General features: G+C 44.5%; 1 long non-coding RNA gene across 1 annotated transcript; it reads left to right on the top strand.

Annotated features, from left to right (window-relative positions):
- The first annotated feature begins 28,449 nt into the window (after positions 1-28,449).
- On the top strand, positions 28,450-60,360 carry LOC121532752. The gene is made up of 3 exons (XR_005994382.2): positions 28,450-28,532; positions 28,814-28,859; positions 59,969-60,360. It is a non-coding gene; the product is annotated as an uncharacterized LOC121532752 (long non-coding RNA).
- Positions 60,361-60,948: the final 588 nt, after the last annotated feature.

Consider the following 60,948-nt stretch of genomic DNA (forward strand, 5'->3'; position numbering starts at 1 on the left):
AGGCCTATGTTTATAGTACCGCCTCCTTCAGGCCATGGATGAGACATGCAATGAAATCAATCCAGACCAATGTCAGGCTTGGATTCGCCATGCCAAAAGGTTTTTTCTCAAGTGCATGAACAATGAGGATATTTACTGCGGTTTCGATGAGAACCTATGGCCAAATGCTCAAGACAGGCTTGATGTAAACTAGTGCTGCTAAACATTATGTTTCTTTCATTTCTTTCATTTGATTACAATGTGAAAGATCTCTTCAATGATCACACCTTTGATCACACATGGGATAGAAATTATGGAAGTTATTTGAATGGGTAGTGCAAGTGTATTACCTAATGTGAAATCAGTGTTATGTACTGTAATTTACAGTACTGTAGCATACTACATTCAAAAGGCAATTTTGAAACATGTATCTTACATTTTTTGCTATTGGATTAACTAGTTGTTAAAATAACAAAATTGAGAAGATATCATTATGTTGTGTTTCGGTGATTAAACCAAAGTACTCATTATATTTCACTGTAAACTTTTATATATACAGTGGGGAGAACAAGTATTTGATACACTGCCGATTTTGCAGGTTTTCCTACTTACAAAGCATGTAGAGGTCTGTAATTTTTATCATAGGTACACTTCAACTGTGAGAGACGGAATCTAAAACAAAAATCCAGAAAATCACATTGTATGATTTTTAAGTAATTCATTTGCATTTTATTGCATGACGTAAGTATTTGATCACCTACCAACCAGTAAGAATTCCGGCTCTCACAGACCTGTTAGTTTTTCTTTAAGAAGCCCTCCTGTTCTCCACTCATTACCTGTATTAACTGCACCTTTTTGAACTCGTTACCTGTATAAAAGACACCTGTCCACACACTCAATCAAACAGACTCCAACCTCTCCACAATGGCCAAGACCAGAGAGCTGTGTAAGGACATCAGGGATAAAATTGTAGACCTGCACAAGGCTGGGATGGGCTACAGGACAATAGGCAAGCAGCTTGGTGAGAAGGCAACAACTGTTGGCGCAATTATTAGAAAATGGAAGAAGTTCAAGATGACGGTCAATCACCCTCGTTCTGGGGCTCCATGCAAGATCTCACCTCGTGGAGCATCAATGATCATGAGGAAGGTGAGGGATCAGCCCAGAACTACACGGCAGGACCTGGTCAATGACCTGAAGAGAGCTGGGACCACAGTCTCAAAGAAAACCATTAGTAACACACTATGCCGTCATGGATTAAAATCCTGCAGCGCACGCAAGGTCCCCCTGCTTAAGCCAGCGCATGTCCAGGCCCATCTGAAGTTTGCCAATGGCCATCTGGATGTTCCAGAGGAGGAATGGGAGAAGGTCATGTGGTCTGATGAGACAAAAATAGAGCTTTTTGGTCTAAACTCCACTCGCTGTGTTTGGAGGAAGAAGAAGGATGAGTACAACCCCAAGAATACCATCCCAACCGTGAAGCATGGAGGTGGAAACATCATTCTTTGAGGATGCTTTTCTGCAAAGGGGACAGGACGACTGCACCGTATTGAGGGGAGGATGGATGGGGCCATGTATCAGAAACCTGAAGGATCTGGAGAAGGTGTGTATGGAGGAGTGGGCCAAAATCCCTGCTGCAGTGTGTGCAAACCTGGTCAAGACCTACAGGAAACGTATGATCTCTGTAATTGCAAACAAAGGTTTCTGTACCAAATATTAAGTTCTGCTTTTCTGATGTATCAAATACTTATGTCATGCAATAAAATGCAAATTAATTACTTAAAAATCATACAATGTGATTTTCTGGATTTTTGTTTTAGATTCCGTCTCTCACAGTTGAAGTGTACCTATGATAAAAATGACAGACCTCTACATGCTTTGTAAGTAGGAAAACCTGCAAAATTGGCAGTGTATCAAATACTTGTTCTCCCCACTGTATACACTGCTCAAAAAAATAAAGGGAACACTAAAATAACACATCCTAGATCTGAATGAATGAAATAATCTTATTAAATACTTTTTTCTTTACATAGTTGAATGTGCTGACAACAAAATCACACAAAAATTATCAATGGAAATCAAATTTATCAACCCATGGAGGTCTGGATTTGGAGTCACACTCAAAATTAAAGTGGAAAACCACACTACAGGCTGATCCAACTTTGATGTAATGTCCTTAAAACAAGTCAAAAATGAGGCTCAGTAGTGTGTGTGGCCTCCACGTGCCTGTATGACCTCCCTACAACGCCTGGGCATGCTCCTGATGAGGTGGCGGATGGTCTCCTGAGGGATCTCCTCCCAGACCTGGACTAAAGCATCCGCCAACTCCTGGACAGTCTGTGGTGCAACGTGGCGTTGGTGGATGGAGCGAGACATGATGTCCCATATGTGCTCAATTGGATTCAGGTCTGGGGAATGGGCGGGCCAGTCCATAGCATCAATGCCTTCCTCTTGCAGGAACTGCTGACACACTCCAGCCACATGAGGTCTAGCATTGTCTTGCATTAGGAGGAACCCAGGGCCAACCGCACCAGCATATGGTCTCACAAGGGGTCTGAGGATCTCATCTCGGTACCTAATGGCAGTCAGGCTACCTCTGGCGAGCACATGGAGGGCTGTGCGGCCCCCCAAAGAAATTCCACCCCACACCATGACTGACCCACCGCCAAACCGGTCATACTGGAGGATGTTGCAGGCAGCAGAACGTTCTCCACGGCATCTCCAGACTCTGTCACGTCTGTCACATGTGCTCAGTGTGAACCTGCTTTCATCTGTGAAGAGCACAGGGCGCCAGTGGCGAATTTGCCAATCTTGGTGTTCTCTGGCAAATGCCAAACGTCCTGCACGGTGTTGGGCTGTAAGCACAACCCCCACCTGTGGACGTCAGGCCCTCATACCACCCTCATGGAGTCTGTTTCTGACCATTTGAGCAGACACATGCACATTTGTGGTCTGCTGGAGGTCATTTTGCAGGGCTCTGGCAGTGCTCCTCCTGCTCCTCCTTGCACAAAGGCGGAGGTAGCGGTCCTGCTGCTGGGTTGTTGCCCTCCTACTGCCTCCTCCACGTTTCCTGATGTACTGGCCTGTCTCCTGGTAGCGCCTCCATGCTCTGGACACTACGCTGACAGACACAGCAAACCTTCTTGCCACAGCTCGCATTGATGTGCCATCCTGGATGAGCTGCACTACCTGAGCCACTTGTGTGGGTTGTAGACTCCGTCTCATGCTACCACTTGAGTGAAAGCACCGCCAGCATTCAAAAGTGACCAAAACATCAGCCAGGAAGCATAGGAACTGAGAAGTGGTCTGTGGTCACCACCTGCAGAACCACTCCTTTATTGGGGGTGTCTTGCTAATTGCCTATAATTTCCACCTGTTGTCTATTCCATTTGCACAACAGCATGTGACATTTATTGTCAATCAGTGTTGCTTCCTAAGTGGACAGTTTGATTTCACAGAAGTGTGATTGACTTGGAGTTACATTGTGTTGTTTAAGTGTTCCCTTTATTTTTTTGAAGTGTATATAAATATTTTGGATCAATGGTTGTGTGGTGAAATATGTCTACAAACAAAATGTATGCACAATGACAAGTTTTGAATGTAAGACTGGCTGCGTTACAAGTGTTACCAGTTTGTAGTTTTGTTCTGCATTACAAGTGTTACCAGTTTGTAGTTTTGTTCTAAGAGTTTTGAACATTCACAACATACTTGTGAAAATAGTACCAAGGCTACTGTATGATGGAGTTTCAGTAAGTTTTGTTGCAGGTACTGTACTGTATTGAAATGCTAAGGGAGCTAGTAAACCTGAGCTCCACTACGTCTTACTGAATAGCTCTTAGTATAACTCTTTAAGTTTACTCAATAACCAGTAACTTACTGTACTATTCATTGTACACTTTCACGAGACACCATGAATAGTGCTGTCAGCTGCAGGAGAAAGGCGGGCAATACATTTTGGGGGCATGACCTGCGTGAGGCTAATTTAGAGATTTTATTTTAGCCCAGAAACGGTACAACTAGTACAATTGAGAGAGCCAACAGACGTGATGATCCATTATGCAGCTGGCATGTGATTGCTTTAGTCACTTGAGTGTCACATGAGGGTTGACTGGTAAATGCCCACGCAGTCAGCACAGTATGAATGTGTGTGTGTGTGTGTGTGTGTGTGGTAATTAGTACACCAAAGAATGTTAGGGATCATAAAGATTCAGAGAAAGCCTGGGGCTGAGGGGGAGGGTGTTGTTTAAACGATTGGCTAAAAAACGTACCGCATTATTTACCCCCAATATAGCTATTTATCTTGGGTTAAAAATAGAGCAAAGGAATTAAATACTGAAGAGTTGTACAATAGAAGGCCTTGGATGTGTCGCCTAGAGAGACAAGGGGGCTATTTGATTGAGGCCCGTGCCCATAGCACCATAAAAGCTCTTTATTGGTGACTAAGTCTTAGGAGAAGTCACAAGAGTCAGACTCGAGAAAATGACGACTGGCTCATTGCTCCTGTCACGATACCACAAAGGCTGTTTGGACAACATGAAAATTCACAGTGAAATGAACAGGCTTTACTTTGTATCTGCTCGCTGTGTCTCTGTCACTCTGGCTGTATCCCAAATGGCACCCTATTCCCTATCTGTCACTCTGGTGATTCCCAAATGGCACCCTATTCCCTATATAGTGCACTTCTTTTGACCAGACACCCAAAAGAAGTGCACTATAGGGTGCCATTTGGGACGCAGCCTCTGTCACATGTTGGTGGCAAATACTGCTGTTGTGGCGTCTACTCCCGTGTCAGCCTGACTTGAAACCAGCCGCAAGAAACAACCAATAAGGGGTCAGGTTAGACAGAGCAAGAGAGAGATGCACACACACACTGTTGAATATGTTTAAGATGTTCACATATGAAGTGTCACCAGAAATGAAAGGCAGCTGAATGTGAAGTTCGATATTATTTAGAATGATATGGCAAGATTTTTTAAATTGATGGCTGTTGTGCAAAAACATAAAAAGACAAGCTAGTCATCAGCTAAAAGAAACTGAGAGTCATTCCTAAGTCGATCGTAAGTCACTCAACATATTTTCTTAATTACCTATTTAACCCTCTTAGGTACTGACTCAAAATAGGGATTAAGTGAGACTCTCAGACAGCATAGCCAAACAATCAGAGGGAAGGAGTGGGGGTTGGTCAATAGTTGCCTTTAGACATCTGTTGCCTTTTGTACAATAATTCAATTGACACTAATGATTTTTGACATGTACAAGGTCCCGCACACTCTTACTATTTCCGAAGTAAAAATAACCTTTGAATGACCAAAACATCCCCCATAATATTGTTACACTATTAAAATGCTCAGAATGGAAGAAATGTTACCTTTTTCTCTCACCTCTGACTATCAGGAAGCCTGAAAGAAAAGGCTAAGTGGGCGGGGAGCTTATATTCATGAGCTCGCCTTGGCTGACAGCTCTTTGAAACAACCTTGTAATCATTGCCAGGTAACAAGGTAAACCATGGGCCACATGACATTGATGACCAGGTTAGCGATGGGCCACATGTCATTCCGAGCCGAAATAGTATGTCTCAACCCATTTTCTCTGCAAAATGCTCCCATGGTCAACAGACCTGATCATGGACTGTTGGATTTCAGACAAACAGCAGCAATACACAATTGCATTTCTATTATTTTGTAACTAATTACAGAATGCAGTTCACTGATACACTTCTTCACAAGAATTAGTCAAGTTTGAGTCACCTTAGGAGCTTAGACATAAGGGAATGTCCATGAAAACAGCATACGATAAGTGTACTGGACAATTTATTTGTGCCTCTGCATTAGCATTATAAATGTCAATATGTTCAGAATTGTATTGGTATTGGTCAGACATCTATTTGATCATTTACAATAGGCCAGTATAGCCGAAATATTGATAAACGTGAATAACAGTGAGACATTATTTGACATAAAAAAAAAAAATCAAGCCATAGGCCTAATATAGGCACCCGGCTAAAGTGTAGGACCCCATTGATTCATACAATTTGTAACACTCATCTCCTGTCCGAATGCTTGAAAAAAACAATACAACGTAACAAAATGTGTCATATCACGTAAAAGTTAATTACTTAGGCTTTAGGAAATGCAACCAAATACAGAGATTGATGGGCAGGGGAGCGGGAGAGGAGAGGGACCCATGTACCCCGCTTCAATCAAGCAGGCTTCAGTCAACCCCAAGATTGAAGCGGGAGATACATCCAGCTATGGCCTCTTCCTTGTCAGGCCTTTCACACTGGGCAGACAGGGGTCCTGGGATGGACAGCTCATACAGCTTCCCCACATACGGTGCTGGATCAAGGGTGACCTCGTTGAAGAGGAGATCCAGGAGCCTGTCTACGTAGCCTGTTATTCTTTTGAAAAGGGTCATGTTTGTTAAATGGGTAGTGAATTCAATTTCCTTGTATTTACTGTTATTTTACATTTACATTTTAGCAGACGCTCTTATCCCGAGCGACTTACAGGAGCAATTAGGGTTAAGTGCTTAAGGGCACATCGACAGATTTTTCACCTAGTCGGCTCGGGGATTAGAACCAGCGATCTTTCGGTTACTAAGCTACCTGCCGCCCTGTTATCAGTTATGATGCTACCAATTAGTTGATGTAGTGATCTACTCATTCTACAATGTGTTTTGTTGTGTTTTTGAAGTACTTAATTTGAAATATGCAATATTTGGTTGTGCACTTCTTTGGGAAACTTTTCAATGTTTGGAATTTGTGTGTGCCTGAAATGCTCAATTGATGCAAATGTGAAATAAATAACTATGACTTACAGTATGTTGGGTCTGTCTTCACAGGCTTCACAGCATATCCCCCCCTTATTTGCCTTTGGAATGCAGATTTGTACAGTTTTATTGCTAATCTCATGCTATTTTACACATTTTGCCATGAGGCTGCGGGGGTGTGTGCTACGCAATGATGTACAGTATATAAACCCTGGATTGCTGATGCTATGTATTGGCCAATGAGAGGCTTTGACACCGGTCGGCCATATTGGCACTCCCCAGAAGAAGCAGTCCTCAAAACAATCACATGACACCCCAGGGGTTGCCTTGGCATGGCCCACAACAGTTAGCAGTGTTTGAAAAGCAGCAGGGAGCACCCCTAAAATAGTCCAAAATGGGGGAAAACTGTAAAAGAGAGAGGCTCCTTGTCTCTGACTCAGACTTACCATGCACACAGCGTTTTAAGGTTTACCTCGGGGCAAGAATACCTCCAACTATTGAGGCCCACTCACCCATAAGCAGCACCCCCTGCAAGGATCAAGGAGCAGTGTCTCTTGGTTAACTTGAATAAAATAAAATAAATAAAGATGTTTAGTTGTCACATACAAACCTGTAGGTCTATGAGTGGAAAAGGCTTGTAAAATGTTCCTCCCCCCCTCCCCTCAGGATGAGTTAACATAAGCGGTTGTTAGGGGGAACTACCTCTTCTGTCCTGAATCAACAGCCGACGACTTCACCACAAGCCATGGGAATCCCAAACACTGAGCATTGCTATGGGAAGCATCAGTGGATATCGCCCTAGCAACACAAACACACGTCCACTGGTCTCTGTTTCACTCAGGGAAAGCTGCCTAGAGGATGCATGTAATACTGTAGCTCTTAAAAACAAGAGCCAGTACAGGCCAGGGGTAAGACAATTAGTGTAGGGGAAGGATATAATATTTGAAACTTTATGGACCTTTAATGCAATTTACAGTATCACATGTTCACAATTTAAGTGTCTACTTCCTGCATTATAGCCAATCATAAGCTGCACTGTAGGAAATTATTATTATATTTTCACATTAAAGGCACAATCCAGCCTCCTGAGTGGCGCAGCGTTCTAAGGCACAGTATTGCAGTGGTGGAGGCGTCGCTACAGACCCGGGTTCGATCCCGGGCTGTATCACAACCAGCTGTGATCGGGAGTCCCATAGGGTGGTGCACAATTGGCCCAGTGTCGTCCGGCCTTGACTGGGGGGGGGGCTTTACTTGGCTCATCGTGCTCTAGCAACTCCTTGTGGCAGGGTGGGTGCCTGCAGGCTGACCGAGGTCATCAGTTGAACAGTGTTTTCTCTGACACATTGGTGCGGTTGGCTTCCGGGTTAAGCGGGCGGATGTTAAGAAGTGTGATTAGGTGGGTCATGTTTCAGAGTACGTATGACTTGACCTTTGCCTCCCGAGCCTGTTGGGGAGTTGCAGTGATGAGACAAGATTGAAATTGGAGAGTAAAAGGGGGTAAAATACACCAAAGAAAAGGCACAATCCATAAGTTAGATTTTCAATAAGATCTGTCCCCCTATAGATAAGACACTATTCAATAGCATTTTGCATTGTTACAGTTGCTTGCGAAAGTATTCACCCCCCTTGGCATTTTTCCTATTTTGTTGCCTTACAACCTGGAATTAAAATGGATTTTTGGGGGGTTTGTATCATTTGATTTACACAACATGCCTACCACTTTGAAGATGCAAAATATTTTTGTTTGTGAAACAAACAAGAAATAAGACAGAAAAACTAAACTTGAGCGTGCATACAATTCTGACCAGTTTCCCAGTCCCTGCTGATGAAAAACATCCCCACAGCATGATGCTGCCACCACCATGCTTCACTGTGGGGATGGTGTTCTCGGGGTGATGAGAGGTGTTGGGTTTGCGCCAGACATAGCGTTTTCCTTAATGGCCAAAAAGCTCAATTTTAGTCTCATCTGACCAGAGTACCTTCTTCCATATGTTTGGGGAGTCTCCCACATGCCTTTTGGCGAACACCAAACGTGTTTGCTTATTTTTTTCTTTAAGCAATGGCTTTTTTCTGGCCACTGTTCCGTAAAGCCCAGCTCTGTGGAGTGTACAGTTTATGGACAGATACTCCAATCTCCGCTGTGGAGCTTTGCAGCTCCTTCAGGGTTATCTTTGGTCTTTTTGTTGCCTCTCTGATTAATGCCCTCCATGCCTGGTCCGTGAGTTTTGGTGGGCGGCCCTCTCTTGGCAGGTTTGTTGTGGTGCCATATTCTTTCAATTTTTTATAATGGATTTAAAGGTGCTCCGTGAGATGTTCAAAGTTTCTGATATTTTTTTATAACCCAACCCTGATCTGTACTTCTCCACAACTTTGTCCCTGACCTGTTTGGAGAGCTCCTTGGTCTTCATGGTGCTGCTTGCTTGGTGGTGCCCCTTGCTTAGTGGTATTGCAGACTCTGGGGCCTTTCAGAACAGGTGTATATATACTGAGATCATATGACAGATCATGTGACACTTAGATTGCACACAGGTGGACTTTATTTAACTAATTATGTGACTTCTGAAGGTAATTGGTTGCACCAGATCTTATTTAGGGGCTTCATAGCAAAGGGGGTGAATACATATGCACGCACCACTTTTCGTTATTTATGTTTTATACTTTTTTGAAACAAGTTATTTTTTTCATTTCACTTCACCAATTTGGACTATTTTGTGTATGCCCATTACATGAAATCCAAATAAAAATCAATTTAAATTACAGGTTGTAATGCAACAAAATAGGAAAAACATCAAGGGGGATGAATACTTTTGCAAGGCAATGTAACTGTTTTCTAAGCTTGCATTGTCTAAAGATCCTGCTTGTATATGGTATCTGTTGGGTCACATCCTGTTAAATTCTCTGTCTGTTTTTAGTTGTTGTTTTTTACAGCTGCACCAGTGATGTTAGTGGATGTTGTTTTATTCAAAATGGAGAAAAACTAGACTTAGTCTGTCTGTCTGTCTGTCTATGCAGCCAAAGCCCACCTTCCATATAAGTTAACATGCTGTTATTTCACTGGAACATGTTACTGTCCCTCCTGCCCCTTCCAAAACTGAAAAGATCCAGCCCAGTTTGTATTCTCGCTCTCGCTCTCGCTCTCGCTCTCGCTCTCACTCTCTCTGTGTGCGAAAGTGGCGAGTGCATGTTTGGGAGAGCTTTACTGGAAACAGAGAGAGCAGGCTGGGGCTGAAGAGAAGGGGGTGCATCAAAGGAAACTCAAGGACTTGCCAAACTCTCCTGGAATGTGAGGAATGGACAAAATCTCTTCCGTGAAATGGCTTCCTTGCAGGACTTTCAGTAAACTACACGTGAATCACTGACTGTGATGTCTAGGGGGTTTCAGTCTGTATTTTCCTCACAATCCTTTCCCCTCCCACCTCTTCCCATATGTGTGTATTTCATATCACATTTTTTGTCATTGGGCCTTACCGCATACATACAAAAATACTTGTACAGTAATTTGCAGGGAAACAGAGTAGGAATTGAATAGGGGCGTGGGGATTTTTAAATAGCCTACACATGCATATACACATACCCAAAATACATGTACATAAACTCTCTCTCTCTGTGCGCGAAAGTGGCTAGTGCATGTTTGAGAGAGCTTTAATGGAAACAGAGAGCGCAGGCCAGGGCTGAAGAGGAGGGGGTGCATCAAAGGAAACTCAAGGACTTGCCAAACTCTCCTGGAATGTGAGGAATGGACAAAATCTCTTCTGTGGAATGGCTTCCTTGCAGGACTTTCAGTAAACTGCACATGACTCACTGACTGTGATGTCTAGGGGGTTTCAGTCTGTATTTTCCTCACAATCCTTTCCCCTCCCACCTCTTCCCATATGTGTGTACTTCATATCAAATTATTTGTCCCCTGGGCCTTACCGCATACATACAAAAATACTTGTACAGTATTTTGCAGGGAAACAGAGTAGGAATTGAATAGGGGGCGTGGGGATTTTTAAATGGCCTACACATGCATATACAGTTGAAGTCGGAAGTTTACATACACCTTAGCCAAATACATTTAAACTCAGATTTTCCAGATTCCTGACATTTAATCCTAGTAAAAATTCCCTGTCTTAGGTCAGTTAGGATCACCACTTTATTTAAAGAATGTGAAATGTCAGAATAATAGTAGAGAGAATGATTTATTTCAGATTTTCTTTCATCACATTCCCAGTGGCTCAGAAGTTTATATACACTCAATTAGTATTTGGTAGCATTGCCTTTAAATTGTTTAACTTGGGTCAAATGTTTTGGGTAGCCTTCCACAAGCTTCCCACAATAAGTTGGGTGAATTTTGGTCCATTCCTCCTGACAGAGCTGGTGTAACTGAGTCAGGTTTGTAGGCCTCCTTGCTCGCACACACTTTTTCAGTTCTGCCCACAAATGTTCTATTGGATTGAGGTCAGGGTTTTGTGATGGCCACTCCAATACCTTGAATTTGTTGTCCTTAAGCCATTTTGCACAACTTTGGAAGTATGCTTGGGGTCATTGTCCATTTGGAAGACCCATTTTTGACAAGCTTTAACTTCCTGACTGATGTCTTGAGATGTTGTTTCAATATATCCATCCTCATGCCATCTATTTTGTGAAGTGCACCAGTCGCTCTTGCAGCAAAGCACCCCCACTGCATGATGCTGCCACCCCTGTGCTTCACGGTTGGGATGGTGTTCTTCAGCTTGCACGGAACCCCCTTTTTCCTCCAAACATAACGATGGTCATTATGGCCAAACAGTTCTATTTTTGTTTAATCAGACCAGAGGACATTTCTCCAAAAAGTATGATCTTTGTCCCCATGTGCAGTTGCAAACCGGAGTCTGGCTTTATTATGGCTGTTTTGGAGCAGTGGCTTCTTCCTTGCTGAGCGGCCTTTCAGGTTATGTCGACATAGGACTCGTTTTACTGTGGATATAGATACTTTTGTACCTGTTTCCTCCAGCATCTTCACAAGGTCCTTTGCTGTTGTTCTGGGATTGATTTGCACTTTTCGCACCAAAGTATGTTTATCTCTAGGAGACAGAATGCGTCTCCTTCCTGAGCGGTATAACGGCTGCGTGGTCCCATGGTGTTTATACTTGCGTACTATTGTTTGTACAGATGAACGTGGTACCTTCAGGCATTTGGAAATCGCTCCCAAGGATGAACCAGACTTGTGGAGGTCTAACAAAAAAAATCTGAGGTCTTGGCTGATTTCTTTTGATTTTCCCATGATGTCAAGCAAAAGGCACTGAGTTTGAAGGTAGGCCTTGAAATACATCCACAGGTACACCTCCAATTGACTCAAATTATGTCAATTAGCCTATCAGAAGCTTGTAAAGCCATGACATCATTTTCTGGAATTTTCCAAGCTGTTTAAAGGCACAGTCAACTTAGTGTAGGCCTACGTAAACTTCTGACCCACTGGAATTGTGATACAGTGAATTATAAGTGAAATAATCTGTCTGTAAAGAATTGTTGGAAAAATGACTTGTGTCATGCACAAAGTAAATGTCCTAACCAACTTGCCAAAATTATAATTTGTTAACAAGAAATTTGTGGAGTGGTTGAAAAACGAGTTTTAATGACTCCAACCTAAGTGTATGTAAACTTCCGACTTCCAACTGTACATACACATACCCAAAATACATGGACATAAACTCTCTCACTCTCTCTCTCACTCTCTCTCTCTCTCTCTCTCTCTCTCTCACACACACACACACACACACACGCACACACAAAAAACACATACACTATATGGCCAAATTAGTTGATTCGGCTATTTCAGCCACACCTGTTGCTGACATGTGTATAAAATTGAGCACATAGTCATACAATCTCCTTAGACAAACATTGGCAGTTCGTAAGTGTTGTTATTGTGAAGTGGAAACATCTAGCAGCAACAACGGCACAGCCACGAAGTGGTAGGCTAGCGCTTAAAAATGGTCTGTCCTCGGTTGCAACACTCACTACGGAGTTCCAAACTGCCTCTGGAAGCAATGTCAGCACAATAACTGTTTGTTGGGAGCTTTATGAAATGGGTTTCCATGGCCGAGCAGCCGCACACAAGCCTAAGCTCACCATGCGCAATGCCAAGCGTCGGCTGGAGTGGTGTAAAGCACGCCACCATTGGACTCTGGAGCAGTGGAAACATGTTCTCTGAAGAGATTAATCACGCTTCACCATCTGGCTGTCCAACGGACTAATCTGGATTTGGCGGATACCAGGAGAACGCTACCTGCCCCAATGCATAGTGCCAAGTGTAAAGTTTGGTGGAGGAGGAATAATGGTCTGGGGCTGTTTTTCATGGTTCAGGCCCTTTAGTTCCAGTGAAGGGAAATCTTAACACTACAGCATACAATGACATTCTAGACATTTTGTGCTTCCAACTTCGTGGCAACAGTTTGGGGAAGGCCCTTTTCTGTTTCAGCATGACAATGCCCCCGTGCACAAAGCGAGGTCCACACAGAAATGGTTTGTCGAGCTCGGTGTGGAAGAACTTGACTGGCCTGCACAGAGCCCTGACCTCAACCCCATCGAACACCTTTGGGATGAATTGGAACACCGCCTGCTAGTCAGGTCTAATCGTCCACACACACAGCCTTGCATCAATGACAAACTTCCCTTACTCTTTTGAGGCCCACCCAACTAGCAGCTGACTTCGTATCTCTCTCCAATCACTCTCCTTTCCTATTATTCATAGGCAGAGTATTTCTCAGACATTGTTAGACATTGTGTCGTACGTCATGCTCTGTTGTTGTTTCTCTCAGTAAGAAGCTGACAGACAATTGACTGTTTGGCTTTGAGGAAACGTGATGATTCAGCCATCCCTATAAACATTACACAGGTGTGCTTCTGTCTGGTTCCTTCATGTTGTGCCTCACCCTATAGAGACTGATATGACTTTCAAAGCAGGGGCACACTCAGCTTACAGTAATAGACTCTTAGTCATGTTCTCATAGCAGGTCATGGCAATTAACATAACACTGTCCTGAAGCGTGAACCTCAAATGCTACACAAATGTTCAAGTGTTCGTAATTTCATGTGTCGTAATGGGTTGATATCAAATTTCACTTGAGTGAAGAATGATATACTATCTTGGTACAGTCTGCACAGTCTGAATTACCTGCAGAGTGCAGAGTGATAATAGAGGGCTAGCGGGCAGCTCATTTTGATATATTTAGTCAGTCTGTGTGTGCGTGTGTGTGCATGCCTGTGTTTGCATGCACCTTCCTCTCTCTCTTTGAATGTGTGTGTGTGTGTGTGTGCGTGCATGTGCGTGCATGCGCATGCGTGTTTCTCTCTGAATGTGTGTGTGTGCGTGCACCCGCCTGTGTGTGTGCATGTGTGTGTGAAGGTTTTTTCTACATGGACTCAGCCAACCAGGCTCTGTGGCCAATAGTCCTTGGTGTAGTGCAGTACAGTATGTCTCTTTGTGGAAGCCAGGAAAATGTTCTAATAATACTAGCCAGCCAGCCAGGAGCGTTCCCCTGTTAGGGACCTGACTAAACTGTAAAGGCTAACTGTGTTAAAGGCCAGCCACATTGCAAGCAGGCCATTAATTTAATACAAGTAAAATGACCTGACTGAGGTTGGTTTCCCAAAGATCAAAGCCTTAAAGGAAAGATTCACCCATTTTGAATGGTACATTGTTTTTGTGCATCTCTGAGCGATGTTCTATTGATTCCCGGGGACGTTGCATGTTTTCATGTGTATCTAAACTATTGCGGTTCAAGCAGGCAGAAATTTGGCCGTTATGATGTAGCATTGCGATAAAGCTGCTCTCACTACTCTGGAAGTTAATAGGAATACAACTTTAAGATTGCGAAAATGTCTATCATGCATGTCAGATTTTAATACTGGCCGATGTCATAACACGGAAGGTTGTCTTCTCTCGAGCCATTGATCATATTTTTGTGATATTCCTACCTCGAAAAATGTGTAATTTAACAGTGGGTCCACGACATTTCTTCTACTTGTCTGCCGCTTCAGTCCAGGGTGCATTGCATGGTGCTGTTGCATGGCCTTTTGCAAATGTCAGACTCATCGATCTGCAGGTTGAACATGGTGAGATTGTAGAATCCTAAATTGATAGTACAGTTTGTTTAGGTGATTTTACAGCTAACTAACTACTTCACATGTTGATATTAATTTTGGTATTATTGTGTGTAGCTACGTTTGCTAGCTAGCAGCCCATAGAGAGAGCATTGCATTATGGGTTTTGTAGTCGACTTGAGCTGCAACAGATTTCCACAAAGATTTTCACGTTGCTACATATGTTGTTCTCACATATTAGTGTTATTTAACACTATAAATTAAAGGAATTAGTGGTTTTAGGTGGATATTTCCTTTAAGTTACCACTTAATTAGCTTAAGTTCATTATTTCTCTCCACAACCCAACTTCCCGACTGTGAGAGAGTAACAGTTATAAAATCGATGTTTGACGGTCAATCTGAAATGTGTTAATGAACTAAATTTGTCAAATTAGCCACTTTGCTTTACTATGAGTGTACTGGCAGTGCAGTAGTAGTGCAGTAGTAGTACAGTAGTAGTACAGTAGTAGTGCAGTAGTAGTACAGTAGTAATGCAGTAGTAATGCAGTAGTATGCAGGAGTAGTGCAGTAGTAATGTGGTAGTAGTGCGGTAGTAATGCAGTAGTAGTGCAGCAGTAGTAGTACAGTAGTAATGCAGTAGTAGTGCAGTAGTAGGGCAGAAGTAGTGCAGTAGTAGTGCAATAGTACTGCATTGAGTGCATATTTCTGGAAGCTTTGACTACTGCATTGGAATTTCTGTAATTCTTTTACACTGCATGCCATTGCAATCACCCTCACTGCTTTAGAGAATGACTTCACTCAAGTGAGGAATTGTCTGCATATTTCGTCTTATCTATGGCTTGAGGTGTCTGTAACTCTGTATGCATTGTACATGCAGAGTTAACGAGAGACACTGAGACTAGAGATTGCGAAATTCCAAACCTGAAATAGCTCAAACGCAAGAACAGTACCCTGTGGTCTTGATAATAAAGGGACTGTACACAGTGCAATGCCTTGTCAGTCATTCGGTCATACTGCCAACACAATTACATCTCAGTGAGTGTGACACAATCGCAGGGGTGTTTTTGCCCTCTTTCTGTTGATATCCTGGGTTTAGTTGGGCTCGAATTGGCTTTTGTTTGTTTTATCCTCCTTTCTCCCCCTCTTTCTCTCTCCCTTTCTTTCTCCCCGTAACACAATGCATAATGTCAAAAGACATTTGATTGACCACTTAGGCTACCACTTTGTTGACCCAGCTAAAAAAGAAAAACCTAAACAATACCATGTTTTTGCCCACCTGTGTTTATATTATAGACGTCTGGAGGAGTACCCCTGGCCCATTAAGTATGTGTTGAAGCTGCCTGACAGGCTAGTGAGTTATAGCATAGCCACAGACCTGTATTAGTAAGTTGGCAACAATATTTCCTTTCCCCATTGCTGCACTTTGGACAGCTATTTTCTACTCTACCAGTAAAAGCAGCGAATGCAGCCAGTATGAATGTATTTTTGTTTTCCACAGAAGGAAAAAACACATTATTCAGTCATTTGTTGAAAACCATTATTCACAAAGCAGAGTAAATATTTATCATAATGCTCTGCTTTTCTACTTGACTTGATGTAAACATGAATTGCACAAATCTGTGCAAATTGTACTGTTTTACTGGAAATAAAAGAGGGGGGGTCAATGGTCAATGCAGGTGGTCAGTCCAGCTCAAGTGTTCAGCAGTTTGATGGCTTGTAGATAGATACTGTCTCTGAGCCTGTTGGTATCAGACCTCATGCTCCGATACCGTCTGCGCAACGTTAAGGTAGAGAAAAGCTTGTGGCTGGGGTGTGTGGGGTCCTTGATGATGCTGTGGGCCTTCCTCAGGCACCGTTTCAAGTAGATGTCCTGGATGGGTGGGAGCACGGTCCTAGTGATGTACAAAACTGTCTTCACCACCCACTGGAGGGCCTTGGGGTCGTGGAAGGAGCAATTCCTGTACCAGGTCATGATGCAACCGGTCAGGACACTCTCGACAGTGCAGCGGTAGTATTTGGAGAGGACTCGGGGTGACATGCCACATTTTTTCAGCCGCCTTAAGAAGTAGAGGCACTGTTGCGCCCTCTTGAAAAGAGTGGTGGTGTTGTTGGTCCATGTCAAAACTGTTGACTCTCTCTACTGCAGTCCCGTTGATGTGGATCGGGGCATGTTCCCTCCTGTGCTACCTGAAGTCAACAATCAACTATCAACACGCAGCTACTGTATGGTGTGTGTGTATGGAAGGAGTGAGCATTCCTGTGGAGTACAGGCCAGGACCAGACAGACTAGATCTGTGGTACAGTGTATCAGCAGATCTTGTGAAAAGGGCCTGCTGGTGGACATGATGAGTAAGCAGGCAGTGGGGATGTTCATTAGTCCACTGTGTAATATTCATACTTGCTGATAGGCACTTTGCTGCTGTTACTCATGCAATGGCCCTGATCATTTGCAGAGACTAAGATTCACACATAATTTGTCATATTTTGAATCAAATAATAGTACTCCCTGACGAAGGCCATGCAGCCGAAACGCGTCAGATTTAAAATAAATATTGTTTCTATTGAACATGCCATACTAATAAAGGCATTTTAATTAATTATATGAAGAGTGCCTTGGTCCTCCTTTCTTTTTGATGACCAATTCACCCCTTTGACCAAAGAGCACCTTCTGTCTACCAACATGTACTATTGTGTACCTTAGTAGTGCTTCCCTTCCTCCTCTTTCTACTAGGACTAGTGTTCTGTTGAATTGCACTTTGCTGCTGTTACTCACGCAACGGCCCTGCTCATTTGTAGAGACATCTATGCAGGGCATATTGAATTTGATAGGGGTAGAATTCTGTTGAATTGCATGCATCGACATAATGTCCTATGTGAACCCGATTCGTAGTTGCTGAAAGGGGTAAACAAAGTTCATGCACTCATATGCATGATAAATAAGTCTATGTGTGCATGCATGTTGCACGTGTTTATGCAATTCATATTGTGTACTGTTATGTCTTTGTATGTAAGTCTTTGCAAGTGTGCTGCAGAGTCATGTGGTCCTCTGTAGCTCAGCTGGTAGAGCACAGCGCTTGTAACGCCAAGGTAGTGGGTTCGATCCCCGGGACCACACGTACACAAAAAAATTTATGCACGCATGACTGTAAGTCGCTTTGGATAAAAGCGTCTGCTAAATGGCATATTATTATTATTATTATGTGATCTGGATGCTGAAGACCAGAAATACATCATCCTTTAAATAATGCACAACTCTCTTGAGCTTTCTCAAAGAAGCACACACAAGACGTTGAGAATGGCGAAGAAGGGAAGGGGCGAAGGAGGGAAGGTATGTGTGGTGTTGGCATCTACCTGCCCTTGTGACTGACTGCTGGCGCCTTGTAACCCCAGTGTGCTGTGAGGCTGGAGCAGAGAGACAGAATGTCCCCGGGTAATTCTGGAGCTTATTTACAAGCTTGGGAAGAGGGAGTTCTTGGCCAGGCAAGGATAGGGATTGGAAGGGAGGGGAGGGGAGGGAGAGAGCATCCAGGAAAGAAGAGAGAAAGAGAGCGTGCAGATAAAGATGGGAGGGGGGTTAAAGAGCGAAAGAGGGGGAGAGAAAGTTCCACTAACGGTTACAGACAGTGCAGGCTCAGGCTGTGGCTGTTCTAAGTTATTTTGCACAATTTGAACAGTTCCTGGGCTGATACAATTTTCTGTGGCCTGGTACAATGGGGCATTTTTTTTACATGGCCTGATGTACCCAAATTCACCCTATATTGCATATACTGAACTCTCACTCTGCAAAGAGAACTTCATGCACTTGTCAGTCAGAGGAGAATTTTAGCATTTTATCCACAGTTTTTGTAGCATATCAACTGTACTGCTGGGATCAAGGCAATGGAAAGTTAACACTAAAACTCTTGTGAAAAGAAGAAGTGAAACCCTGTGCACAGCTGTGTCTAGATCCTAGGAATCCAAAACAACACATTGACTTCATTCTTAATTTAAATGTTTCATTGCAGAGTGCAGAATAATAAGGAACGAAAGGCGTCTGTAGCTTCGTCAGTTTCGTTTCAGCTGAAAGTCCTGTGTTCGAATCTAGAGACTGCATGATGCAGAGCGAGAGAGAGAGAGAGAGAGAGATGCCAGATAGCAAGGTTCAAAAAATGTTCTTGGTTTCACTGTGCATTTCAAAAAAGAGGAAACTTCAAAGGGGCCTGCAAATTGTTTCACACCGGGTCGAGATGTGGGGTCAGGGCGACGTTTCCACGTGTCCTCTCTCCTTTTCTCTCTGTCTGTCTGTCTCTCTCTCTTTCCCCCTCTCTCTCTCTTTTTACAATGCACAACAACCAGCTTACAAGAACTGAGAAGACAAAGGACAAAAGTGACAGTGGTAGGAGCTTATTAGACCTCCTACCACACATGCATATTTCTGTATTCTCCCCTTTCCTATCCTAAACCTGCATGTATCTCAGTCAATGCATGACCCTTAAAAAAACTAAAAAGTGAAAAAAATACATGTGGTTTTTGGACATATGTATGAACACACGTTTGAACAAATCACATGTGGAAAATGTAATGTAAAAAAATAAAAAGGGGAGAGGGGTTTCACGAGTCAGATGTGGTTTTCGGACATGTGTGAAGTTTCACATGGATTTTCACATGTTAATATTTAACATGCTTATTTTTCACGTTAACAAATCACGTGAAAAATGCCACATGTGAACAAACAACAAATACTTGATTTTCAGATGTGTGAAGTTTCACATGTTTATTTTTCACATGAGTTTTCCCAACATTTCACATGATATTCTAAGTTTAACCTGTTGGCTTTTGTAACTGGCGGGATTAGAAAACCTGGGTCTCGCACCGGAGAAGCCAATTTCTGGACCAAGAAGCCAATGTCTTAGAATAAGAGGGCCGACACTGGGTTTCTCTTCCAATGTATATTTATGATCAATGTCTCTCAATCACCTCTTTGTAGAAAAGTATCTGTTTGCTACATTCCAGTAGCAAACACATTCACACATTTTCAAATACTTTTAAATGTAACAAAAACCACTGGATGGCTAACAATGACAGAAGCTAAAAAATAACTAGCTAGGATTAAATGGAAGGCTAGCTATTGCCTATCACTAAGCTAGCTAGCAGTTAGCAATTAGCATTCGACCATTAGATACACATTTCATAAATACAAATCATTAGCATGGTTCATATGTACACATGTAAAAACATTCATACAAAAGTGAGTGAGCTAGCTATCTACTTATCTTGGCTACACTCATGTAAATGGAAAGAATCTCACTTGTTTTTCATACATCAAAATGACCAGGAAACTCAACACAATTTACAGTGCCTTGAGAAAGTATTCCTACCCCTTGATTTATTCCACATTTTGTTGTGTTAAAGCCAGAATTGAAAATGGAATAAAGCCACAAAAAAATCTCACCCATCTACACACAATACCCATAATGACAAAGTGAAAACGTTTTTAGAAATGCTAGCAAATGTATTGAAAATGAAATACAGATATATCTAATTTACATAAGTATTCACACCCCTGAGTCAATACATGTTAGAATCACCTTTGGCAGCTATTACAGCTGTGAGTCTTTCTGGGTAAGTCTCTAAGAGCTTTGTACACCTGGATTGTACAATATTTGCACATTATTCTTTAAAAATTCTTGAAGCTCTGTGAAGTTGGTTGTTGATCATTGCTAGACAGCTATTTTCAAGTCTTGCCATAGATTTTCAAGCCGATTTAAGTCAAAACTGTGACTAGGCCACTGAGGAACATTCAATGTTGGCTTGGTAAGCAACTCTAGTGTATATTTGGCTTTGTGTTTTAGGTTATTTCTTGCTGAAAGGTGCATTTGTCTCCCAGTGTCTGTTAGAAAGCAGACTGAACTATATTTTCCTCTAGGATTATACCTGTGCTTAGGTCTATTCCATTGCTTTTATCCCAAAAAAAAACTCCATTGTCCTTGCCAATGACAAGCATACCCATAACATGATGCAGCCATCATTAATAACTTCACCATGCTCAAAGGGATATTCAATATCTGCTTTGTTTTATTTGTACCCATCTACCAATATGTCCCTTCTTTGGGAGGCACTGGAAAACCTCCCTTTGTGGTTGAATCTGTGTTTGAAATTCACAGCTCGACTGAGGGACCTAACAGATAATTGTATGTTTGGGGTACAGAGATGAGGTATAGTCATTCAAAACTCATGTTAAACACTTTTATTGCACACAGAGTGAGTCCATGCAACTTTTTATGTGACTTGTTAAGCAAATGATTTCTCCTGAACTTATTTAGGCTTGCCATAACAAAGGGGTTGAATACTTATTGACTCAAGACATTTCAGCTTTTCATTTTTATTAATTTGTAAAAATCTCTAAAAACATAATTCCACTTTGACATTATGGGGTATTGTGTGTAGGCAAGTGACACAAAATCTCAATTTAATACATTTTAAATTCAGGCTGTAACGCAACAAAATGTGGAAAAGTCAAGGGTTGTGAATACTTACTGATGGCATGTGTGAACTTGCAATTCCACATGTGAAAGTTCGATGTTTTACTTGTAAAACTGCAAATGTGATTTTCACCTGTGAATGTTTTTCAAATGTGAACTTGCAATTCCACATGTGAAACTGCAAATGTCATGTTTTCTTTTGTAATGGGAGTGCTTGGTAATACAGTAGCATGGCCTTATGTAGTCCTTTCCCTTAACGATGACCGCAAATCATTTATTGCCTCGCAGGAAGCTTGTCAGGCTGTCCCCCTGCTCTTTGGCCCTTAGAGTAGCCAATACTTTATGCAACCAACACGTAATAAAGTTCGAATCACTTAACCTAGATGAGTGACTAAATGAATGTTAGCTATAAGCACTAGAGAGACCTTGTGACTATTTAGAAACAGTCCAGCTAGATCATGTGCGCACAGAGGCATCCAAGGCACAGTGTTGCAGCCAAGTATTGCAGCCAAGCGTCAGTGGGCAGAGTTCAGTTTCTCCACTCCTTTGACTGCCTGACTGGCCTCGAAGGGGCTTCTGTGCTAGTGACGGTTGATGGTTACATTTTCAACTAACTTGTTTTTCCTCCACTCTCGAATGGGAGTCTCTGTGAAAGAAAGAAAGAAAGAAAGAAAGAAAGAAAGAAAGAAAGAAAGAAAGAAAGAAAGAAAGAAAGAAAGAAAGAAAGAAAGAAAGAAAGAAAGAAAGAAAGAAAGAAAGAAAGAAAGAAAGAAAGAAAGAAAGAAAGAAAGAAAGAAAGAAAGAGGAATAAGTATTTTACCAAGGGCTATGTGTTCTTTTCAGGACAGCTTACTACTTGAAGTTGTTTGGATGCAGCTGGTATCACTGCAGGGATCTGGCAAAGCAATATCTGAGCACTCTTAGTCTCTTAGTTTCTCTCTCTCTCTGGTACAGGTCACTTACACACCTTTATATGGACTTGCCCCTGTTTACGTCAAGTTCAGAAGATAAATATTAAAGTTTGCAAGAGTTAGGCAAAAAGTTAGGCTGCTCTTTCCTAGTCAAACATAGTCAATGCATTATAACATTAAATTCCTCCCACTTTTTTTCACCTTACAATGTTTGGCGTTAGCTACCAAGAGGTTAAATTTGGATAGGTTACTACGTTTTAATGGGGACCTTAGTGGGGCCTTTCTAAATAAAACTCCAGTCAAAAACGAATTAGGTTGGAATGTATTTATAGGCATACACTGCCCTACCCCCATCAAAGGCCAGTTACTATGATAAGAACATATCATATGTTTGCAATTTGTCCACAATAATTCGGTTTGATATGGACTGCTCGCTTTACAAAGCATTAAAAATATTAAGATATCCATGCAAATTACAGTATTATAGGCCTGCACATGCTGCTGTTTTTCATTCACTGTAAAAGTCTGCACACCCAGTGAAATGGTTGTACTGTAATTACAGACCGACAGAGGATGGGAAAATCTCAGATGCACACTAGGGCAAGTCCTTATGGCAGCAGCTGCAGAAGCACGGTCGACTTGATTGGCCTGGGAAAATCCGCGGCTGCTGTGCTCTGTGCTGACGCTGTATTGCGAGACTCACCCATATGTCTGTCCAGCTCTCCAGAGCTAGGGCGCCGCGCAGCAAATGAGGTGCCAGCTGGTCTGTTGAGACCGAAAACGGGCACTATTGCCTGGGGAAGCATCAGTGTTTTTTTTTGTGGTCCTCTGTAGCTCAGCTGGTAGAGCACGGCGCTTGTAACGCCAAGGTAGTGGGTTCGATCCCCGGGACCACCCATACACAAAAATGTATGCACGCACGACTGTAAGTCGCTTTGGATAAAAGCGTCTGCTAAATGGCATATTATTATTATTATTATTATTATTATTATTTTTATCTGGGGCAAACTATAACAATATAGTGGATTTTTAATGAAGCCATCCGGATGTTTTGTTTAGAACAATTTAGTACCGTTTGCAGGCGTCACATGAAAATATTGAGCCAGAAGTTGTCAACGTGAAAGTCTCTCTTTTGTAAAGATTAGGTATTAAATCAGTGCAGATTGTCTAGACTATTGTTACAGAAATAATTTGACATTTAATGCTAGGAATGGTCTATGGATATTTGAGAAAGTAATTAGATAAATCAATTACCCCTGGCATGGTGCACAAATCTAATTTGTTTTCATAATGTTCTATAATAAAATATTGTGATTTAATCGATTATTGTTCGAGCAAAATAAAATAATGTTGATAAGCAGTGATATATTCTTGCAAGAACAAGAGGATGCAACAACTTGATTGTGCCCAATTCTTATGGTAAAAAAAAAGTTATTGTTTTGAATTTGCAGTAGGCTACACAGTACTCTCCTCATAATTTAAGTGCAGTGTGGGTGCATGGGACCCCCGAAATCGTGATGCACACTGCACAGTATTGAAGTTGAGTCTTGACGCCCAAATGAGTTGTTTCGACCACAGAATGTCTTGTGCCCTGACTTTTAAGATAATACCTATGCTAAAACCAGCACAGTTGATAATGGAAATGTGTATGACTTTGTTGCCTGCTTGAAATAAGGTATGCATCCTCATTGCAGATGAGAAGCCTACAGAGAGAACGAGAATTAAGAGTGAACTGTTATTCGACTCCTCACTCAATTGGTCATGTTCATTTAAGGCCATTGCAAACCACCTGGAACTGTCTGTCTATCACAGTTGCACTGACTAGAACTTTGGACTCACACTGTATAGTAGGGTCTGTTATGTACATTCACCTCCAAAATTATTGGCACCCTGATAAAGATGAGCAAAAAACACTGTATAAAATGAATACTACCCAGCTAGCACAGTGGATCTGGGCCAATTCCAGCTGAGAGTCGGGGCACTCGGCTGAGAGTCAGACTCGGCTGACGTCAGTACTTATGGCTAGGATGCGGGGATTGAGCTCGGGCTGATTCCGGTGTGAGTTATCTGGCCCAAATGTGTTACTTGGGGCTTGGGCCGATAGTGGCTACTCTCTGGCAGACCATAACACGGGCTGCTTTATATAATTAACATTTCATTCTTTATTTATTTTTCCATATTTTCTCATTGTTTCTGTGATTATTTTATTTTATTAACATTTCAATTAAATTATTTTAGAGTCTTTCATGTTTAAGTAGTATTTTAGTGTTTTGATACTTTGTGCAAGGCAATTGATCAGCATTAAAAACTTTGTGGATGGGGCCTCCCGAGTGGCGCAGCGGTCTAACGCTTCGAACACACCGACTGCTTCATTGCGTTTTGGCACACCAGAAGTACATGCATTTCCAATGGCACGCTGCGTTTGCCTTGCAGCACTGCAGGCAGTTGCAGTACGTTCTGTGTGGTGCATACGTTGGATTTATCGAACGAATGCGTCAAACTGTATGTGTAAACGGCTTGACAGAAATGGTAGCAGAAGGTGAATGTTGAACTTTTGTTGCACACATATCTAGATGATGCTGCATACTATTTTGCGCAAAACACAGTCGGTGTGTTCAAAGCGTAAGACACTGCATCACAGTGCAAGCTGCGTTGCTACAGATGCTGGTTCGATACCCGTCTGTGTCGCAGCCAGCCTTCGCCTCTCCCGATGGGACAAGACTGTAACTAGCAATTGGACATGACGAAAAGGGGCTAAAAAATTAAACTTTGTATAAAATGTATCATAGTAATACAGTGGGGGAAAAAAGTATTTAGTCAGCCACCAATTGTGCAACTTCTCCCACTTAAAAAGATGAGAGAGGCCTGTAATTTTCATCATAGGTACACGTCAACTATGACAGACAAATTGAGGAAAAAAATCCAGAAAATCACATTGTAGGATTTTTTATGAATTTATTTGCAAATTATGGTGGAAAATAAGTATTTGGTCACCTACAAACAAGCAAGATTTCTGGCTCTCACAGACCTGTAACTTATTCTTTAAGAGGCTCCTCTGTCCTCCACTCGTTACCTGTATTAATGGCACCTGTTTGAACTTGTTATCAGTATAAAAGACACCTGTCCACAACCTCAAACAGTTACACTCCAAACTCCACTATGGCCAAGACCAAAGAGCTGTCAAAGGACACCAGAAACAAAATTGTAGACCTGCACCAGGCTGGGAAGACTGAATCTGCAATAGGTAAGCAGCTTGGTCTGAAGAAATCAACTGTGAGAGCAATTATTAGGAAATGGAAGACATACAAGACCACTGATAATCTCCCTCGATCTGGGGCTCCATGCAAGATCTCACCCCGTGGGGTCAAAATGATCACAAGAACGGTGAGCAAAAATCCCAGAACCACACGGGGGGACCTAGTGAATGACCTGCAGAGAGCTGGGACCAAAGTAACAAAGCCTACCATCAGTAACACACTACGTCGCCAGGGACTCAAATCCTGCAGTGCCAGACGTGTCCCCCTGCTTAAGCCAGTACATGTCCAGGCTCGTCTGAAGTTTGCTAGAGTGCATTTGGATGATCCAGAAGAGGATTGGGGAGAATGTCATATGGTCAGATGAAACCAAAATATAACTTTTTTGGTAAAAACTCAACTCGTCGTGTTTGGAGGACAAAGAATGCTGAGTTGCATCCAAAGAACACCATACCTACTTTGAAGCATGGGGGTGGAAACATCATGCTTTGGGGCTGTTTTTCTGCAAAGGGACCAGGACGACTGATCCGTGTAAAGGAAAGAATGAATGGGGCCATGTATCGTGAGATTTTGAGTGAAAACCTCCTTCCATCAGCAAGGGCATTGAAGATGAAACGTGGCTGGGTCTTTCAGCATGACAATGATCCCAAACACACCGCCCGGGCAACAAAGGAGTGGCTTCGTAAGAAGCATTTCAAGGTCCTGGAGTGGCCTAGCCAGTCTCCAGATCTCAACCCCATAGAAAATCTTTGGAGGGGAGTTGAAAGTCCGTGTTGCCCAGCGACAGCCCCAAAACATCACTGCTCTAGAGGAGATCTGCATGGAGGAATGGGCCAAAATACCAGCAACAGTGTGTGAAAACCTTGTGAAGACTTACAGAAAACGTTTGACCTGTGTCATTGCCAACAAAGGGTATATAACAAAGTATTGAGAAACTTTTGTTATTGACCAAATACTTATTTTCCACCATAATTTGCAAATAAATTCATTAAAAATCCTACAATGTGATTTTCTGGATTTTTTTTTCTTATTTTGTCTGTCATAGTTGACGTGTACCTATGATGAAAATTACAGGCCTCTCTCATCTTTTTAAGTGGGAGAACTTGCACAATTGGTGGCTGACTAAATACTTTTTTCCCCCACTGTATTTAAAATGACTAAATCGGGTAATTTTGTATACATTTATTCAAATTTGCATCGGCCCGCTTCTGGGGGGATTCTGGTAAGATGCCAGCAAAGTCGGCTGAATTCCGGTAGACGGAAACGGCCCGATGTACTTGGGCCGATTCTGGGCAGTCATTAATTTTGATTCTGGGCCGAGTCCGACACTCGATTCCGGGCTGATTCAATCAGTTCCGGCCCCCCGGAAGAGGGCCGCTTCTGGGCCGATTCCTCATTGCTAGCTGGGTACAAATACTGAACTATATTGTATGGACGAAAAAAGTGGAAAATGTTACTATTTTAGATACTAATACAATGGCTCAGATAAAGAGATTTTGTAATACAAGTAATAATAAAACATTTGAAAAAGATAGGTGTCAGAATTTTTGGCACCCCTGTTTTCAATACTCCGGGACGGCACCCTCCCCTTGCGAGGATAGGGCACTGAGCCTTTAAAAAAAAAGAATTGAATGGGGTCTTAGACCATTCCTTCATACAGAATCTTTCCAGATCCTTGATATCCTTCGGTCTGCGCTTATGGACTGCCCTCTTCAATTCAAACCACAGGTTTTCAATGGGCTTCTAGTCCGGAGACTGAGATGGCCATTGCAAAATATTGATTTTGTGGTCAATTAACCATGTCTTTGTGGATGTTGTGTGCTTGGGGTTATTGTCTTGCTGGAAGATCCACTTGCGGCCAAGTTTCAGCCTCCTGGCAGAGGCAACCAGGTTTTTGGCTAAAATGTCCTGGTACTTGGTAGAGTTCATTATGCCGTTGACCTTAACAAGGGCCCCAGACCAGTAGAAGCAAAACAGCCCATCATCGAAGATCCACCACCATATTTTACAGTAGGGATGAGGGTTCTTTTCTGCATATGCATCCTGGTGTGCATGGCAAAAGATAACAATTTTTGTGTCACTGGTTCCAATCCAAGTGCCAATGCTGTTTAGCAAACTCCAGGCATTTACATTTGTTGGTTGCTGTCAATAAAGGCTTTTTTATGGCAACCCTTCCAAAGAGCCTATAGGCATGGTGGCTATAGGCACGCACAGTTCTGTAATTCTTCAACTTTGGCCTTTGGATTTCTCTTGCCTCCCGAAGCATCTTCCTCACTGTGCGTGGGGACAAGATACACTTGCATCTAATACCAATCAAGTGTATCACTGTTCCAGTGGTTTTAAACTTCTTAATTGTTGCCCTACTAGTGGTAAGTGGTATATTTGTTTTTTTAAGCTATTTTTTTGCACCAATTGTCTGATTTATGAAGGTCAACAACCATGTCTCTTTTCGTTCTTTGCCTTTTCCCATGTGGATGACAAAGGGATTTTACATGCATGTTACCTCATTTTTATATAATCACTTGTTAAACAAAATCTCTTTCTCTGAGTAATTGGTATACAATAATATAATTTTCCCATATAGCTCAGTACTTGTATTATTTATTTTATACAGTCTTTTTTGCTCCTTTATCAAGGGTGCCAATAATTTTGGAGGTGACTAGTCTCTCCTATATAATCATAAACATTGCACATGTTCTATTTGCGTAAGGTAAGATGAACAAATGTCTGCTGCTAACAAATGTCTTCCAATCAGTTCTGTTGTAGCTAGTCACCTATTTGTATCCCCCATCAGTCACACCATTCTCATTGGGACAGAATGGAATCTTTCTCTCTGCTGAAGTATGTCATGTGACCCCTGGTGCTTGATATCCTCATAAGCCCTCTGGGGTGGGGGTGAGGGGGACACCACAGTGTATCCCAGTGGACTCTGAGCCTAGCTTCTCCTTTTCTCCCCTTCTCCCCTCCAATCTGAACTTTCCTTTGGGTACAGCACATCCCCACATAAAAGGCCAGGCTGCACGGAAAGTGGGTGGCATTTGCATGGTGCCTCGCTAAAGCTGTCCATCTTCTTCTGTATGACTCTATACAAGGTAAATGCTAGCTGCAGGCAATTTATTTTGTTTTCATTGCTCATCACGGCAGGCAGGATGTGTACTCGGCAGCTTTTTACCTGTTATTATTGTAGGTTATCTGAGTGAATGCATGTGGATGGATGAAGTGCATCATTATCAGTCCATTTCTATCTGTGTGAACCTGACCTATACAGTAAATACTGGCATTTATCACCCACTGACAGCCATTACTGCAACACTGGGACCATGCTGTCTTTTTTTATTTCTTCCTCTCTTTGTGACCATTTGTGATGGTGCAGCGTGAACCCTGAGAACTGAGAGAGCCCCATCTTCCTGCAGGATGAGGTGAGACAATGAGAGAGGAGGTCACCTTTCTGGAGGACGAGTAGCCAAACCTAGATTCTATTATTTTCTTTCTCTCTTCTTTTTTTCCTCTCCCTCCCTTGGCCCCCGTGTTGTATATTGTCCCTGTGATGTGAATGCTGTGCACTGCTCTGCCTGGACATTCCCAACATCTTACCCACTGTTATCACCGACAGCTCTGCACAATACCCCTTTGTCATATGAGCAGTGGTCACTTCCGCTCACAGACCTCTCCCCTGACCCCCCTCCCTCCATTTGAGTGACTACATGGTATGAGCCGAACCCACTGATTAATGGCTTTCTGGGGAAAATATGCAAAAATGGGGCACAATGCAAAATGCTGTATCTGTAATGAGGACAATGGAATACAAATTGCGATTGATTATTGTTTTATATGATAAGTCAAACACTTCATCTTATCTTAGTAGTTGTTATTTCATTGTGCAAATAGATTGAATAGACTTGCTGGAATGCTGTCTGGGGGAATATGCGCCATACAATGCATGGAATGCAAAGTCTAACAAACATATTTGCATATTTTGCACTACTTGAAATCATAATGCCTTTTTATCTCATCTCCCATGGGCAGATTCTGCGTGTAGACCAAGACAATCTGCTTTGGCTGAGAGATTCCTTTTGTGAGGGTGGAGACTTTGTTTTTGCCGGAACTCTCAATTTCTATCACGTATAATCACGCAGCTGACCAAATTACATGAGATTTTACTTCCGGGTTAACAGAGATGACTTTTTATCTAATCAAAACTGTGCATACCAAAATCGATGACTTTCTGTGCCACGAAAGCATCTAAACATCTTATGTATCTCGTCTCATGAGTGATATTTGAATATCATAAGACAGGGTATCATTTAGCCTGTTCCATCTCAGCCTGTTCCAGTGTAAAGGTTATTCCCCCAGTGCTTTTATACCGAGGTTGGTTTTCTAGGAAATGAGGCCCTGTTGGCTTGCAGCCCTTCTCTCCCTCACCCTCTGGCTCTAGACCATATGCCTGGAGAGAGACAGAGAGCTTAGACAGAGCTGGAGTGGACAGAGGAGCTTGTTTACATCTTCCTCCCACTGCTAGAGCCTTAATTGGTTTGCGAGAACTGCAGTAGAACTTCACTTGTTTAACGCTGTCTTAAAGCAACAATCTGTGAGTTTTCCAGCTGCTCATTGGTCATTTCCACTTCAAATATACCCCCTTGATTTTTGAAGATTCTAACTTGATTATAAATACTACATCGATAAAAAATACCAGACCTTGTTCTTTCTCCACATGATATCAGTGTCCTCAGGCGAACTCATCAATCAAGTGGTCATTGATGCTAGTGCACCTCTACCCTGTGCTTGTGCCAGTCATGTGCTGGTCAGCAGACATGAACATTCCCACTGAGATGAGAGCATGATATGGCAGAGGAGAGGGGGGGGGGGTTCTGTTTTTTTGTTTTTCTGTTTACTCCTTTACTCACTACGTGCGCACCTCGAACACCCTGCCCCTTAAGGAAAAGCATTAGGGAAAGGGAAGGGAAAGGGGGATACCAAGTCAATTGTACAACTGAACGCATTCAACTGAAATGTGTCTTCTGCATTTAACCCAACCCCTCTGAATCAGAGAGGTGCGGGAGGCTGCCTTAATCGACATTCACATCATCGGCGCCCGGGTAGCAGTTGTTGTTGGGGGTTAACTGCCTTGCTCAGGGGCAGAATTACGGTTATGTAGCCGTTGAAAACTAAATTGAGCTCCTGGGAAAGATACTCACTTTCAAATAGATTTCTATTGAACTCTATTGAAGTTTGAATATCCTCTCTTATTGCGCTTTTGGCACTTGTATTTAAAAATCGAATCCAAAAACATCCTGTTGTATATTGTAATAAAACAATCTGTACTTAGAGCATTCAGTAGATGATTAATATGTGCAAGGCTGGGTGTATATATTTCAGTTCCCATGTTTGTTCCCAGTTCCTTTTGGGATAATCCTGTCTCTTTGCACAAGTCTTTGATAGAGACCTTGAGCTGGTGGGAATGGAAAAAGGGAGGGGACTGTCTCCCTGGTTTATGGGATTTTTGTCTGTGGGAATTTTCAGCTTTTTCAGGAAATAGGGTTTGCATAGCCGCACAAACAGAGAGAGAGAGAGAGAGAGAGAGAGAGTGTGTGTGTGTGTGTGTGTGTGTGTGTGTGAAACAAGGGTGCTCAGCTGTCATAGCGGTGGGTGGGAACCGAAAAGGTTGATAAGACTGTTCTCACACCTCCAGAACATGAGGGAGAATAAGAACAGAGACAGACATAAGGGAGGGAGGAGAGAGAGACCGAAACAAGTCGGGCAGGATGAGGGTGGGAGGGAAACTGGGAAAATGAGACGAGAATAAGGGTACGGCTGGTTAACCAAACACACCCTTTGGGAACAGTATTCAAAACTCTCACTGAACATTTCTGTGGAAGTCTTTTTTTTTCTTCAAGAAAGCCAACTGCCATGTAACATATCTTACTTCAAGTGTGGTAGCACATTGTGATTAGTTTCAAATATGCAGTCCATCTGCAATATTCCGTTTCAAATGCTTTAGTTCTATTATTATTATTTTTTAAGTTGTTAAAGTATTGGCAAAAGGACCCTTGCTTCCAAAGAGCACCCTTTCAATCAGATTCTAACATTGGGAGTTTGGACACAGTTTTCTCTAATAGTAGTTTTCTATTAAATATGAAGTCTTTCAGCTCTGAGCACCATCCAGTATGGGGATGACAAGAGTGCATTTAAGGTCAAGACCTCATTGTCCCCACAAATGTTTTGTTCTTTTGATTCGTTACAGTGTGCAAAGACACATAATTTCAAATGTTCAAACACATATGATCCTGTTTCAAAGAGTATGGCTTTGAGTACAAGACGTACAGTCAATAAAGACCAGACTGTGCACAAGGGACCCTATTTTACCTCATATAACCGCACCCTATCCAACCCATAGTTGACAAACACACAGGCAGTCTTCCTATTGAAGCTGCCTAGTCATTTGAGTGCAGCCTTAAGAGACTATCTTCCTTTAACATTTAACATTTAAGTCATTTAGCTTTACAGTGATAAGTCTCACCCACTGTTGAGAATAAGATGACTTAGCTCACCGTATTGTACCTTCGACTGCAAACAGCTGAAACATGCACATGGTAGAGCGACCTTATTATAGCTCTACCTTTGTCAGAGGCCAGGTTTTCTGTTCAGGGGACTATATTTGAAGTCTTATGTACTTACTGTATCAGCTCATGATATGCTAATGACATTGGTCTACTGAGTAAAGTGGCTGTTTTGAGTTCATATGAAGAGGGGCCAGTAAGACTCAGTGACAATCGTTATATGCATAAACCTGTGTCCAATGCTGTATTTGTTCAGTGGCAGGCAAGCAGAACAGGCAAGCAGAACAACCGCATGTATAACTGTTGTGCGTTAAACTTGTCAGCTTTCAAAGAATTAGCATGTGTTCTTGAATTCAACTAGACTGACTGGCCAGGGGAGTAGGCATGAGTGGGCCTGGGTGGGCGCAAGAATCTCAGCCAGTCCCACCCAATCAGATTGAGCATTTTTTAAATAATAATGATGCTCTACTTGTCAGTGTTCTAAATGGGACATTATTTGTCTTTTTACCTAAGCACAGTACTTGACTTGGGCAGGAGCTCACCGGAACTGAGTACAGGCACTCTTCTGCTCGAGTTGCTGCACCTCCTATAGAATATTAGCGCCCCCCCCCCCATTTTTGCCCTCAGAACAGCCTCAATTTGTTGGGGCATGGACTCTACAAGGCGTCAAAAGCGTTCCACAGGGATGCTGGCCCATGTTGACTCCAATGCTTCCCACATTTACATTTACATTTTAGTCATTTAGCAGATAGCGACTTACAGGAGCAATTAGGGTTAAGTGCCTTGCTCAAGGGCACATCGACAGATTTTTCACCTAGTCGGCTCAGGAATTAGAACCAGCGACCTTTCGGTTACTGGCACAACGCTCTTAACCACTAAGCTACCTGCCGCCCCACAGTTATGTCAAGTTGGCTGGATGTCCTTTGGGTGGGTGGACCATTCTTGATATACACAGCAAACTGTTGAATGTGAAAAACCCAGCAGTGTTGCAGATCTTGACACAAACCGGTGCGTTTGGCACCTACTACCAAACCCCGTTCAAAGGCACTTAAATCTTTTGTTTTGTCAATTCACCCTCTGAATGGCACACATACACCATCCAATTGTCTCAAGGCTTAACAATCCTTATTTAACCTGTCTCCTTCATTTTCACTGATTGAAGTGGATTTAACAAGTGACATCAATAAGGGATCATAGCTTCACCTGGATTCACCTGGTCAGTCTATGTCATGGAAAGGGCAGGTGTTCCTAATGTTTTGTACACTCAGTTGGCCTGGCAATAATAATTGGCAGATGCCTTTCATGACACTCAGGGAAATCTTTCATTTAGGCCTATGTAATGAATTAGAATTATGCTTGATTATTTACCAGGAAAAAACAATACAACTAATTGTAAAAAAAATAATAATCAGCTTATCAATTTCAAAAGAATGGGCGGGTTCTGGCACGTGTCACTTCGCACTGATACCATGTGCAGTAAACAGTAGCTATCGTTGTGTAGGCTTGCTAGCTAAGACTCACTAGCAAACTTGGCTAGCAAAAGCAATTAAAATGGCCAGCAAAGCTCACTGTTCAATTCTTTCAAGAGACCATGTCTAGAAGAGGATGTTGGAGAATTTAAATGTGGAATAAGTCAAGGGGTATGAATACATTATGACGGTGCTGTATAATAAGGGGTAGGCCTACATTACAATATTTATTTCCAGTCAATGTAAATAGCCTATCAGTCTGTGCTTTTCCGCCCATGGACTATAGTTAGGCCCTACAAGCTATTGATCATTTCATTGATATCAAACAATACATTGTAGGGCGCACTTCATCTCCCGCGTCCAGCAGAGAATTGCACTTGGCTTGTATTTTGACTCATAAAGTGATTTTGACTAAGAAAGGTTGGTGACCACTATTATATAGGCTATGGCTACCTATTGTGATTATTTGTTAGGCCTACTGCTGCTAGGTAGCTCTCTCTCTGCTCTCTCCCTCCCCTCTGTCTGTCCTTGATTGCAGGAGTGAAGTCTGGTGTGCGGGAGTCAGGGTTCCAGCTGCAGCTCATTCACCATAATCACCTCAGCCTTTAAGACCCGGTCAAACTTGCCACTCATCGTCAGATCATAGTCAAGACTACCATATTATTGGAACCTGACTCCTGCCTCCGCTTCACTCCTGCCACCACCATCCTGCTTACCACTACCGGACCTTCCTTTTGGACTCACCACGGACACTAGGACGTTACGGTACCACTCCTGCTCTGAACCTGGATCTGTTACCCTCCCTGTTAACCTGGACTTGCTCTTCCCCTATTATTGGAAACCTGGACAAATTTAACTTTTGTAAATAAACCTGTTAAACCTTCTCTGGTGTAGTTGTCTGCATTTGGGTTCATATCTAGTTAAATCGTGACAGTATGATCTGACCCACATGAACCCAGCAGACAGTAGCTTGGATACCACCCCAGAGTGCACTCAGATTCGGACTGCCATAGCCAATCAGGGCATTTTACTTGGCCAACATGATACCTTGTTTAAGACTATTTCTGAGAACAGTCAGGTGCTGCTTAATCAGGTTCAATTACTCACCAATCAAGTGTCTGCCCTTACTACTCAAGTTAATAATGCACCCCTCGTGCATGGCATACAAACTGCTCCTTCTCCTGCTCCGCCTGTTTTTCTTGCCCCTCCAGCCAAGATCAGAGAGCCTTTTGTTCCTGCTCCAGAGCGCTATGACGGGAACATGGGAACCTGTGGTGATTTTTTGACTCGGTGCTCGTTGGTGTTTGAACAACAGCCCCTCACCTACGCCTCCGAAAGAGCCCGTATTGCCTACCTTATCAACTCTACTAGCGGTTCCGCTCGTTCCTGGGGATCCGCGGTCTGGGAGAGCCAGTCGGACATTTGCAACGCTTACGTTGCCTTCACCACTGAGATGAGGAAGGTTTTCGACCACCCCGTACGGGGCAAGGAGGCTGCTAAACGTTTGTTGTCTCTTCGGCAGGGGTCTTGCAGTGTGGCGGAGATGGCAGTGGAGTTTCGAACTTTAGCAGCAGTGAGTGGTTGGAATGACGAGGCATTACAAGGAGTGTTCATTAATGCTTTGGCTGAGACCTTGAAGGATGAATTGGTGTCATATGATGAATCGCCTACGCTGGATAATCTTATTTCACTCACCATCAGGTTGGATAATCGGATTCGGGAGCGCCGCCGGGAGAGGAGTGGTAGTTCCAAGCAACCTGTCTGTCGTCAACCAACTCCTCCCCGCCTCTTCCCTAAGGAGAGGGCAGAGTCTTCCCGAGTCGATACTAGGAGCACTGAATCCGAAGCCATGGAGGTGGGTCGTGCACGGTTGTCCTCAGAGGAGCGGGCACGTCATATTCAGGCTCGGGTCTGCCTGTATTGTGGAGAAGCTGGTCATTTCGTTCCTTCCTGCCCAGTTCGTCCGGGAAAAGGGCCGGCTCATCATTAATGGGAGAAGTTTTGGTGAGCCGAGCAGCGGATTCTTCCTCTTCTCCCCGCATTCTGCTCCAGGCATCCCTCCAGTGGCAGTCCCAGGATTTCCCTGTTAGTGCGCTGGTTGACTCTGGTGCCGATGAAAGCTTTTTGGATCGAGAGTTGGCTCAACAAATGGATTTAGAGACTGTACCTATGGACCATCCGCTGCAGGCTAAGGGTCTAAATGGACAATTGTTGACCCGTATTACTCATCAGACTGTGCCTGTTTGTCTCAGAGTGTCGGGTAATCATCAGGAGAACATTCAGTTTCACATCATTGACTGCCCTCAGACTCCCCTGGTCCTTGGTATCCCCTGGCTCATAAGACACAATCCACACATTGATTGGGTGACAGGTAGAATTGTTTCATGGAGTACATTTTGTCATGTGAATTGTTTGTGTTCTGCTCAGACCCCTGCCAGCACTGTGCCTCAACCTCCACTGGAGTCCATGGATCTCTCTGCTGTCCCTGACGTGTATCATGACCTGGCATCCGTTTTCTGCAAACACAGAGCTACTTCTCTTCCTCCTCACCGGCCTTACGACTGCGCCATTGACCTCCAGCCAGGAGCCCCTCTCCCCAGCAGTCGCCTGTACAATCTCTCCCGCCCGGAGATGGAGGCTATGGAGAACTACATTCGGGACTCCTTGGCGGCAGGTATTATTCATCCTTCCTCGTCACCTGTAGGAGCAGGATTCTTTTTTGTTGGAAAGAAGGATAAGACCCTCAGACCCTGTATTGATTTCCGTGGACTTAACAACATCACCATTAAGAACAAATATTCTCTGCCTTTAATTAATTCTGCTTTTCCCCTCCTACATGGTGCAACTATCTTTACCAAACTGGATCTACGAAATGCGTATCACCTGGTGCGCATTCGTAAAGGTGATGAATGGAAGACTGCCTTCAACACACCCTTGGGACATTTTGAGTATCTGGTCATGCCTTTTGGGTTGTCTAATGCCCCTGCTGTTTTTCAGGCACTAGTGAACGATGTCCTTCGGGACATGTTGAATCGTTTGTTTTTGTCTATCTGGATGATATCCTGATTTTCTCTGAGTCCTCCCAGGAACATGAACTGCATGTGCGCCAGGTGTTGCAAAGGTTGTTGGAGAACAAGCTATTTGTGAAGATGGAGAAATGTGAGTTTCATGTGTCTGAGACCTCTTTTTGGGTTACATAATAGCTCAGGGGAGTTGCGGATGGACCCAGCTAAGATCTCTGCTGTCACGGACTGGCCAGCCCCCTCCACCCGCAAACAACTTCAACGATTCCTGGGGTTTGCGAACTTCTACAGGAGGTTCATCAAGGACTACAGCCGCATTGCGGCGCCACTCACCGCTCTCACCTCCATCTCACGACCGTTCGCTTGGAATGAAGGGGCCGAATCAGCGTTCGAAGAACTGAAACATCGCTTCGCCTCGGCTCCCATTCTGATGCAGCCGGACCCCGACCGCCAGTTTCTCGTAGAGGTGGATGCATCCGACACTGGGGTAGGTGCGGTGTTGTCACAACGTTCTCCTGAAGATAACAAACTGCATCCCTGTGCTTTTCTTTCAAGGAAACTTTCTCAGGCAGAGAGGAATTATGATGTTGGCAATCGTGAACTGCTCGCCGTTAAGCTGGCTCTCGAGGAGTGGCGGCATTGGTTGGAGGGGGCGGAACAACCCTTCATTGTTTGGATGGATCATAAGAATCTGGCATACATCCAGTCAGCGAAGCAGCTCAACCCCCGTCAAGCCAGGTGGGCACTATTTTTTGGGAGATTCAATTTTTCTCTGTCTTACCGTCCTGGGTCACGCAACGTCAAGCCTGACGCCCTGTCTCGTGTTCATTCGGCTGTTGATACTGGTAGTAACCCTGAACCCATCTTGCCTCCTACCTGCAGTATTGCGGCCATCACATGTGACATCGAGGGGATTGTTAGACAGGCTCAACATCATCAAGCTGACCCTGGGAGGGGTCCTCCTAACCGGTTGTTTGTCCCTGAGGCTGTTCGCTCCCAGGTACTTCAGTGGGCTCACTCGTCTCCCCTTACCTGTCACCCTGGAGTTACGCGGACCCTTGACTTTGTGCGACGGAAGTTCTGGTGGCCCAGGATGGAGGCGGACACTCGAGCCTTCATTGCTGCTTGTACGGTATGTGCACGAAGTAAAAACTCCACCCAGGCCAGCGCTGGTCATCTACGACCTCTGCCAATACCCAGCCGGCCCTGGTCGCACATTGCCATGGATTTTGTCACTGGACTTCCCCCTCGTCCGGAAAGACTGTCATTTTTACTGTGATTGATCGTTTTTTCTAAGTTCGCTCATTTTTTGGCTCTACCTAAACTGCCCACGGCCAGAGAGAGACGGCTGATATTTTGGTTGAACATGTGTTCCGCTCTCATGGTTTACCCTCTGATATTGTCTCTGACAGGGGTCCCCAGTTTGTCTCCCAGGTATGGAAGGCGTTCTGTAAAGCTTTGGGCATCACATCCAGCCTGTCCTCGGGATATCATCCCCAGACCAACGGGCAAGCCGAGAGAGCGAACCAGGAGATGGAGAACGCTCTCCGCTGTGTCACAGGGTCTAACCCTGGGTCATGGAGCTCCATGCTCCCCTGGGTGGAATATGCTCATAACACCTTGACTAACGCTTCCTCTGGTTTGTCTCCCTTTCTGTGTGCTCTGGGTTATCAACCTCCCCTGTTCCCTTCTCAATAGAGGGAACTGGCGGTACCCTCGGTGCAGTCCCACATGCGCCGCTGCTTCAAGGTCTGGAGGAAGGCCAGGGTAGCTCTGTCCCGAGCTTCGTCATACATGCAGAGGCAAGCCAACCGTCACCGGTCCCAGGCTCCCGGTTACTCTCCTGGTCAAGAGGTATGGCTTAAGTCACGTGATCTTCCATTGAAAGTGGAGTCTAAGAAGATGGCGCCGCTTTTATAGGACCGTTCAAGATACTGTCTATTGTTAACCCCTGCGCAGTTAAGCTACAGCTTCCTGCCTCCCTACGGGTTCATTCCACTTTTCATGTTTCACAGATTAAGCCTGTGTCTGTTAGCCCTCTGTGCCCGCCCTCTCGTCCCCCTCCTCCGCCCAGGATCGTGGGTGGGGGTCCTGTCTACACTGTCCGGCGACTTCTGGATGTTCGCCGCCGGGGTCGTGGTTTCCAGTACCTGGTGGATTGGGAGGGTTATGGTCCTGAGGAACGTTCCTGGGTGCCCAGGAGCTTCATTGTGGATCCTGCTCTGGTCCATGAATTTCATAGGTTACATCCCGATAAACCCTGTCGGCCGCCAGGTGGCGTCCGTAGAGGGGGGGGTACTGTTAGGCCTACTGCTGCTAGGTAGCTCTCTCTCTGCTCTCTCCCTCCCCTCTGTCTGTCCTTGATTGCAGGAGTGAAGTCTGGTGTGCGGGAGTCAGGGTTCCAGCTGCAGCTCATTCACCATAATCACCTCAGCCTTTAAGACCCGGTCAAACTTGCCACTCATCGTCAGATCATAGTCAAGACTACCATATTATTGGAACCTGACTCCTGCCTCCGCTTCACTCCTGCCACCACCATCCTGCTTACCACTACCGGACCTTCCTTTTGGACTCACCACGGACACTAGGACGTTACGGTACCACTCCTGCTCTGAACCTGGATCTGTTACCCTCCCTGTTAACCTGGACTTGCTCTTCCCCTATTATTGGAAACCTGGACAAATTGAACTTTTGTAAATGAACCTGTTAAACCTTCTCTGGCTCGGTGTAGTTGTCTGCATTTGGGTTCATATCTAGTTAAATCGTGACATTATTAGGGCATTATGTTCTAGTCTCATTGTCTATTAATTCTAGGCCAATGGTTTAGTATGTCTAGATCTATGTGAGTCAAATGTTAAATGCAAGAGTCATGGATTTACGTAGGCCTACACGACTATTTGGTCTGTAATGCGAAATCACATGTTAGATGGTTTGTTGTGTGCGATCGATTACAGTAGGGTATAGGGTAGGCTTTTATGATGGCCCTGCCATCAACGGATTTCTGCCTACGCCACTGTAACTGACCTTAGCATTTCAGACCCTAGATTTCCTGTTTACCTTGTACTGTTTGCTCAAGGTAGCGCTAATGATGGTAAATTAGCGTTAGCGAAGCTCCCTGAAGGGAATGTCCACCTTGAAAGGATCTATACTTATGGTAGTCTAACAGTGGTGAAAGGAGCAGGTGTGAAATTCCTCACAGCCATTAGGAAAGCCCTCCCCGGCTATTTTTAGTTCTGGTCAAATTTGCTCACCTCTAAAAGTAGTAACTGACTCCTCACCTCACGCTTAGCTTAGCCTAGCTCTGATAAGCTGGTGTGGCTAAAGTATTTGTCCCACTGTTTGTCCCACATAGTACCTTCTCTCGGCTGCAACTGGATCATTAAATTCCCACATACTGTTTTTGCTTGGCTTCTCTGAAGTTAGCTAGGGAAGTGATTTATTGGAGTTGCACAAAGTTGGACAGCTGACAGCTTCCTGTTGCAGTGCCTCAGCCAAACCCCTGCACATATGGCAGCTGGAAGCAGTGTGTGTGTGTGTGTGTGCGTGTGTGTGTGCGCGTGCCTGCATGCTTGTGTAAGACAGTTGCTTGGGTGTGTCTATGAACAGATGAAAGTGGGAAAGTGGACACACAGCATTTCCCAAAATCATATCTTCCTTCCCATGTTACTTTGCAGACAACCGCCTATGTTTACCCAACACATGACTCATCATCTTTCAGACTTATCAATGAGCAATGCGTGTGTCTTAGACTCATTAAGTCTCATTGATTCACTTAAACTTCCTATGAACCTCTCCTGGTAAATCACTGTCCCTCTATTGGTTCCTCTGCACCTTTTCCAAACAGTGCCACGTACTGAGCCACTCCACACTCTAGACTGAAGCATGGCTCTGCCTGCACTGAAGTACCGCAACACATGTCTGTCCGCCATTTTGAGCTGCCCACTCAAATGTTCCCCATACGGTCACCCAGGGGTGACAAGTGCTGCTTCGTGACCCACACAGAACTCGTCTCACTACTCACTTCCTGTGCCAGTGCAGAGGGGGGCCGGAGGGAGGGTTAGGAAGAGGAGGGGTCATATAGGGATGGAGAGAGGAGAGGGTTACGAAAGATAATGTAAAGAAAACATCCTGGTCACTGCCCACTGTCTGTGTGTTCCTGTCCAGCTTAATGGCATTTCATGCTATGGCGGGTGTTAGATCTAGGGTTAGATTCAATCAGTTCTGCCTTAACCCGCGATAACCGACAACTGCATAGCAGTTTCATTGTTTTTATTTAGGCGATGTCGGAGGTGTAACTGCGTTGGAGCTGTCAAATCAGCAATCGGCTCCCTGCGTTATACCTATTGCGGACATTGTCATTGGATGCGCTGAATTGCATTAATAATGATCCCATGCAGCCTTTTTACAAGTTTGAACACACACTCGAATGTGTGTTGTAATCTACACCTCGATTAGTCTTATATACAGTGGGGAGAACAAGTATTTGATACACTGCCAATTTTGCAGGTTTTCCTACTTACAAAGCATGTAGAGGTCTGTAATTTTTATCATAGGTACACTTCAACTGTGAGAGACGGAATCTAAAACAAAAATCCAGAGAATCACATTGTATGATTGTTAAGTAATTAATTTGCATTTTATTGCATGACATAAGTATTTGATCACCTACCAACCAGTAAGAATTCCGGCTCTCACAGACCTGTTAGTTTTTCTTTAAGAAGCCCTCCTGTTCTCCACTCATTACCTGTATTAACTGCACCTGTTTGAACTCGTTACCTGTATAAAAGACACCTGTCCACACACTCAATCAAACAGACTCCAACCTCTCCACAATGGCCAAGACCAGAGAGCTGTGTAAGGACATCAGGAATAACATTGTAGACCTGCACAAGGCTTGGATGGGCTACAGGACAATAGGCAAGCAGCTTGGTGAGAAGGCAACAACTGTTGGCGCAATTATTAGAAAATTGAAGAAGTTCAAGATGACGGTCAATCACCCTCGGTCTGGGGCTCCAAGCAAGATCTCACCTTGTGGGGCATCAATGATCATGAGGAAGGTGAGGGATCAGCTCAGAACTACACGGCAGGACCTGGTCAATGACCTGAAGAGAGCTGGGACCACAGTCTCAAAGAAAACCATTAGTAACACACTACGCCGTCATGGATTAAAATCCTGCAGCGCACGCAAGGTCCCCCTGCTCAAGCCAGCGCATGTCCAGGCATGTCCCGATTTTGCCAATGACCATCTGGATGATCCAGAGGAGGAATGGGAGAAGGTCATGTGGTCTGATGAGACAAAAATAGAGCTTTTTGGTCTAAACTCCACTCGCCGTGTTTGGAGGAAGAAGAAGGATGAGTACAACCCCAAGAACACCATCCCAACCGTGAAGCATGGAGGTGGAAACATCATTCTTTGTGGATGCTTTTCTGCAAAGGGGACAGGACGACTGCACCGTATTGAGGGGAGGATGGATGGGGCCATGTATCGCGAGATCTTGGCCAACAACCTCCTTCCCTCAGTAAGAGCATTGAAGATGGGTCGTGAGCTGGGTTTTCCAGCATGACAACGACCCGAAACACACAGCCAGGGCAACTAAGGAGTGGCTCCGTAAGAAGCATCTCAAGGTCCTGGAGTGGCCTAGCCAGTCTCCAGACCTGAACCCAATAGAAAATCTTTGGAGGGAGCTGAAAGTCCGTATTGCCCAGCAACAGCCCCAAAACCTGAAGGATCTGGAGAAGGTCTGTATGGAGGAGTGGGCCGAAATCCCTGCTGCAGTGTGTGCAAACCTGGTCAAGACCTACAGAAAACGTATGATCTCTGTAATTGCAAACAAAGGTTTCTGTACCAAATATTAAGTTATGCTTTTCTGATATATCAAATACTTATGTCATGCAATAAAATGCAAATTAATTACTTAAAAATCATACAATGTGATTTTCTGGATTTTTGTTTTAGATTCCGTCTCTCACAGTTGAAGTGAACCTATGATAGAAATTACAGACCTCTACATGCTTTGTAAGTAGGAAAACCTGCAAAATCGGCAGTGTATCAAATACTTGTTCTCCCCACTGTATATCCTTATTATTTTGTTGAATGATTTTCAATTTAAGTGTAGTTATTTCTACACTGAACAAAAATATTAACGCAACATGTAAAGTGTTGGTCGCATGATTCATGAGCTGAAATAAAAGATCCCAGAATTTTTGCAGATGCACAAAAAGCTTATTTCTCTCAAATCTTGGCCACAAATTTGTTTACATCCCTGATAGTGAACATTTATCCTTTGCCAAGATAATCCATCCACCCGACAGGTGTGGCATATCAAGAAGCTGGTTAAACAGCATGATCATTACACAGGTGCACTTTGTGCTGGGGACAATAAAAGGCCACTAAAATGTGCTGCAGGAATGACCACCAGAGCTGTTGCCAGAGAATTTAATGTTAATTTCTCTACCACAAGCCGCCTCCAACGTTGTTTTAGAGAATTTGGCAGTACGTCTAACCGGCCTCACAACAGCAGACCAAGTGTAAACACGCCAGCCCAGGACCTCCACATCCGGCTTCTTCACATACAGGGATCATCTGAGACCAGCCACCCGGACAGCTGATGAAAGTGAGGAGTATTTCTGTCTGTAATAAAGCCCTTTTGCGTGGAAAAACTCATTCTGATTAGCTGGGCCTGGCTCCCCAGTGGGTGGACCTGGCTCCCATGGCTGTGCCCCTGCCCAGTCATGTGAAATCCATAGATTAGGGCCTAATTTATTTATTTCAATTGACTGATTTCCTTATATGAACTGTAACTCAGTAAAATCGTTGAAATTGTTGCATGTTGCGTTTCTGGTTCTGAACTACTTACACGAGTGGGACCGGTGTGACTTTTGACAGCTCTAACGTAGTTACACCTCGGACACCTCCAAACCACCAGACACTATGCGGCTGTCGGATATTGCCAGTTAACGCTTGATCTGATTGAATCTAGGCCCTAGTATGTGTGTGTATGTGTGTGTGTCTGTGTATTGGCTGGTGATTGATTTCGATAGGCTCCCAACAGTTGGATTTACTTTCCCTTATTTGGGTTATGGATCTGCCGGCTAGGGGATATTGTGATGTGTGATTTGAAGGAGTCAGGCGCAGGATGGTAAATCACAGTATACAGAGTTTATTCTGTAATACAGCATTAACCAGTCCAGTGTGCAAAACAGGCGCACTGGAACAAACAGGCACACAGGGAAAATACCCCGGCAATACAAAATACACTGAGCTCAACCGAGCTACTATCTCCTCACAATAAACAATCACCCACAAGGACAAGGGGGCAGAGGGAATACTTATACACTTACTCATGAGGGGATATGAACCAGGTGTGTGTAATAGACAAGACAAAACAAATGGAATGATGAGATATGGAGCAGCAGTGGCTAGAAGGCCGGTGACGACGAACGCCGAAGCCTGCCCGAACAAGGAGAGGAGGCAGCTTCGGAGGAAGTCGTGACAGATATGCACAATAACTTTCCCTATACTGCCTACAGATTCTGCAGGTGCCTCATGACTCACCCTCATAAAATCTGAACAACATGTCTGCTGCCACACGATTAGTCAGCCAGCTAATTTCACTCAGTAAATAGACGTAGCCCTTTCCTGCAGTCAAATTACCTAGTGACCTCATGGATGGAATGTTATTAATATTTGTCATAATTTCAAAACTCGCCAAACATATGTCAAACGGTTTTGTTATATTTCAGTCTTCTGTGATGTATATAAAGTATAATATTGGGATGCAAACTCAAAATTGAATACATTTCAACTCTGTATCTGACATGGTACAAGTGACTTCTACAAGACCATAACCATGTGTGTGAGGTGTATACTTTTGTTTCAAAGTAGATTTGTTTAAGACTACCAAGAAACACTGTGTGTGACCTTGATTTAGCCAACTGCAGTAAAAGGTTAACGACCATTTATTGCACCCTGTATTAACCCTTTCAGTATCTCCTCAGTCTCCCCAGCCCTGAATATGTCTCATAGTTGGAGCTTGACAATGTAGTTGAAACAATACAGGCAGTGCCACCTTGGTTTCTGCTCTTTGAAGCCCACATTCCTTCTGCAGTTGTTGATCAGGGCATTGTTGTGCAACATTGGGTTGATTAGGTACTGTATGTTGTGTTCTGAGGCAGTGGTGGTGTGGCTGTATGTGTGTGTCCCAACCAAAGGTACTTGTGGTGAATTATTATTAATGAACTGTAGAGTTTAATGGACTATGAGGTAGAACTGGGTTAATCAAGAGCATAAAGTTAGAATTCTTTGTTACTGGGCCAGGAATTGTATTGGGTCATTTAATTTCACTGTGTGGGTGAGTAGAGAGAGAATCTGCCCTAGGGTCAGATTGCTTGCTCTTACTTAGATCCATGGTTGTCTTATCATATCAAAGACTGAAACTGGCTTGGGCCGTTTGTTTTTGTCTTCAAACACAGTGAAAAGAGCCAGGGTTGAACAGAGTTTAAACTAAACATGAGTGTTTTTGCAAGATACGGATTGATTGATTGTAGTACTCTGAACTTAATGAAAGTTGAGTTTAGCCGCTCTCAGAGACAAAGGAAGTGGGCAGAGCAATAAAAGAGCGGGAAAACTGAAGAGGACTATATAAGTTGGTAAGGGGGTGTGCCACTCTGCAGACTGGTATCGGCTTTGTTGAAAACTTTAATACAGTCATTTCTTGATGCAACAAAAACTCTGTAAGACCTTATTTGTAATAAAGTATAGTGGTTATTTTCCACAACATACGCTGCTGCGCTGGTTGATCCTGTGTCTACTCCCATGAATCCAGGCGACATGATTCATTGAGAGGAGTGTTGAGTCAATAAACGCATCCAAGTATGTGTCCTCCTCACATACTTATATGTACACACCCACACATAGGCACGCATGGAACACGTGCACATCCACACACACACACACACACATATTGTATACACACATGCACACCTGACACAAACATACACACATGCACATGCAGACACATATGTGCACACACAAACACACTCGCTACTGCAGGATATTCCCAGTGTTGACACAGCCGGCTCTGACATTTGTCCTGCAAGAGAGAGAACATTGTATTAGCATTATAGTATGTGCATATGGGAAATGTTTTACATGCATTTGCATAAAAGGTTTCCTTGATGCAGTTTAGAGCATGCTATACTGTATGACAAGCTGAGACCTTGATTACACACTTAATATTCCCATGACATTATGTCACGGTTTACTACGCCAGAACCCAGAAGCAGACCAGGACAAGGTACTTTGAGACAAAGGTGAGTGTTTATTTAATTGACTCCCGAGTGAGGCTGAATAATCCAGGGACAGAGCGGGTGGCGTGGATGGGTTGTTGAGGGTGCAGTGGTAGGTCCAGAAATGGCTCGGCAGCCGCCGACCATCAGGCAGAGGTTGGGTGAAGGTTCCGGGTGAGAGACTGCAGACAGAACAAAACGGAGGTGAGTACACAGCAAATCAACAAGGTGCAAAACAACAAAACTAACGCTAGAACTCAAAGGCTGATACGCTGACAAACATACTGTTCATGGCTAACGATCCGGCAGGAACTGGATGTTAGGCCAGAGCCTAAGAAGGGTGATGATCAGGACCAGGTGTGCAGATTGCTGATGGGATGCAGGTGCGAAATCAAGAGCGCTCCCCGGAGCGTTCCCGAACCCTCGGGAAACTGGAGATCACGGACAGAAACACTAGTCACCAGACAGGACCCGACTCAGACTGCCGGGATCGTTACAGTACCCCCCCTCCGACGAACGCCACCGGGCGGACTCCCCGGAGCGCCAGGATGGAGGCGGTAGAAGTCACTGATGAGGTCAGCATCTAGGACCTGTCGCCGCGGAATCCAACTCCTCTCTTCAGGGCCATACCCCTCCCAGTCCACGAGATACTGGAAACCCCGGCCCCGCCGTCTGGAATCCATGATGCGACGCACCGTGTAGGCAGGACCACCTCCGATCATCCGAGGAGGAGGAGGAGGAGGCGGAGGAGGCAACAGAGGACTGAGGAAGACAGGCTTGAGGCAGGAGACATGAAAGGTGGGATGGACTCTGAGCGTCCTCGGTAGTTTGAGTCGAACTGCCACTGGATTGATCACCTTCTCCACCACAAACGGACCAATGAACTTCGGTAACAACTTCCTAGACTCAGTCCGTAACGGAAGATCCCGTGTGGCCAACCAAACCCTATCTCCGATGGTATAGGTGGGAGCGGGGATCCGGCGACGATTCGCCTGGAGCTGATACCGGTCCGAAACTCTAAGGAGTGCCTTTCTGGCCCGATGCCAGGTCCGGTGGCAACGACGAATATGGGCCTGAACAGAAGGCACTGAGAGCTCCTTCTCCTGAGAAGGAAACAGGGGAGGTTGGTAGCCATACAGGCACTGGAAGGGAGACATCCCAGTGGCAGATGTAGGGGAGAGTATTGTGGGCATACTCAACCCAAGGCAACTGAGAGACCCAGGAGGTGGGGTTGGAAGAGACCAGACAGCGTAGCGTGGATTCCATCTTCTGGTTGGCTCTCTCCGCCTGACCATTGGATTGGGGGTGAAAACCAGATGTGAGACTGACTGTAGCTCCAATGGCCAAACAGAAGGACTTCCAGACAGCAGAGGTAAACTGAGGACCACGGTCGGAAACGATATCACTGGGCAAACCGTGGACCCTGAAAACCTCCCTAACCAGGATCTCGGACGTCTCCGAGGCAGAGGGAAGCTTGGCAATTGGCACAAAGTGGGCGAACTTGCTGAATCTGTCCACGATAGTCAGAACGACCGTGTTCCCCTCAGAAGCGGGCAACCCAGTGACGAAGTCCAGGGCCAGATGCGACCATGGACGCCGGGGAATAGGAAGGGGGTGAAGTAGTCCAGAGCTGGGCCGATTGGTACTCTTATTCTGCGCACACACTGGACAGGCAGCCACAAAACCCCGAGTATCCTCGGCCATGGCAGGCCACCAAAAACGTCTGCGAAGAAACGCCATTGTCCGAGCCACGCCAGGGTGACAAGCCATCTTGCTGGCGTGGGACCATTTGAGGACAGCAGGACGAACCGACTCAGGCACAAACAACCGACCGGGTGGACCGTTACCGGGACCGGGCTGAGTCCGAAGGGCCGCCAGCACCTCCTCCTCAATCTTCCACATAACTGCTCCCACGACGCAGTTCCGGGGGAGAATTGTCTCGGTCTTGGACCCACTCTCCTCCGTCTTGGAGAACATCCGGGACAAGGCGTCCGCCTTGCCGTTCTTAGATCCAGGTCGGAACGTCAGGGAAAACTTGAATCGTCCGAAAAACAACGCCCACCTGGCCTGGACGGGGAGTTGAGACGTTTAGCCGATTGCACGTAAGCAAGATTCTTGTGGTCAGTCCAGACAATAAACGGTTGCTCCGCCCCCTCCAACCAGTGGCGCCACTCCTCCAAGGCAAGTTTCACCGCGAGAAGCTCCCGGTTACCCACATCGTAATTCCTCTCCGCAGGCGAAAGGCGACGAGAGTAGTAGGCGCAGGGATGGAGTTTACTGTCCGTGGAGCATCGCTGCGACAGGATGGCGCCAACTCCCACATCAGACGCGTCCCACTTCAACGACGAACTGACGGGCCGTGTCCGGTTGAGAGAGAATCGGGCGTTGGTGAATCGCCTCTTCAAATCCAGAAACGCTCGATCCGCCTCCGGATTCCACTTGAAGGTCCTGATACTGGAAGTCAAGGCAGTTAACGGAGCGGCCACACGGCTGTAATCCCGGATGAATCTGCGGTAGAAATTCGCAAACCCCAAAAATCTCTGGAGCTGCAATCTCGTACCGGGCTGGGCCCATTCCAGAACCGCTCTAACCTTCTCCTGGTCCATCCTAATCTCTCCCCTGGAGATGATGTACCCGAGAAAGGATGTCGTGTGGGCGTGAAACTCGCACTTCTCGGCCTTCACGAACAGGCGATTCTCCAACAATCGCTGCAGAACCTGCCGGACATGCTGGACGTGGTCGGAAGGTTCCTTCGAGAAGATCAGAATGTCATCCAGGTAAACAAACACAAAGAGACCGATCATATCTCTCAGGACGTCGTTCACCATACTCTGGAATACCGCTGGGGCATTGGTCAGTCCAAACGGCATCACCTGATACTCGAAGTGACCCATCGGTGTATTGAAACCCGTCAACCACTCGTCCCCCTCTCTGATCCGGACCATGTGATACGCATTGCGTAGGTCTAGCTTGGTGAATACCGTAGCACCCTGTAAGGAGTCGAAGGCAGAACTCATCAAGGGCAGGGGATACTTGTTCTTGACCGTGATGGCATTCAACCCCCGATAATCAATACACGGTCGAAGAGAGCCATCCTTCTTACCCACAAAGAAGAATCCTGCCCCCAGGGGTGATGACGAGGGACGAACGAGACCAGCCGCTAGGGACTCCTTGATGTAGGTCTCCAACGCCTCACGTTCAGGTCGGGAGATACTGTATAACCTTCCCTTGGGGTAGACAGCTCCCGGGAACAGGTTGATGGCACAATCATATGGTCGGGTGGGGAGGGAGTGACAGAGCCTTCTGCTTACTGAAAACTTCCCCCAAATCGTGATATGTCTCGGGGAACCAGGGACAAATCTGGGGGTTTAGCCTCAATCACCTGACTGGGAACCGAATGGGGGCAGGCAGTCTTGAGACAGTTAGCATGACAATCAAGGCTCCAACTCGTTACCTTGCCCGTCACCCAATCGAACGTGGGATTGTGTTCCTTCAGCCAGGGGTATCCAAGGACCAGAGGAACATGGGAAGACGGCAGAATGAAGAATGAAATCATCTCAGAGTGATTCCCCCGACAACCGCATCTTAACCGGTTTCAGTCCTCATCGTGATACGTGCCAGACTACTGCCGTTCAGAGTGGTCGCTTCAATGGCTTCCGGCAATTGCTCCTTGGAAAGCCCCAGCTGTTCCACCAACTCGGCATCAAGAAAGCTTCCCATCGGCCCCTGAATCGATAAAAGCGTTAAGCGCTAAGCTCTGATTCCTGTTCACAAGGGTAGCCGGGAAACGGGGTCTGACAGAGGTACTGAGAGGTTGAAACTGGCTCGCTAAAAGTCCTCCCAACTTTAGCGAGCCGGGCAGTTTGACGACCGCCGGGGAACAAGTGGAGATGTAATGTCCCGAGCTACCACAGTAGAGGCAGCAGTTGGTCTGACGTCTATGTTGACGCTCCTCCTTGGTTAACCCGTGCCGCCCCACTTGCATGGGTTCAGAATCGGGAGAGAGGACCTCTCCACTAATCCATTGTGATGGAGAATGATCGACGTGTTCTGGTCCACCACCCGACCCGACTGGGAACTGAGAAGCTGATCGATTGGACGGACCCCATTGCTTCTCCCTCCTTCGCTCTCGGACTCGATTATCCACCCGAATAGACAAGGCTACCAAGCTGTCCAGGTCACTAGGCTCCGGATAGGAGATCAACTCATCCTTGAGCTGCTCCGACAGACCCTGGTAAAAGGCCGCTTGCAGAGACTCCTCGTTCCACCCACTCTCCACAGCCAACGTCTTGAACTCGATCACGAAGTCGGCCACGCTGCGAGTTCCTTGGTGAAGCGAAAACAGGCGCCTAGCTGCGTCCCTCCCTCGGACGGAATGGTCGAAGAGCTTCCTCATCTCGGCCGTGAACCCCCTGGTATGAAGCCATGCAGGGGTCTTGTCGTTCCCAAACGGCTGAAGCCCACTCCAGCGCTCGACCACGCAGCAACGCAATCACAAAGGCTATCCTAGCCTTGTCTGTGGCGTAAGAGTAGGGCTGTAGATCGAACACTAATCCACACTGCATAAGGAAGGAACGGCATCTTCCCAGCTCCCCCTCATATCTATCCGGCGTCGGAACCTCGGGCTCACGGAAGGACACAGCTCCAGAAGCGGCAGGCGAGATGGGTGAAACCGGTAGTGGATCCTCCACCGGAAACTTGCGTTGGTTCTGGACCTCCGTCAGACCGGTAGAAAGGTTCCCGAACTGACAACGCGATCTCCTGTAGTACCGTGCTATGATGGCCCAACATCTTCTCCTGATGGGTAATGGCATGGCGAACAGAGTCCAGGTCCGCTGGGTTCATTACTGGCCGGATCGTTCTGTCACGGTTTACTACGCCAGAACCCAGAAGCAGACCAGGACAAGGTACTTTGAGACAAAGGTGAGTGTTTATTTAATTGACTCCCGAGTGAGGCTGAATAATCCAGGGACAGAGCGGGTGGCGTGGATGGGTTGTTGAGGGTGCAGTGGTAGGTCCAGAAATGGCTCGGCAGCCGCCGACCATCAGGCAGAGGTTGGGTGAAGGTTCCGGGTGAGAGACTGCAGACAGAACAAACCGGAGGTGAGTACACAGCAAATCAACAAGGTGCAAAACAACAAAACTAACGCTAGAACTCAAAGGCTGATACGCTGACAAACATACTGTTCATGGCTAACGATCCGGCAGGAACTGGATGTTAGGCCAGAGCCTAAGAAGGGTGATGATCAGGACCAGGTGTGCAGATTGCTGATGGGATGCAGGTGCGGAAATCAAGAGCGCTCCCCGGAGCGTTCCCGAACCCTCGGGAAACTGGAGATCACGGACAGAAACACTAGTCACCAGACAGGACCCGACTCAGACTGCCGGGATCGTTACACATTAAGTATTGACTGAAGTGACTGAAGTATTGCACGTCATCGTCAAAATCAATAGACGTCTTTCTTTACTAACAATAACCATACAGGGCAGCATGACAAAGTTTAGATGTGGAAAATGACATTTCATTTTTCATTGTTTGTCATGGCATGACTTTGTTTGATTTGAAGTGATAAATTGTAGACAATGGCATTTGGACTTCATTTGATTGAAGATTAGACAATGAAAAACCTGCATTTGTATTCTGGTCAGGGGTACAAAGTGCTGCCGTTCCAAAGTGGGTGAAGTGAAGCATGACGGCTGTTTCAGACACAGGAAGTGGCTTTGTCTCACGCTTGGCCGAGTTTCATATAAGCAGAAAATGTGCCTCTGTCTCTCCCATGTCTCGTTCCGTCTCTCTCTCTCTCTCTCTCTCTCTCTCTCTCTCTCTCTCTCTCTCTCTCTCTCTCTCTCTCTCTCTCTCTCTCTCTCTCTCTCTCTCTCTCTCTCTCTCTCTCTGTCTATCACTTTCTCTTTCTTTTTCTTTATTCTTTCTTTTTTACCCTCTCTCACCAACTATCTCTCACTTACTATCTCTCACTTACTGTCTCTCACTTACCCTCTCTCACTTACCTTCTCTCACTTACCCTCTCTCACCTACTATCTCTCACTTAATCAGCTCCGGACACTCAATTATTTATCTCTTTCTCCTACCTCTCTTTCTCTTTCCCTCTGTCTCTTGGTCTGTTCTAATGCTAGTTATCCAGGGTGAGAGAGTGAGATGTGTGTGCGCGTGTGCGTGCATCTGGCGCTCATGCCCATCATGTGTGTAAGAGTGTCAGTGAACACAAAGCACTGTCCTGGTTTGGCCCCTCACCCTGACTGGCCTGGGTCTGGCCCTGTCAGGCCCTGGTCACCCCACAGCTGTCACTAGTGAACCCATCCTCTAGTACACACACACCATCACGTCATCCATTGAAAAGTAGTTCGCTGTGGGACCAATGCATTGAAGTAGTGTTAAAGTAGTAGGAATAGGAGTTACTGTCATGATAGCTGTAATGTCGCTTTAATGAAGGTAGTATTAATAGGAAAATGCATCACAAAAAAAACATCCTTCATAAGACAAGCAAAGTATATTACAGAAGCTTGGGTGGTTGTCGTTGTTGTTGTTATAGCAGTATCAGTAACAGTAGTAGTAGTAGTAGTAGTGGTAGTAATTGTTGTTGTTGTCATAGTATTTATATTATTTTAACAGTGGTATCAGTAGTTGGACCGGTAGTATTAGAATGGAGTGTTGGCACAGTGGTTGTTTTTGGCGTGTCTAGTCATTCTATCGCGTGTGAAGAACGGCCTAACCAAAGCACACCTTGGCATTTGTTTGAGTTGCAGCTCACACCAGCCTTTGGCTAACAGCCTCCAATAACATGTCCTCTGTTTACTTCACAGTTGTCATTGTGCTAAAGTTCACAGAATAATTGTGGTTTAGAATCCATTGAAGAATAGAAAAGGGAGTTTCTATTAGTGCTTGTCGTGTAGGGAGAGATATTAGCCACCCATGCCCCTCATGCTCCCTGCTACCACCCTAACTGGTTATTCATCAAAGGGACTCTTTGACTATTCAAACGAGAGATTCCTATTGAGAAGCTGAGACCCAACAGAAGATTGCTTGTCTTTGATAGGTCAAACACTGTCCGTAACATCATGGTATAGGTTTCTTTTAGCAGGTACACTACCGGTCAAAAGTTTTAGAACACCTACTCATTCAAGGGTTTTTCTTTATTTTTACTATTTTCTACATTGTAGAATAATAGTGAAGACATCAAAACTATGAAATAACACATATGGAATCATGTAGTTACCAAAAAAGTGTGAAACAAATCGAAATATATTTTATATTTGAGATTCTTCAAATAGCCACCCTTTGCTTTGATGACAGCTTTGCACACTCTTGGCATTCTCTCAACCAGCTTCATGAGGTAGTCACCTGGAATGCATTTCAATTAACAGGTGTGCCTTCTTAAAAGTTAATTTGTGGAATTTATTTTCTTCTTAATGCGTTTGAGCCAATCAGTTGTGTTGTGACAAGGTAGGGTGGGGTATACAGAAGATAGCCCTATTTGGTAAAAGACCAAGTCCATATTATGGCAAGAACAGCTCAAATAAGCAAAGAGAAACGACAGTCCATCATTACTTTAAGACATGAATGGCAGTCAATACGGAACATTTCAAGAACTTTGAAAGTTTCTTCAAGTGCAGTCGAAAAAACTATCAAGCGCTATGATGAAACTGGCTCTCATGAGGACCGCCACAGGAATGGAAGACCCAGAGTTACCTCTACTGCAGAGGATAAGTTCATTAGAGTTACCAGCCTCAGAAATTGCAGCCCAAATAAATGCTTCACAGAGTTCAAGTAACAGACACATCTCAACATCAACTGTTCAGAGGAGACCGTGTGAATCAGGCCTTCATGGTCGAATTGCTGCAAAGAAACCACTACTAAAGGACACCAATAACAAGAAGAGACTTGCTTGGGCAGAGAAACACGAGCAATGGACATTAGACCGGTGGAAATTTGTCCAAATTTGAGATTTTTGGTTCCAACCGCCATGACTTTGTGAGATGGGGTGTGGGTGAATGGATGATCTCTGCATGTTTATTTCCCACCGTAAAGCATGGCGGATGAGGTGTTATGGTGTGGGGGTGCTTTGCTGGTGACACTGTCTGTGATTTATTTAGAATTCAAGGCACACTTAACCAGCATGGCTACCACAGCATTCTGCAGCGATACGCCATCCCATCTGGTTTGGACTTAGTGGGACTATCGTTCAATATATCATATATATTTTGACACTTTTTTGGTTAATACATGACTCCATGTGTTATTTCATAGTTTTGATGTCTTCACTATTATTCTACAATGTAGAAAATAGTAAAAAAATAAATAAAATAAAAAATGAGTAGGGGTTCTTAAACTTTTGACCGGTAGTGTAGGTTATTATCCAGGCTCTGTCGTAGCCGGCCGCGACCGGGAGACGCATGGGGCGGCGCACAATTGGCCCAGGGTCGTCTAGGGTAGGGGAGGGAATGGCCGGCAGGGATGTAGCTCAGTTGGTAGAGCATGGCTTTTGCAACGGCAGGGTTGTGGGTTCAATTCCCACGGGGGTATGAAAAATAAAAAATTGTATGTATGCACTCACTAACTGTAAGTCGCTCTGGATAAGAGCGTCTGCTAAATGACTAAAATGTAAAATGTAATGTTATTTTCATAAGTCAATGATCCATAACATAATACTTATGGGTTCATTACAAAGCCAATTACCCAGACCCAACGCTCTGTTCAATTTGTATCGCAGAAGTTCAGCATTACAGCGTGATTGATATTTAAAAGCAATGTTCCCGCGTTAGCATTCAAGGTAAGCACTGCATGTGTCAATCGGAAATTACCTTTACATTTCTATTGTGCAATCTGTAACGCTTCAGCGATACAGATTGAATAGAGCCCCTAGTCTCTTAGAGGGAGTAAATTATGTGTTTACTAGTAGGGCACCTGCACTGTGGTTTTGTGTGTGAATGCATGCATAAGCATGTGTGTGTGACGCAGTGACGGACATCACTTATAAATCATCATGCAACAAGTGCAGTCATCATTCTAGCCAACATGTTTGTTGCCTTGTGCCGCTCTACAGATGTTGGATCTTAATTTGATCATTCTTTTGTTGCCTGCACACACACACACACACACACCAGGGTGTAAACACTTGCATTGTTTATGCATGCGTGGCTGTCTGTGCCTACCTGTCTCTCTCTCTCTCTGCCAGCCTGTCCGTCTATCTGCCTGTCCGTCTATCTGCCTGTCCGTCTATCTGCCTGTCCGTCTATCTGTCTGTCTTTTTTTCTATCCATAAATCATTGTCTTAATCATGTGAGCCTCTTGACTTGTGACTCTGATTTAATGTGATAGTATAGATGCCCCAGGCTATAAAATTAAAGGGGTTTTGGGTTCACTGGGATAAATGGGCCACAAGACTTTATAATGGGGACTGTCCTCCTCTGAACCCTCTCTCGCACACATGTGCATACATACAAGAAGGAGTGTGCACACACACACACACACACACACACACACACACACACACACACACACACACACACACACACATACACACACACTCAAGGAACACACAAATGGACACACACACACAGAGACACACATACGCACACATACACACACACTCAAAGAACACACACACGCACACAGACACACAGACACACACACACTGAGCTTTAAACTACAAGATGTTATTTATTTCTATGTGGTCTTTCCTAGCTTTCCCCAGGAAAGGCAAAAAAAAAGAAGATGAGTTTTCTGACACAAAATGACACTTATCCAATTCCAGTAAATTGGCAGCATTGTGTGCTGTTGTGCAGAGTACAGACTATGATTCGTTTATCTGTGTCAGAGCAGCGGCTCTGAGTAATTAAAGCCAGGCTGGTGTGTGTGTGTGTGCGTGTGTTTGACTGGTTTCTTAGCCTAAGGGGGCCTTCATTTCCCTTCCTACTCTGGAGAGCAGTTCAATGAAGATTGAGACAGTTTAACCTTTGAGTGGGGACAGAGGAAGCACAGTGGGGACAGACAGGGACATATGTTGGTGTTAGCTGTTATACTAGGCACAATAAACTATTGTCTCACACTAGCATGACTTGTGCCATTAATTACTCAACTCAATTCAACATTTCATCGTCTCATCAGAAAGATGTGCATTTGCTTTGAGAAGGGGAAGTTTAGACCTGAGTTTAGTCACACACTCTTCACACATGCCTTGTTGTGTGTTCTAAACACGTTTTTTAGGAATGATATTAGTTGAAATTTCTGGAAATCTTACAGGCTGTGTCTGAGTAAGTGCCATATATTTGTCTGGAACTTAGAGCGTAGCATCCCATGTGCAGCTACAACTACGGGTGATTTATTTGTTACAGTAACTAAAAGCCAAAATAGTTGTTTTAAGTGAGTCTACTATTTTCACTTCTTATGGTTGAATCAACCACTAAAAAGTTTCCTCTTGAAAGTCTTTTTTATTCTCTGGACTATAAATGATAAATGCTGTTGTCTGGAAATGGGTACGATGTGCGTCTTCTGTCTGAGTCAGTCAACCTCTTGGGGTTGTGAGTCGTTTTTAGGGACCTCTCATCCTAGATATTTCGTATGACCTGCCCAATCAACATCCAGACCCTTGTGTATCATAATTGCAGCTGAACTGTTAAGATGGTTGGGGATGGTGGCTATGAGTCGGACTCCATGGGAGGTGCACTGCTGGAGCGATATGAGAAAATAAGTTCAAAGGCGTCCATAACAACTTGATAAGGAACAGGGGAAATATCTTTGTGTTTATGGTCGTGATGCATCAGAAAAGTCTGGGTTGAGATGAAAGACTGTGGGCTTGGATTCACTATACCGACGCACACATGCAGGCAGACAGACACACACGTACGCACACACACACACAGCTTCTTGAATGAGGATGAAAACAAGACATTTTGGGTCATCCCATCTCCGTTTTCACTTAGTGCCATGAGTATTATTTTTACACATTTTGAGTGGATTATTGTGGCATTCTTTTTGCCCATGACGATAACATCGCATAGCTGACATGAATCATTAGTCCACAAGGCAATACATGGAATTATATCTACTGCTAATTGAGAAAGAAAATGTGGGTTTGTTGAAAATGTAATGATTCTTTTCACTACATATGATTCAGCCATTGCCTGTGGGATTGACTCATTCTCTTGAAGTTTTATGTCATCAAACACTTGGCCGTTTTATGAGACTAGAGAAACTGCCAGATCTCATTTTTATAGTATTTTATCTGCAGGGCTTTTTGAGGCGCTTCATGATAGTCATCTGATATGACAGGCTAGACAGTATTCAGACCCTGCAGTCTGCTGCTTGATATACCTCTGTTCTGTACCTTTGAACAGTAGCAGAAGTTGCAGGGGAAAAACTGGTCAGTTAAGAAACTGTGCTGTATGGCTTGGGTATAAACTGTGTAGCTAAAGAGATGGGATATACAAGATGCTCTTTGAACAGGGTTGAAGGCACTTGTTCAATTTGTCCACAGAACTCTCTTGCATAGTTTATAAAGATGAAGCTACATATTAAATCATCCCTATATTGGTTATAAGAGCGCAATCAGTCACCAGCATGTCAGAAATTAGTTTTAAGCCCTTTTCCTATGTGCAAAATATGGCATAGCCTGGGAAGAAATATGAAGTGTCTCTCAGTGTCAGACTCTTAGAACATGCTGTTTATTTGGGCAAAATTGAGTCATACTGTCTAGTCTAGAGGGAGGAAAGACGTTGCCAGCCACCTGTATGATTAAAGCAGAGACTGGTCTGAGTGCTCATCTCTCTCTCTCTCTCTCTCTCTCTCTCTCTCTCTCTCTCTCTCTCTCTCTCTCTCTCTCTCTCTCTCTCCTCTCTCTGCCTACCTCTCTCTCGCTCTCTACCTCTCTCTCTGCCTACCTCTCTCTCCCTCACGCTCTACCTGTCTCTCTAAATCTCTCTCACTCTCTCTCTCTCTGCCTCTCTCTCTCTTACTCTCTCTCTCTCCTCTTTAGGCTGTCTGGGAAGACTTTCCCCCGACCTCTCTTGGCACATGTATCTGGGTTTTCCCTCCGTGACTCAGAACTACTCCAGCCTCCCTCCCTCCCTCCCTCCCTCCTTCCCTCCTTTTCCAAACTTTATTTTCCTCTCCAGCAGACTGAGACTGGGGTGTGCCACCATGGAACCGGCCAGGAAGTGGGAGGGAGTGAGAGAAATGAGACAGGGAGAGACGGGAAGAGTACCGACTAAGCACACATTTGAACCTGGGACAAACAGAGGGATACAGACAGAGGGGGAGGGGGGAGGAGATGGGGAGGAGACTAGGGGTCAGGACCAACATGTCTAATGTACTGTATATTATTTGCTATGAAAAGGAATGCAAAAATGTGCAAATAGCTAGATTAGTGACATTATTGTATACCTGAATGCTTTATGTTTCAGCTGAAAGGGTTTTTACCCCGGCAAAGATGATTTGCATTAGGGAACCTGGCTGCAGACAGACATGCTGCAACCTGACCTTACAGTCAGCCACTATGCTTTTAATTCAGGAACAACACACTCTCCCTTCTAAAAAAACTTTCCTTCCTATTCAACCACTTCAAGAAAATTCCATAGGTCTATTTGGAAGTAACTATCCCCCACAGAGAACTATAAACAGTTAGCTTTTCATTTCTTTTGCTGCAGCTGTCAACCGAACATTAAACGTTTTTAACGGAACAGATCACGTCATTAGGTTTGGAACCAGTAAGTCATCAAACACACACAGGCTATAAATGGACGTTGCTTTCATCTAAGTGCCCTAGCAACATCACATGCAGCTGATGCAAAGGCCATGAAACGTTTTCTGGGTGTTGTCTGCAGTCCCACATACCTCTGTCATTACCACTGACATTGGAATGTTTAGTATGCAGGCAATAATGTGATAATACCAACAGTTTTGCAATTCCTCATCAATGTTTTCCAGTCTGCATTCAATAGAAGTATAGGCCTCCAATTCTAACCAACACATTTCTGACATTATGACTGTGGAATCCTGCTTAAGATTTGTTCTCTTCTCACTAAGCCTGTGTCTTGGTTGTGGCCATCCAGCAGAGTGTATTGGTCTTGTTGTTTGAGACACAGGGAGGGAGGGAGTTCGCCATCCCTCCTACTCTCATAGGTGTACCTAGCCTGCTCACACACTCGCCTATTCAGCTTTACTGAGGCATGGGGGATTAGCGTAACATAGCAGGTAACTGATGTGGTTTCTATCTTGTCTGCACGCCAAAGTTGTCTCACTCTTAGTCTGGGAAGGGCAATGTTTACCAATGAGGTGCACCTACAGTAGTGCACCAATGAATTAGAAAATGATATGGCAAGGGTATCTACTATGCAGGTCGCACATTTGTCATAGTAGCATCAAATTGTTCGAACTATATGTTTTAAAATGCATATTACTTCTGATGATAAATTGTTATCCTAATTGAAAGTATGTTCAAATTGTGTGGAATTGGGATCATTTTGAAGATAGATACAGCTCTCATTGTAAATCCACTGTATTTCCCTGAGAATCGGAATTAGGCCATGAACAGGCTTCCTCTGCGCTCTCTTCTGAAATCTTTCAGAAGGACACTCAAGCTGCGCTAAGTAGGAATTCTCATGGGCATAACGACAATTAGTTTTTTGAATTTCACCCCCAATAACTTGTTTCTTTCACAATGTTTATTCGAGTACGTCATCGGCTTGAGGCAAATTGAAATTACCGTACAATTGAAGGGAAGGAGAGGCAAATAAACTTTACTTTGTGAGGAAACCAGGTCAGACAAGCAAGTTGTTTTTGAAGTAGGTCGCCTGCAAGTTAACATTGCCTAGCAACTGGAGTGGTCTGGGTTGGAGGGTGGGGGTGTGGAGGGGACTCTGGACAGGGACATTTATTTTATAAAAACTGTCCCCCCCTTTCCCCACCCCCAACTCCCACCCCACCAGCTGTGTCAGCGCGTATGGTGGTGTGCGTCTGAGCGAGTCAGCAGGCAGGCAGCGTAGACTGTGAACCGGGCAGCAGGGACCCCTACACACACGCAAACACACACACACAGAGCCAGTGTCCATGTGTGAGAGTTACTGGGTCACTCCCAGCGCTGTGAAAGCTGGCCGAATCAGGTCAGATCTGCAGAGTGAGTGAAAATGAGGCCCACTGATCTGTGATCTCTCTCTCTCTCTCTGTCTTCCTCAGGGTCCCAGGGCCGGCTGACCTGACCTGCTGACCTGTTCCACTGTCAGTAGGAGGGGTGTGAAGGGGGAGGGGGGCTCTGAAGTTCACACTTTGGCCACTCTCCTTAAAACCAATACTTTATTAGATTATAGCCATTGTTACGGTGGACATTTTGATCAGTTTTTTTTTTTTTCAACTTTTGCACGAAATATAAAAGTTCAATTCACCATCATTTTTTATTTGTTTGAACAAAATACTTTTGCAACAAATCGCCATGCTTACTTTGATTTTTCACTTTGTACATGCAGGAATACGCAATGTATGCACAGACTGCCACCAGTGTTCAATAACCTAAACATACACTACCGTTCAAAAGTTTGGGGTCACTTAGAAATGTCCTTGTTTTCGAAAGAAAAGCAATTTTTATGTCCATTAAAATAACACCAAATTGATCAGAAATACAGTGTAGACATTGTTAATGTTGTAAATGGCTATTGTAGCTGGAAACGGCTGATCTTTTATGGAATATCTACATAGGCATACAGAGGCCCATTATCAGCAACCATCAGTCCTGTGTTCCAATGGCACGTTGTGTTTGCTAATCCAAGTTTATCATTTTAAAAGGCTATTTGATCATTAGAAAACCCTTTTGCAATAAAACTGGCTTTAACTTTAGTGTAGCTTAACTTCTTTCACTGTGAAGTAATTGGTAGCTTGTTAAACTATATTTTCAGAGTAGCTTCCCCAACACTCAGGGCGCCACATGTAGACTCCCATTATGCCGTGCTTATTAACCCTTGTGACCGCTTGACAGCCAGGGCCACAGTGAAGGCCTTGACACAAAGCAGTCCCTTTTGCCTTCATGGAGCTATCCTGCTGTAGAATGGGAGCAGGTGGTAAACGACAGCAAGGTGAGGGTGGGATCTGTGTAACATGACCTTGCGTAAACCCCTCTCATCCCTCCTAAACCTAGGTCACTGTGTGATTAGTTAGGCAAGAGG

The sequence above is a fragment of the Coregonus clupeaformis genome, chromosome 20 (assembly GCF_020615455.1).
Source record: "Coregonus clupeaformis isolate EN_2021a chromosome 20, ASM2061545v1, whole genome shotgun sequence".
NCBI lineage: Eukaryota > Metazoa > Chordata > Actinopteri > Salmoniformes > Salmonidae > Coregonus > Coregonus clupeaformis.